The sequence below is a fragment of the Ornithodoros turicata genome, chromosome 3, assembly GCF_037126465.1.
Source record: "Ornithodoros turicata isolate Travis chromosome 3, ASM3712646v1, whole genome shotgun sequence".
NCBI lineage: Eukaryota > Metazoa > Arthropoda > Arachnida > Ixodida > Argasidae > Ornithodoros > Ornithodoros turicata.
In genome coordinates this window covers 51,099,458-51,171,546 of record NC_088203.1, presented here as the reverse complement: position 1 = coordinate 51,171,546, position 72,089 = coordinate 51,099,458, and the positions used below count along the sequence as shown (strand labels likewise).

The 72,089-nt window shown below is 42.7% G+C and overlaps 2 protein-coding genes across 5 annotated transcripts; one reads left to right on the top strand and one right to left on the bottom strand.

The window, feature by feature from the left end:
- Positions 1-44,454: 44,454 nt before the first annotated feature.
- On the top strand, positions 44,455-50,400 carry LOC135389448 (uncharacterized). The gene is made up of 7 exons (XM_064619496.1): positions 44,455-44,533; positions 44,667-44,741; positions 44,816-44,884; positions 45,531-45,742; positions 49,405-49,564; positions 50,130-50,157; positions 50,250-50,400. Exons 1-7 carry the CDS (start codon positions 44,455-44,457, stop codon positions 50,398-50,400), a joined length of 774 nt encoding a protein of 257 aa, XP_064475566.1.
- Positions 50,401-54,020: 3,620 nt separating this feature from the next.
- LOC135387053 (uncharacterized) lies at positions 54,021-56,626 on the bottom strand. 4 transcript variants are annotated; one of them, XM_064616470.1, is made up of 9 exons: positions 55,596-56,626; positions 55,465-55,534; positions 55,325-55,389; positions 55,200-55,240; positions 54,906-55,050; positions 54,745-54,821; positions 54,379-54,425; positions 54,197-54,257; positions 54,021-54,117 (listed from the first exon to the last, which is right to left on the bottom strand). In XM_064616470.1, the coding sequence occupies exons 5-8, from the start codon at positions 55,018-55,020 to the stop codon at positions 54,251-54,253; spliced, it is 246 nt and encodes an 81-aa protein (XP_064472540.1). In that variant the 5' UTR covers positions 55,021-55,050; positions 55,200-55,240; positions 55,325-55,389; positions 55,465-55,534; positions 55,596-56,626; the 3' UTR covers positions 54,021-54,117; positions 54,197-54,250. The 4 variants fall into 4 exon arrangements, with proteins under 4 accessions (XP_064472540.1, XP_064472541.1, XP_064472539.1 ...); XM_064616471.1 differs by having other exon boundaries at positions 55,465-55,665; positions 56,438-56,626; XM_064616469.1 differs by having other exon boundaries at positions 55,200-55,389; positions 55,465-56,626.
- Positions 56,627-72,089: the final 15,463 nt, after the last annotated feature.

The following is a 72,089-nucleotide window of genomic DNA, read 5'->3' as shown; positions in this document are numbered from 1 at the left end:
CTTGAACCCACATCTTCTGTATTACCGATCCAGGTTCCCTTACAAATTGAGCTAAGCTAACACTCCTCTCCAGTGACTTCCAAGGGTGCAGATGTACCCTAGGAATAGGTTTATGGGCAGGAGAACATTAGTCACTGTTATTATACAGGCATAGCTCTCTGTCCAGTATGATCACCGCAGAGCACATTTACAGGAACTCACAGGCACAAAACTTGCATAATAAATATGTAATAACCTCAAACAGCTATTATATATAATAACTGGGACATGGAACTCCAATAGCAGATGGTCTGGCAGTACAACACAGGTAATCTTGCCATCACTATATTTTTACCAAAATGCTGAAAATAAATCGATAGAATTACTGCAGTGAACTCCTCAATTTTTCACCTCAGATATATTTTTAGCACTCTGTCTTTCATGTTTCAAAATATACATGCATCGAACCTGCAGAAGCTTGTGTGTGTAAGTAGAGTCACACATCTCATGTGCAACAGGCAGGTCTAAGTTGTATTGAGATATGTCAATTCCTTACGCGTGCTCACCACCTGTAGATTCCTTTAAAGGGAACAAAAAACTTTTGGTTAGTAACGACTTCACGCTATATACCACATTTATAAAAGAAATTGGTCCCGTACCTGACGGACAGCTGTCATGACCATTGCCAGATGTCTTCCTCTCCTGTTCCTGCCACTTCCATGAAGTCATCACCCTAACATTGTTAAAAAAAGCCATATAAATGCGATAACTGAGATATTACCACTACAAGCATACAGCAAATCACAACCACATAAATAAAATACACAATTGCACCGAGCTGTCCACATTTTCACACACACACACACACAGAAAAAAAAACATAACAGCGTGGACTGTCTCTAATAACACTTCAACAAGTTTGTGTTACTCTGTTTTGAAACTGGACACAGGAAGGCCATTTCCAATCAGCTGAAAAATTGTTCGGAAGAGGAACAGTTTCTGCTGATTTCTGGTAGTTGGTCCGTAGCAGTGGAACCTGTAAGGTGGTACAGTGATAGATTTCATACCGTAATGGCAAGTGTTTGGGATGGCGCTAAAAGATCCTGAATTTGCAAGGCAATTTTGTGTAAATGTCTGATTTCCAAGTGAACGCTTTGTCTACTGTATTTTGCATGTCTTGAAGGAGCTGAGGGGCTGGATGGTTGGATTGTAGTGGCACCCCTGCTGGGCCTCTTTGCAACGAGGGTCCAGCACATTGCACCTGTAGACAACCTGTAGACATGGTTGTCGTATACCAGGCATTCTTTCTTTCTTTTTTTTGTGCACTGCAATTTTATCGTAGTTGCCCTCTGCGGTGTTTCCCCAGATTAGACAACAATAGTACAGCTTGGGATAAACTAAGGATTTCAACTGCGTTGGTTTAGAATCCAGAACCCTTCTTTACTATGTGCAGTATGCTGTATATTATAAGGCAAACAAATAGAAGAAAACTTGTACCTGATCCCTGCCTTGTATTTCCAACATTTGGTTCCACATCTTGTCCAAGGAAGTCATGAACTACATTGGTGCACACTGCTGTGACAATTATAATGTTACATCTAGATGCTGAATACACAGCTTCATTTTACGTACTGTGAATGTAGCTTACTGCATAGGCATGGCTGCATTCAACAACACTCGGAATTGTACAGTAATCTTTTGATTTAGTGCGTAAACTTCAATTTTCTTTAATCCGTATTTTTGTTTGTTGCGTAAATGGTCTCCTAACATCTGCATGCCACAACGTAATTCTCACAAGGAGAGTAATCACTGTATAAATTATACAGAAGACACTAACGTCGTCACGTCCAGATGCAACAGTCTTGGAAGATAGATTCAAGGAAAGCACTGCGGACTGCTGCAGGCGGAGGTTCTTTGTGCTCAAACTGAGGGGTCCGTCTCATAGTCTGCATTCTTCAAATACGATTGGCAAAATCCGCCGCGGTATTATCCTGCCGCTGCGGTTGAACGCGCAGTATCGTACGGAACTGAATGCCCGCCAAGAAATCTCGCTTTGACGACACAACCGAGGCACGTCAAATGAAGTAAGGGCTGTACCTTGATAAATTGGTCGTTGTTCCAAAAGATATAAATAAAGAAAACTTGGAAATACACGCACTACGCTAACGCAGTGAAATAGCGCGCTGGATCCCGAAGGTCGTCGTAGCTCGTAGCCTCGTAGCTCCTCACCTCTTTCCACGGAAGTCGCTAATTGGATTATCGCAGTTATAAAACAGGTCGTAGATTTCGAAGTATATACATACTTTTTGTTTCCAGACATTGTGACAACAGTATATCGGCGTAAAAATGTTGGTTCTTGCTGAAAGTTGTTGTTGTAGTGCTCGATCACGTGACGGAATTCTGCGCGCTGATTGCATGGGCGATTGACGTCATCCCAGTGGGATGACCAGATGAGTTTTCTATATATGTGTACGTTTTCTTGGTTTGACGCTAGGTGTGCCAGCGTCGGCGTGAACCCCGATGTTCAAAATTCGAGTTTACGAAAACTACGAGGTGTTGAGGCATGCATTTTCGTATGCGAAGTTGCTTTTGTGTATTCTATCGGTAGCCACTGCGGAAAAGGCTCTCCAGCTTCTGGTCAGAGACCCTTTAAGTCAAGCACAAGTGCGCCCAATTTTTCGCTGCTCTCTTCCTCGAATCACCGATTTTACGCAGAAGAAAGTCGCATGATACAGCTGAGAAGAGGGTTTCTCGGATTGTTTGTTAGATGTTGTTAGGAGCTCGGTATATTGAGGAAGTCAGCTATTAAAGGTATCCGTGAAGAAATGCTTGCATCTGAGCGCAGGATAGGAATTCCTGAAGCAGGGCACCCTTAGTGTAGATTAATTATTTTGGATGTGAGTCTGCTTCACTGCATGACAAGGCTGAAATGGGAAGAGAGAAAAAATTGGAGCACTTCATTAATAGCGATCCAAGTAATAGGGCAATTATAGTTTCCATACAAAGTAGAATTTTAACAGGCTCCTAAAATTATAGTTTTGTAGTAGTTTTTCTAAACTGCAATGCAATAATCATTAATATGGTGGGAATGCCATCATCTACCCGTAAAGGCGTTCTGTCTACTCCTCTGTCGAGCGCGAATGGAACTTTGCCCCCGGCTTTTGCTCGCAGGTGTAGCCTCAGACAATGAGTATACGAGCATAGAAAGGGTCGTGTATTACATAAGCCTGGTGATGATGTTGAGTGGACTCACTTATTATTTTAAAAGAGCAGTGGTAGTTTACTGGTGTGCTTTTTTGTTGAATTTTAATGTAAGAATGAATATCATTAAGAGTAGGACAAAGGAAATAATCTTGCGATTCAATAAATAATAGGAGTCTTTGTCTTTGCCGCTGTCATCTTCAGGCAGGATGTGATGACATCACGCAGTCTGTAGCAACGCATTGACCGTTACTGGAAAAAAGTGTAGCAATAGAAAAATGGTATGTATTGTCCTGGACGGATTTATGATGAGCACTGTTTTTGAGTAAGAGGAGTGCGTGTGCGTAGAAATAGTTTGATGTTGGTTTTTTGCTTTGTTCAAGTGTTTCTCTTTGCTTTTTTCCCCCTTATTGTCTGACAAACATGCGCTGACATGCCCTGGCCTGTTCTCTCATGTTTTCCTTCTTTTTTCTTTTTGACAAGGAACATTCTTGACGATAGTGCTGCCTTGAATGGGATTAGTGCTATTCTTAATAATTTTGTAATTCATTTAGTTCAGAGAGTAATCACAAGGGGGACAGGTGCATGGCTTTATCCAGTCGAGGAACAAAGCGACATTATTCAGTTAGCTGCCAGGCTCTCGGAAGGGATGGATATGTCTCGATTAGCTCGTTGTATGTAGGCATTGAAGGTGTTAGGATATTTTGTTCTTTTGAAAGTCTGATTTAGTAAGACTTTGGGAATGAAATGCTTAATTCCTACAATCTCCTCTCATGTATGGTGCTCTTCTGCAATAGTTCCCCATGCAATCATTATAGTAGAATAAAGGAAATAATCTTGGGATAGTGATTCAATAAGTAACATGTCCCCTGTCTAGAGCGTAAGCGTCCTTGAGCCACGCACCTGCATGATGACGTCATACCATGATACTATTGTTTCAGGTTAGAGGAGCATTAGTGGAAAAAAACAGTGTAGCCCTGAGACAATAGGATGACGTCACGACCAATGAGAATGGCCTGCAGGGGGCGCAAGGATTCACTTCTCTCTTGGACACTGGCAGGTGTAGACACGTTAATTCTGATCCTAGCAATTGCGTTGATCGTCAGTGGAAGAGCGTAGCTTAGGCAGGGTTCTGTCTGCCTCTGATGGGGTGCGGATGTGTGGTTCGTCACTGGTGAATGGTGTTCGACGATGCAGGTGGATTTTGTGACGAGCGGATCTACAATGAGGGAATGTAGTGTATGTGTCCGGTGATAGTGAGTGTCCTTTCACTCTGTTCAAGTGTTTTCCTCTGTTGCCCAACAGTCGTGCGATTTGTCCTGATGTGTCCTGACATGCCCCGCTATGCATGCTTTCCTTTGTTGACGCTTTGTATTTTTTCTTTTTTGACAAGGAACATTCTTGTCTTGACGATGTCGATAGTGCTGCCCTGAATGGGAATAGTGCTATTCTTAATAATTTCGCGATTAAATTAGTTCAGAAATCAACCGCAAGAGAGACAGATGCATGACTTTATAGAGGAGAAAAAGCATTACGACTCAGTTCCGTGCCTGGCTGTTGGATAGAGTAGACGCATCGTTCTGCGCTCCTTGTTACCCGTACTCTGTGTTGATTTGTTGAGTGCCTAGTCCTCTTATTAGCCATAGATGGAGTTACGTGTTAGGATATTTTGTTCTTTTGCAAGTCTCATTTAGTAAGACTTTGGAATTCCTACGATCAGCTTTCATGCATGGTGCTCTTCTGCAATAGTTTCCTATTCACTCGTTATAGAAGGAAATAATCTTGGGATAGTGATTCAATAAATAATAAGCCCCCTGTCTAGAGTGTACGCGTCCTTGAGCCACGCAGGTGCATGATGACGTCATGCCATGGCTTCATTGCAGATTGACCTTGTCCAGTTGTGTCGGCTGTGTGAAAAAAAAAGCAGGGTAGCCTTGGGACAATGGGATGACGTCACGAACAATGAGCAACGCAAGAAGAGGGCGCTGGAATGCTCTTCTCTCTTAGCCTCTCGCAGGTGGTCGCCGCAGGTGGCGCAGGAGGCGCTTACGTCAGTCCAGCTCTGGCTCTCATGGGGAGAAGACTTGCAGTCGGTCGCTCTGTCGTCACTTGATCCCTGGCTGTCGACGAGAGCGGACGCTCCGTCGCAGCGGGGAAAAAGGTGAGTGATTTACCGATGTTTGCACGTTGTTTTACCGTGCTCGTGTTAAGCCTTTTCTCGCCGTACGCGAATGTTTTGACTTGTTTAGCGGTGTCCAAGCCTGTTGACGCACGTTTACCGTCGTGTGGCTAGTGGTTCCCGCCTTGTGTTAGCCGCGTAGTGTTGTGACGCTGTGGTAAGGCCTAGTCGATTGCCTTAAGCCTTTTCCCCCGATGTGTAGTGTTTTCTCCGTGCTGTTTAGCAGTAGCGGTTAGGCGTTTTCCCCACGCTCTGGCATGCTTAGACTTGTCGAGCAGTGATGCCATTTTTATGTGTCGCTAGTACTTTCTTGTTCTCTGTCTTTCTCCTATAGAGCTACGATGCTGGCGCCATCTGGTGTGATGCCTTGGAACTAGCTTGCCACCTGCCTCTGCAACCATCGTGCTCCAGTCGCCCGCACCGGCGTGATTTCTTCAAGATGGCGTCGTTGATTTTCAAATAAATTATTTCCCACTGTCTGCTTCCTTGAAAGTCCACGACAAATATTGCACTGAGACAGGTTTTCCACAATTTAAAAATTTTAAAAATTTAAATTTTTTAAAGAAATTTAAAGTAATTTTAAAATAATTTAAAGTAAAAAGTGCAATACTTGCCGTGGATTTTCTGTGTAAAACTTGGGTTGAGTGATTACTACTAACATCGCAGAGAGCTTGGTTCACGAATGAGTTCGCAGCTGCTGCATTGTTTACTTATCGCGGAACTAGCGGAACCCGGCTGCCTTCCATCTTCAAGCACAGATACGTGAAGCCACGAAAAGCCGTAGCTGGAATCCACTGACGAGTACGAAGGCGCGTACACGTCACAATGCCCCTTCGGGTGCATCTACGTCATAAACATGGCTGCGCCCATGTGTGTTTCGGAATGAATTATCTGTTTCTTTTTTTTTTACATGGTACTGTACCGAACTGGGAGAATGAAGGTGCATTTTGGGGAGAGCTGGATGTGGGCTTTCAAAATATCACAACCGTTTCGACTATTTGGGATATCGACATAGCTGACCTTTAATGGAGTGTCATGTGTTGTCACATGACAATACTGAATGCATGAGAAATTGATGTAGATGTTTTTTTTATTGGGTGTTAGCGCCGCGAAGCAACTGTGGCTATGAGCGGCGTACAGATGTGGACAGATGGAGAGAGGACAGCAGGAAGGAGTGGGGGACAGGGGGATGATGTAGATGTGAAGCAGAAATCTTCTGGCTGGGTGTATTTCATGCCGCTTGGCACACTCTTAGAATCTGGTAGCAAAGCCACTTCTGAAAACTGCCCTGGTGCTATTGCTTTCTTCACACAATCTGTGCATCAATATTCGTACAGATTGGGACAAAAGTTTACGGAACACCAGGGTGTCGTATGCCTTCATTGGAGTGACACCCTGCAGCAAACAGGAGCGGGCACACACACTGAGAGGTGCCCATAGTACAGCCAGTCACATATTTCTTATTCGATATCTTCCTGCTAGCCAGCAGGGGGTGGCTCCGATGAAGTGCAAAGCAACAGCCTCATTGATATGGTGTCCAGCTGGAATTTATGTGGTATTTTGGAACGATGTACTCTTAACGAGCGACGAGACCAGTAAAAATTTAAAAGAACTGAACCTGAACTGCGTTTTTGGCTCACCGTTTTGGCTTAACATTGAATCAACTAAGTTGTGGGATCTAACTGGCCTACACTGAGTAGATTTACAATATACATTTGCAATATCTTGAGAAGCCTAGTGCTTTTTGTTTATTTGCCTAGTACTACTGTAGGTGCCCCATATAACGTAACTAGCATGTGCGACCTGTTAAACGCACATGAATCGTTTTTTCTTGCACCGACTGATGTTTTCTAAGCCATAAACGGTCTGAAAGCAACACGGTCGACAGGTTCGGATGGTATCTCGACTTAATTCGTTAAGCGTTTTTCTTGTCAGCTGTCCCCGTACCTCGCCGACTTTATAAATGAAATGTTTGAAACTGGGGTTTATCCCTCTGAATTAAAGGTTGCGAAGGTTGTACCAGTCTTTAAAAAGGGCAACCGTCTGTTGGCTGAGAATTACAGGCCTATCGCTATATTGCCTGTGTTTGGAAAGGTTGTTGCGACTTTTTATTGAAGCGTTTGCAACATTATTTTAGCTCAAAGAAAATACTAACATCGTCACAATTTGGCTAAAGGAAAGTCTACGGAACTGGCACTAGTAAACATAACGGAGAAAATTAAACAAAACATGGACAAAAAGCTATTGACTATGGGTATCTTCATAGATCTGAAAAAAAAAACATTTGACCTTGTAAATCGTGACATATTAATTAAGAAGCTCTCTATGTATGGAGTAAGGGGTCATCCTTTCCGGTAGATTTCAATATGTACAGAGGGATCGTCGCAGTCACAAATCCTGCCGACTGACACCGGGGTCCCAGAAGGATCAATTCTGGGCCCGTTTTTATTCCTAGTATATGTCGACTTGGTTCACTATCTTCAAATGACCTGTTTACTCTATGCGGACGACACGAACATTTTTATTGAAGCCAATGACCTCGGTTCCCTATTCTCCGAAGAAACTAGTGTTCTTTATAGGTACGGCGATTAGCTAGCTGCCAATAAGGTCGCTCCGAATATTAATAAGTCGAATTATGTTATATTTCACCCGTATCAGATGCGCATTCTGACAGCTCCGTATGAACTTTACCTTGCGGGTAAGGTCATACATAGAACAACGTCTACTAATTTCTTAGGTCTCACAATTCAAGAAAACCTTCGCTGGAAGCCTCATATTGATGAAATGTGCGTGCTAAGATTGCCCCTGGCCTATTTGCGCTCGCCAAGGTCAGACATATTCTTCCTATGAGCAAGCGCAGAAAGTTGGGCTAGTTGGTGAGGTAAGTACCTAATTACGTCCTTACTATCTACTGGCAGCCGTGCGTCTATCAGCACGTTTTGAGGCTTATAACTCGGCACGTGTCGCCTACCGGTTGTGTTTTAAAGCATTCTTTTTCTGCAATACATACTAGTTGCGAGTGACGCTTGTGTTTGTGTGCTTCCTTCTGTCCCTGTCTTCCGCGTCCCAACATCTGCAGTATGTCTTCCTATGACATTTACTTTACTATTATATCATGCCCTAGTACAAAGCCGCATTAGCTATGGTCTTGAGATATATGGACTAACTTATTCGTCTAATCTAAATGCATTGTACATTTGTCAAAAGCGGGCACTACAATATTGTCATTAGATATACAGTCATCAGTGTCTTCTGCGTTCTCTTTACTACTTGTATTAAATGTTTTTGACTTGCTACAGTTAAAGCTAGCGCAATTAGTTTATAAACTTCTAAACAATTTGTGTGATCCATTTCTTATAATATTGACACGTTTTGCTCAAGGTATGAACTCCGAACTGATGGTCTCTCACTTACACTCCCGGTACTCAGGACGAACAGTGGTCGAGTTACCGTAGCATTTACAGGAGGGAAGGTGTGGAATAATCTGCCCTTAAGCATAGGTCAGTCTCCATCAGTTCGGAATTTCAAATCAAAGGTTTTGCAATATTTACGCTCCCAGTAGTACGCTCCAGTTACGCTCCCACTGTATCTACTTTTGCTGCAACATCAATGTATTGATATCTCTTGATAAGTGGTATAAGTACCGGTGCTTCTCTTGTGTACTCTTTTGCTTTCTTCACAGGACAGTATAAGAATATGTCAAAGTGGTTGACTATAGGGACTGCATCACGGGCTTGCCCTGCAGTCCCAGTGTTACATGTATTCCGTGAAACGTCATAAATAAACTGAAACTGAAACGTTTGCCTCTGTTGTCACAAATGCAAAATAAATGCAATCAAGCACGCATTCGAACTCAGTTGCTGAGGCAATACACATGAACATCCAAATATTTGTGATTGTGCTAGTTATTTTGACGCATAGTATGATCTTCTGAATTCCCAGTAGCTCACCTAACAAAAGTTTCCAGAAATGTTGTTCTTATTTGCATTTCTGCAGTGGCTGGCTTTCACATGGCTGCACCAGTTTGAACTGCTTTCATCTTTGTTGAGACAAAGAGGAGTCGTTTGGGATTTTTGTTCAGTAGTGTCACAGCAGGTTTAGCGTAGCATAGCCAATAGGGGCAGAGCCAGGGCGGGTTTAAATCGTACCTTTGGTAGTGCATTTAGGAGAGAATAAACAGGAAAAAATCCTCTTTCCCCTGCTCCCCCCTACCGAAATATTTTCTGGCTAGCACACGGATAGCCAACACTAGCATGAGACAAGATAGAAGCCAAGTTGAATATACAGAATATACAAGGCGTACTGATGTGCATGAAAAAATTAAAAAATGACTGAGCATTGTATATCAGAATGTTGGTGAGCGTCGTGTACCCCGGCCACCATGTTTTTAATTATAACAAAAGGTGTTAAGGTAGAACAGGTGATAATTAGACAGTTCGATTACACAGATAGTCCGAACACGCCACCCCAATTAGTCGAACTCGGCACTATGGGTGCACCTTACGCTCCAGTCTGCCGGTTTATGCCACTGAATCACTACAACACCTGCAAAATAAGTGCGTGGAACGCGAATGGTATGTGGGTATTAGTGGAACAGAGCATGAGGCATACTTACCAGCTTCAGAATTGCACTCGTGTGTCTTAATTCACTTGGAAGTTGTGTACATTCACCTGGTGCTGCTGCTGCCTGGACTGAGAATGTGCAGCTGAGAAAAAGTGGACTGGCGCCTGTTGCATCTGTAGTAACAGAGCGGCACATGGAACAATTTTGTACAGACGCTCTCTCCTTTTGAACTGAGCATGAAACTTGTACGCACTGCCGAAACGTTACCTCACCTGGTGAACATCGACGAACAAGCGGGACATCCAGCAAGGAACTTGAACGGAATATTTGGCAAAGCTGCTTCACCACTACAACAAATCTCATCCTCAAGCAAATAAACCGCTGTGTGTTAGCGCATGCTACGCGAAGCGAGCAGACGGGAAGGGGGCAGCAAAGAAAGTCTGCTGGCGCGTGCGCAGCGCAACTGATTTTTCTCTCCCGAAGGCCAAGTGATCTTTAATTTGGGTGCCGTCACCTACTGGAAAGATGCCTGTGAAACAATAATAAGGAACGTAGATGGGTAGAAATCCAGCGAACCGGTAGAGATGTAGGAAGGGAGTTGCCTCAGGACAGAAGCCGCCGATATTTCGAACAGAGACTGAAGGAATGACTGTGTAACTTTGGCTGCAGTTGTACGATTTGAATTCCGTAAAAAGTAACGTAATTAGTACTGAAGAGGAAAATAACGCGGAGAAGGTACAAGCCCCGAAAAGTGAGCCGAGAAGTGAGCGGAAATTGGTAAACAACGCTATTTAAGGTTTTTGGTAACTTTGGGCGTATAAGCCGTATAGAATACCGTAAAAGTAAAACAAAGATAAAGGAAAGAGGAATTTGACAAAAAGGAAAGTAAACACAGGGTGTCAAAAACCCTCTAAAACGTATAGAAATTGGAGAAACAGTCAACGGAAGTTTTGGGGGCAGAACCCACGGACAAGCAGAATGCAGACAGCCTCAAAACAGTTTTCAAATACACTCTAAATATTTTCACACCTTTAAAGGTGTAAAATTGGTGTATTCTCATGTATTACACCTATTTTACACCCTAGAACCTTGGCTTGAAAATTTTCGAGGGTGTAACTATGGTGAATTACACCCTTTTATGAGACATTGTCAGGAGGGTGTGATGAGGGTGCAACAAAGGGTGTATTTAGAGGTGGGACAGGCCCCATTACACAGGTTAATTGTATTCCTGTTCGTGTGCAGTATTGGAGTGCTTGTGGTACTCAGAGCTTAAGCTTGTGATACAAGTTGTGATATAAAGATCAAATGCTCAGTTACTCAACATTTGGTACACTGTCATATAACTTCTCAAGGTTAGAGGACTATATGATAAAGCTGTATTAAGTGATACATTTGAATACCTTCATGCTTACGTAATGTAGGATATATATGCTGCATGGCATAATGTCAACCTAATAAAAGCATAACTATTCAGTTCCTGTGATTGTGTCTTATATGCATGATGCCCGCAAATACCCACATCAATCACCTATAACATGTGTGTACTGTGCAACATGTGTCTGCAATGTCGTATTTTTGCTGCACACAGGGTACAGCTGAGTAGTATACCTGGAAAGTGTTACAAGTTCAGTGTGAGAAAAGTAAATTCTTGGCTTTTTAAAGAATATTTTGCATGGCTGTGATCGAAGAGTGATGCCAAGATAGCCACAATGACACTCCAAAGTACCAAGCATGTGCCTTCTGTAAAAACTTGAAACTCTATACTTTCGCAGTGAAGCTGTAATAATTTCCAGCTGCCTCTTCTATGGTTTGCAGATTACATTACACCCTTCCATACAATTACACCCTTGATTTCTTGATAGGTGTTCCGTTACACCTTAAAAGGTGTGCGCCATGCACATGTTCTTTTACACCCTTTAAGGTGTAAAATTATTTAGAGTGTAGAAGGCGGCCAAAATATGTCGCTCAGGAAGATGAGTCACCAGAAGAGAGCGTAGAATCGGAGGAAGAGGTGTGCACACAGAAAAGTAAAGGTAATGATGAGGGTGAAGCCAAACCCTAAAAGGGGTAGGAAACCAAAGGGCCAAGAAAAAGAAGTTGAGTACCACAGACAACGTAAAGAGAAGAGCTCTGTTGTGAAGGGCTGTGATGTCTCAAGAAAAAAAAGAAAGAAAATAATTCAGAACAGTAAAAGAAAAAAAAAAGACAGATGAAAGGACTGACTCAGATAGTCTGAGAAGGTTAAGAGACAGATACGTAGATGTGGAACAAACAACCACCGTTATGCAGAAACAAGAAGTGCGCGGGGTTTTCCATGAATATGAGGCTCTGGTAAGGAAGGGAATTAGAATTGAAATTAATGGAAAGCAAAATAAGAAGTAACATTACTGAAGATGAAAAGGGAGAATATCAGAAAACAGGGAACTAATGGTTAAGAAATCGGGAGAAGTTTCTAGACAACTAAATGAAACAGAAGGAAAGATGATAAAGTTGAAGGAGGAACTAAAGGCAGGAAGAAGAACAAAATAAGGCGTTGGAAACCAAAAAGGGGGAAACTCCAAAGTAGCATATCCCCAAGCAGCGGGGTCAAATAAGTCCCTACACAAAGAAAAGAGAAACCCCCCATGGAAGTAGCCTTTGTTCACGCCAAAGACAAAAGAACACCAGAGGAAATCGGCATCCTGTTGCGGGAAAACCTCAACCCTGCAGAAATCGGGATACATGATGCTACTTACCAAGCAATGAAGAATGGGGGATTAATGGTCAAATCGCTACATGTCAAAAGGCTGGAAAGACTAGTGCAAGAAATAAATAAAAACGAAAAACTGTCCAGAATCCTCCAAGCTGCCGTGCCGAGAAAGAAGAAGGCAATATTACGCATATGGGGTGTTGAGAAAAGAATAACAAAGGATATTGAAGGATATCTTGTTGGCCGCAATTAACTTAAAGAATGACTTATACATCCAATTGGATGACTTCCCGTAATCAGAGATTAAAACAAATCGTACTACGACCTACATAGTCGAGGCTACTTAGAAGTGGCAAAAACGTTGATGGAAAAGAACCTGTACATGGGATGGTCAGAGAGCAGGGTGGCAAAGAAGCGACATTTACTGTAGATCATGCGGATATGCTAACAGTGTAAAAGGAACCAGTCATGACATCTGCCTTCATCAAATTCCAGGGATTGGCCGGAATATAAGAGGGAGCTTAATTTATCGAAAATTGGATGGGTATGTAGATATAATCTCCCCCTTAACTATCCATAATGATAAATTTTCTACAAATCAATACCGCCAGAAGTAAGGCTCGTATAGGCGACACTTACGCTAGAATGAAAGAGCTGAACACAGATGATGTACTCAGGAACCATATATCAGAAATTTAAGATTTGAGGACACATCAACTAATTATAAGCTGTTCTGCTCTGTCATCAACCCTAAAACGGTAATGCCGTAACAAAACATATGATTATCTCCCGTTAACGATCACAGCTAATATAGTAATAATAATATTTTCTAGTACAACAAGAACATTTATCTTGATCAATGACTATTTTGAACCTACTTGAAATATAAAAGAAAATTTACCAAACCGAACGAAAGAAATATGTAAATTCAAAGGTGAAACTATAATTATCTCTGGAAATTTCATTTAAAAAAAGCACCCTCTTCGGAAGAAACGTAAATGATGAAAGAGATGTTTTGGATTTTATATGAGGCGACGATCCGGCATTTAAAAAACATAGTGAATCTTTAGCAACCTTTGATGGTCCATGTGGAAAATCGTCAATAGACCTAACCATTATTTGAGAAAACTATTTTCAGCATGTAATAGGTTGGACAGTCAGAGATATACCCTCATGCTCAGATCATCGGTACATTACTTTTGCCATTTTCAACAATGAAAAAAAAAACTCTCTCTTGAAATTAACTAAAAATGGACAATCACAACTAAACCGGAAAATTACTAATGATACGTACGTGGTTTACCACCATTTCAACAACACAACTGCATACACAAGATGATCTAAAATAATTGAAACAACCTACAAAAAACTAGATTCATATAGAAAACAATGTATGCAAAAAATTATGCCCAACGGGGGAAACTATCGTATGGTGGAATAACGAATTAACAGGTCGTAAGCAAGTCCGCGCCATGGGAAACAGATGCCAAAAGACCAAAGAACATACTATGACAAAACACTATAAAAATGTCTGTTTCAATCATTTTACAGAATACAAAAATAAAATAGAAAAAGCTAAAGGAGAACAATGGGCCATTCAAATCAATCAAAGTACAAAATTTAGTCCCTTTACGCTGCTATATGAAATTATAATGATAAAAAATTGGACATCCCAGCAGAAACATCCCGTTGGTAGTCACGAATAATGGAATACTCACCACAACAACAGCAGAAAGTATCGAAACAATACTACACCACTTATTGCCAGCGGGGAATCTAATAAATGTAGTTAAAGCAGGAATAATAAATAACAATGACAAACCTTTTGCCGATATGGAGGTCTGTATAGTGGTAAAACCGTTAAAAATAACACAAATACAGGAGTAGACAAAGTAACATTGCTCCAATGTTACTTTGTCTACACTACAAAATATCATAAAATCGCACCCCACATACATTCCCTGGAGTATTTATTCATTTATTTATTTGCAGATACTACTAACGTCCTCTGGACGCCATTGTAGGAGTGGGTACATTGAGAAACAACATGTATCATCAAAAAAAAAGAAAAACAATACAACACACGACATCAAAATGAATACATTTTACTTGGCTAAGATGGGCATTCAAATTACACAAATATGATTGAAGCTTTGAGAAAAGTAGATGCCGTTTGGGACGGGACAATACTGTCCGGTAATTCGTTCCGTTCATTAGTAACCCGTACAAAGTAAGAGTACCCGAAGCAGTCATTGCGATAGCTTATGGGTGTAACATGCCTAGAATGTTTGTTTCTTTGAATTCTTGTTGAATGGTAAGATACATATTTGTGCGCGTCAAGCTTACTGTTTTCTCCCAACAACACGAAAAAGAACTTTAGCCTAGCAATTTTGGATATCTCCGACAGAGGGGAAAGTTGCGAGCGCTACTTCAGTTCAGCTGTACTTTGATCGCGGTTGTAGTTATTATGGATAAACCTGATGGCGCGACTCTGTACCTGTTCTAGCCCGTTACAGAGTTCCTGAGTAAAAGGAAACCATACAATACTAGTATATTCCATGATGGGACGCACTAAAGACCATACAATACTAGCATATTCCAGGATGGGACGCACTAAAGACCATACAATACTAGCATATTCCATGATGGGACGTACTAAAGACCATACAATACTAGCATATTCCAGGATGGGACGCACTACAGTTGTGTAGGCTCTATGCTTAGTATCTTGCGTTGCGTGCCGGAGGGTTCTTTTAAGGCGCCAGAGCTTTTGATTTGCCCTAGCTGCTTCCAATGTGGTGTGTTTGTTGCGACGCAAGTCTTTTGTGAATAATAACCCCAGGTATTTGTGCTCTTGAACTGTCTCCAGCGTTTTACCCTTGATATTGTAGGTGAAGTCATAGGATAACTTCTTACGAGTTTTACGCATTACAACAGTTTTGTTGGTGTTGATTTCCATCTGCCACGTTTCACACCATTCAACAAAGTTATGTAGTGCACTATTAAGCTCTACTTGGTCGCGGATGGATACAATTTCATTATAAAGTGTACAGTCATCAGCAAACAGCTTAACCGGTACAATCTAAAAAATAAGGGAGTCAGGGTGACCCCCTTTGGGGGAGTCAAACCCTGCCACATATATAACCACCCCCTCCTGGAGTCACTATGACTCCATCAAGGCAGGGGGGTCATTTGATGCCATCAAGGGGATTCATTTGACTCCCACTTTCATTAATCTGTTTTGGCTCCTACCGGCATCAAATGACCCCATAGGGGGAGTCACTTGATTTCCCCGGATGTGGGGGGACCTTCCACCCCCAAAAAATGCGCCAAAACGAAGCACTGTTGCAAAAAATTCTGTTTCCTTGCAGTACTCGCTAACTGCACCAGTTCCTGGCCAGAACGTACAAATAGCAATTTAGTTTGGTCACTTACACCAAGGTGAACTGGCAGTTCGAACATACAGCAGAAATACATAATTATTTGCAAATGGTATTCTACTGAACGGTTCCAGACTATAGGCTTAACATAAGATATTTTTATTACTTTGACAATTAGCACTCCTTTGATGCAAGATAGCAGCAACAGGCTAAGTTAGTGACTAAGTTACACATGCTTTGCTCTTTAAATTGAACAGCCTGAACCACCTGCTCAACTTTGACGTTGTTCACAGCCCTGCACAAACCTGATGATCCACATCGATTAAGAACTAGCACTTGCTGAGCGTAGTGGCTATTGACTGTCCTATACTTCTTGAAACCAGTTTCATCCAGTTAAGAGTGAACAGCTGAATTATTTAATTTTTGACCACGATGAATGTTTTTGTTCTTGTTCTTTTTCATTTGCGGTGAGACCAAATGTCATCTACACGGCGGTGCCTTCAAAAAACCCACTACCCAGGCAGCACAGCGCGACGACCCAACGTCGGTGCGCCGGCGGCGACCGACCCGACCGGGTCGGCTCCCGACCATGGTCCGGCATACGGTTTGCAACACGGGGATGTTAATGGTCCGTTATCGGAAGCCTGTATCGTACCCCAACGATTTCCCGAGGTGCAGCCAATGCACACTTACGGGTACCTCCTACCCCCCCAAACAATAGTTAATTTGCGCGATTTCTAAAAACAAACTCAATGTCATTGTAGAAAACTCTTTATTGCATCATAGTCACAAGAATAAAAAAAAAAGAAAAAAAAAGTGTTACATTGAAAGTATATAACCACCAGTCCCGCATATGTACTATTTACTTCACAAATATTCACTTAACACAGGTTATATGAAACAGAGATAGAAGTTGGAACTCGTTGCCAGTTAAGTTAGGCTGTTGAAAGATGGAAGTCACTGAAAAGGTTAGCCAGAACATAATTGTAGGCCGGTTCCACGTTAGCTCAGACAGGGAGCCCCATGGACCTCCTGAATTTTCATGATTTTTTATATATATTTAGACGCTCATCGCAGATGACGATCAACATTGGTAAAATTAATCATTCGAATACTTCCCGTGCAAAAAAAAAAAAAAACAGAAATCCAGCCCTGAATTCGATTGTTGCAACCTTGCCGTGTTTGCACGTGTATACATCCTGAGTTTTAAAAGATATCGTAGTGCAGTATTTTATCGTAGTCCATATTTTTGTGCTTTAGTATACCTACCTGCCAGCACTCCGAGCGCCAATTTAGGCGCACAGGTGCAACACTGTATCGTATAAAAAGCGGCGAACATGCTCTGTCGCGCAGTTTTGTTCAAACTTCGACGCTTCTTGCTCTGGCTGTAGATATCTCCGACACGTTCGTACGCAGTGGGGCCGCGTTTTAACGCGCTAATCAGCAGTATACGCCTTTGGAGAAGAAGGTTTTGCGTTAGATGAAAGGCCTAACATCGGGCACCCTGGCAAAATATATACGAAATCAAGTGGGACCATTTTGAGAAATACACGCGCAAAATCCATGTTTATTTCGAAATATGCCTAAACATTTGCCTATTTCACCACATGCCGCTAGGAAGTATATGCAGGATAGATATATCAGATGAAACTGCATTAAAAGCTGAGTGAGCTGATACCAAGTATTGCGACCAGGGACATCTATAGCCAGAGATATCAGGCGTCGAAATTAGGACAAACGTGCGCGAGAGGGCATGTTCGCCATTTTTTATAGCACACAGCGTTGCACCTGCGCGCTAAAATTTGCTCTCTGACAGCTGGCCTGTTGGCATAATAAAGCAGCATCAAAAAAATTCACAATATCTCTTAACACTCGGGAGGTATACGCGTGCAAACACGGCAAAACTGAAACATCTGAATTCAGGGCCGGATTTTCTCGATCTTTTTGCACGAAAGCTTTTTTTTAATTCCGTGCTAGCACCGCGAAGCAACTGGGGCTATGAGCGTTGTTGATTATATGTTGATTATTATTAAAATGTTGATTATAATATACGATGAGCTTATAAATATAAAAAATACAGAAGACCCAGGAGGTCGATGGGACCTCCCTGCCTGAACTGACGTGAAACCGGCTCGTAACTAATTTAAAACGCAGTTACACGTAATAAAACGTAACGAAAATTGACGTGAAGTTCCTAAGCTACTTTAGAAATGTAACAGGTTACCTTCAAGTTATTTTCTACTCAATATATACACTTTTCAGCTCTTGACCTGTCTATATGGTTAATTCAGACCTTGCTGTCACAATGGGCGATTCAAGACGTTTCAAAATAGTCTTGATATACAAAAATATCAATATCTGCCACGACAAAAGAAGCCTACATTTATAGGCTTCTTTAGGGAGGGATTTTATGATTTTGATCTCGTAATAAGGCACATGAAAAAGGAGCACAAAGCAAGTTTATGCTCTACGAGTTGTCCCCTACATACATATCGTAGAACCGTGCCAAGTTTTAATCCTGCTACTGAATGCCCTCTATCATTATCAATACAGTGCTTATCGTTAAGATGCGCGATACCTGAGCTTCCTAATGCTCGGCTAAAACATAATTTGTAACATTCACCGTGTGACAACGGGAGCTAATCGCGCCGTGCACGTGCCATCTTTCATCTCGACAAGTCATGGGGGGAGGACTCTGCCTGCGATGTTTGTAGACCAGAATCGAACAAAAGGAACTTTGAACTTTCTTCAAGTTACTTTGACGAACTTAACCCCCTCACCCCCGAAACAAAAAAAAGGGAAAGGAACGAGCTCCTCAAGAAGTTACTGGAGCTCAAAAGCAAAGAGCTATGCAAAAAGTTACTAAAAATAGCTAAGCCGAGTAGCCTAGTTACAGTATCGAGTTACTGGTAACGAGTTACGCCCAACAGCATGGAACACGTGAACAACTTGAGAATCCGTACTACATGTGTCATGATCGTTCTATACCTCCTTTAATAAAATAGAAAAAATATTTGTGCACCTTTGCTAATACGAGGGCAACATACACACAATTTGGGAACTACAATCTAAGAAAAAAGGTGTGAGAAGGTGGTAACTTCCTTAGTTACCTCCTAAGCCAACATAGCGTCTGATAAGGGGTGTAAAAAGGTGGTAAAAGAAATTATCGTCCATCCAAATTACAACAAAAAGGTGTACGCCCCCGCTCGCTCACCGAATCAGAAGCGGTAACCCTATTATTCGTGGCAGAGAGTGAGGTATAGGGGGTAGAACTTTGCAACCTTTTAGGCACAACATATGGGACAACTATTACCTCCTAAAAGGTCTAATTGCTCCACCCTTTTTTCTGAGAGTGCAGTATGGCACATGTAGTGTGCCTCGTACCCTTGTCTTTAGGAGCAATATTAATGTATCAAGAAGATGCCTTTTCTTATGGCTTTCTTGCTACGAAGGCCCCTTATTGTGGATAGCTGAAGTCCTTTTAAAAGAAAAACAACACAGCATACCAGATTGTATTCCTTTCAATCAAGCATCACAGCGCGATAGGTTCATAGTGTTGTAACCGAAGTGCGGGGTGGATTCTGAAAGTGGAAGATAGCTTGAGGTCAGGGTTACACTGAGAAAAGTACATCACACCACAAGATGCACACGTTATTGAATACAGACCAAATAGCTAAACTTACAGTTTTCAGGATGACATGACAAGATCCGCTAGAAAAATCTAGACCATCATCACTGGCTTTGAGGCAGAGATCTGGTGGTGGGCACTTCGGTGATACCTTCATCAAGGCATTGATTTCTTTAAGCACGCTCAGGTAGTGGTCCAGAATGACATTCTGAATGAAAGATCAGGATAGCTTTCATTCACTCACAGTTTCAAACAAATTGACATATCATGCGTCGATCACATTACGCAAACGGATTAAAGCGGAATAATTTATTCACTTCGGAGGTTCCTTTTTTTCTTTTCTTTTTATTTAGAATGACTGCAAAAACGAACCTTGAGCTGAAGTCCTCCAGCACAGCTGCAGCACGCAGTCGTCCTGAGAAATGGTTATATTTCGTTTGATGTCAAATACAAAATACATTCGATTCCACGCTTTACGATTCCACACTTTACTAAACCATATTTTCAATAAAAAGGAGTCCATTATCCTAAAAGCGACGCATAAACCACAATGGATCACTGAAATCGAAACTATGCGATGATGCGCTGATAGGTTTCGAGAGAAGCGTTCTAGAACGGTGTCACTCATGTTGAAAAGAATCTATGAGTAACGTTTATCAATGCGAGGAATACCACAGCTGCAGCACGCTCAAGAAAGCTGCAGCACGCAGTTGTCCTGAGAAATGGTTATATTTCGTTTGATGTCAAATACACAATACATACGATTCCACACTTTACTAAACCATATTTTCACCAAAAAGGAGTCCGTTATCCTAAAAGCAACGCATAAACCACAATGGATCACTGAAATCGAAACTATGCGATGCTGCGCTGATAGGTTTCGAGAGAAGCGTTCTAGAACGGTGTCACTCATGTTGAAAAGCATCTATGAGTAACGTTTATCAATGCGAGGAATACCACAAAAAAAATAGCACTTACCACTCGATGAATCGCTTAAAAATGTTGGAATTCTTCGAAAGTTTCGGGAGCACGGCCGGATACATTCGTTTCTCGCAGCGAGAGCGACGGGGACTCCGACAGTGCCAACACGGCTGGATGATCGAGGAACATCATTGGCCAGATTCGAAACTGTCGGTTACGTGATTGCATCACTCGGCGCCTGATAGTCTGGGAAGAGAAATCCGTTGCTGCACCCCGGTCATGTGACTGATTATCGTGAAGTGATCAGATCAGCATCGGGGAGCGATCCTATATTTTGGTCACATGACCAAGGTCAGTCCAGACCGGGAAATGATCAGAGCAGCATCGGGGAGCGATCCTATATTATTGTTTACATGACCAAAAGAAGACCAGAGCAGGAAATGATCAGGGCACCGTCGGGGGACAACCTTATCTTCTCTTATGTTCTACCTCCTCAGTTCCCACACCGCTGGGAACCAGTCGGGCACTATCGTCCGTTCAGGAGCCAAAGCCCCCATTGCGTTCCCATTCTTTTCCCGAGGGTTTGTGCTGCCTGGGTAGCCTGATATTTCCTGTACTGCCCAGATACGGAAATGGTACCTGTGGATTTCCGAAGTGAGAGAGAACGAGTTCTCATTACCTGAGAGAACAATTCGGATGTGATTCGATATGAAAAGTTGCCTAAAAAATGCGCGAAATAAAATGCAAAAAGGTGTCTGGCAACAGCAGAAACATTTTACTGATGTGCAGGCTGGTGATGCTGCCACAGAATTCAAGTAACACTTGCATACTTTCCGTTGATGCTGTCATTGTTACTGTATAAGAAGTCTGCTAGTAACACTTACACGCTGTCTTCAAAATCTTTTCGTATCCTGTTTCATACATTCGCTATTTTTTTTACTGCTATTCCAGATTAATTCCCAGTTTGCCCCCTGCTAACATGTGCTGTGCCCTTGCAATCTCACAGGCGTTTGTCACTCAGCTGTAGCACGCAAAAACTAAATAAGGGTGGGCTTTCCAAGGCAACCCCCTCTACAATGGGGTAATTCCATTTTAAATCGACCAAGGTCCGCCGATGACATTTTTTGATTTCAGTGAAAAAAAATATATATATGTTGTAAAAGACCTTAAGTGAAGACGAAAGCAGGTTCCCGGGGCTTCCTACGATCAACCAGTCCTCAGATGGACAAGGGGTAAGGTGGCGCCGTCTTCGCGACGTTTTTTTTTTTCTCGCGACTTTGCAGCCTTACTGATGCCACTTCATTCGCGTCACAGCCCTTATAGCTAGCACACGTAAAGTCTGGGCACTCTAGTATACCTGTATGGAGTGAAAATGGTGTCACTTTAAAGGGACGCTGAAGAAAAAGATGCCAAAGTCAGCAGATCTGGCAAAAATTGCACGTTTTCTAGCGCTCATAGCTCCTCGACGGCAAGCCATATATCCAGAACTGAAGGATGCTTTGAATGTGCAATCTTTCCTCTATCGTTCAATATATAGAAAACCATTCTAACCCGTTTCGTTGCTGAAAGAGATGTCAGTCACGTTAGGTGAGAGCAGAAAATTGCCGATGTTTGGTATGGCATACCTCAGCCCCTGCAATACTTATTCCACTAATTTTGCGGTTACTGAAAGGCCAACGGATCCCCAAAGACCGGCTGCAAAAATATGGTGCACTATTTTAGTACGGTGAACGCAACGAATTTTTCTCTGTGCCCAGGTCTCGCCGTTGCGGCCTTCACTGCGACCACACTTTCGAGTGACACGCCATCGTGCGCTTCCCATTTCACAGGGCCTTTGGTCTCTCTGATGTTGCATTGGTTCCCGCCGATGACACTTAGTTGTGGACACGTCCACGTCGGCATTCTTATTTACGTGCAACCCTTCTGTATGCCGTTGCGAAACCAACTGATGGCGTCTGTCTATTACACCACAGTGACTGAGAGTGAAGTACTGACTGACGTTATGTAGCTGAGTATAGCAACAACCTTTGAAACAGTGTTGTCAATGCTGCACAAGGTGATTTTTTTAATTAAATTTAAATTTGGGAAGCGCTGCGAGTGGATGACTGCTGGAGGTGCCGTCTTTATTACAGCCACAAAAAGAAGTAACACATTGCATAGGTATGATGCCTTTCTGCGATGGAAATTATCGTGACATGTATTTGTGATATATATTAATAAAAGAGAATGAACGACGCGTTCTCACGACAAGGGTTCGCATTGTCTGGCGTGGCACCTCCAGCAATGAGCCACTTGGTAGCACTTCCCAGTACATATTTTTTTAAGCACACCGTGCGCAGTATTAACAAAACTGCTGCAAAAGTTGTTGTTATACTCGGCTACATATCGCAAGTCAGTATTCCGCTCTCAGTTGCTGCGACGTAATAGGCGACGCCATCTGGTGTTCTCAGAACGGGATATAAAAGGGTTGCACGTAAATAAGAATGCCGACGTGGACATGTCCACAACTAAGTGTCATCGGCGGGAGATCGAAGGCCCTGTGAAACGGAAAACGCGCCAAGGCGTGCAACTCGAAAGTGGAGTCAGAGTGAAGGCCGCAACGGCGCGATCTGGGCACTGAGAAAAAATTCGCTGCGTGCATCCTACTAAAATAGTGCAACATAATTTTGCATAATGTAAAAACCCCGAGACTAGGGAACACGAAGGGACAAACACAACACGAAGTCTCAAAAGACCTGAGACTTCGTGTTGTTTTTTGAGACTTCGTGTTGTGTCTGTCCTTTCGTGTTCCCTAGTCTCGGGGTTTTTACATTATGCATCATCTTCACCAGCTCGCTTGCTTCCTAGCCATTTTTCTCATATCTTTGCAGCTGGATTTAGGGGATACGTTGGCCTTCAGGAACCGCAGAATTATTTACAGGGGGAATAAGTATTGCAGGGGCTGAGGTACGCCATACCAAACATCGGCAATTTTCTGCTCTCACCTAACTTTACTGACATCTCCTTTGGCAACAAAACACTTTAGAATGGTTTTCTATATATTGAACAATAGAGGAAAGATTGAACATTAAAAACATACTTCAGTTATGAATATGTAACTTGCCGTCGAGGAGCAATGAGCGCTAGAAAACGTGAAAATTTTGTCATATCTGCTGATTTTGGCACTTTTTCTTCAGCGTCCCTTTAAAGTGACACCGTTCTCACTCCGTACAGGTATACTAGAGTGCCCATACTTTACATGTGCTAGCTATGAGGGCTGTGATGCGAATGAAGTGGCATCAGTAAGGCTGCAAAGTCGCGAGAAAAAATTACGTCGCGAAGACGGCGCCACCTTATCCCCTCTCCATCTGTGGACTGGTTGATCGTGGGAAGTTCCGGGAACCTGTTTTCGTCCCGCGAAAATAATGAACAAAAGGTTACAAAACTAGAAAGACCAAGTGCAAGCACCCTCGCGCGTTTCTGCATGTTTCAAATCCGTTGACGGGATCCAAAATGTGGAGCGGCAAATCCCGGAGCCTCAAATATGAGTTGGGAGGCGCATTATGTGTGTATGTGCATGTTTTCACTTTCTCGTTTTACTTTTAAGTTGTCTAAGCGGTGCACAATCATTGTTTTTACATGGCACATTATGAGATAAAATTTTTCACCTATGCGTTTTACTGCATGCGAGCTGCCGTTTCACGCAGTCTTACGTATTGAGGGCACTGCTAGTGGCTCCCACGGGTCCACTCTCCTCTCGTTCCCGCACGCAGGAGGAGTGCGAGAACGAAGGGGGGAGTCATTGCCAGAGAAACGGCGACTTGGAGATCAGGCGCGCACCTGACTCCTCGCGACTCCCCTTTTTTTTCTTAGAGTGTACTTTTAAGTTGCAGACTGCATCGTTAATGTACAACAAAAACAGTAGGGGAGCTAGCACCGAGCCTTGAGGTACGCCCGAATAAAGAGAGCATACTGAAGATGTTTCACCACTGAAACACACGAACTGTGTACGGAAAAGAAGGTATGAAGTTAACCAGGCATACAGTTGAACGCTCTTGCATATACAGTTCGTTTTATATAACAGTTTAGGATGAGAGACTTTGTCCAACGCTTTTGCACAGTCAAGAAACACCACATCAGTCTGTGTCCTGTTATTGATAGCCCTGGGAAAGTCGTGTACCGTGTCCGCAAGTTGTGTTACAGTAGACAGCTCTTGTTGAAAGCCATGTTGTACGGGTGATATCACATTGTGCTCAAGGAATTGCATCAAGTGCTTACAAATGATATGTTCCAAAAGTTTTGATGCTGTACAAGTCAGCGGGACAGGCCTATAATTGCTGGGCAGAGTTTTGTGTCCTGATTTGTGGATTGGAATTTCTTTGGCGCATTTCCAGTCTGCAGGAACAACACCGTGCGTAAGAGCTGCTTTGAATATGATAGTTAGGAATTCAGACACCCACTGCGAGTAACGTTTAAGAAATTTATTTATTTATTTATTTACACTACCCTACTGCTCCACCTAACTGGCATTGTGTAGGGGAGAGGAGATAACTTCATAACAACACAATCACAAAAGTTCAATTACTGGAAATGCATTATGTATTCCATCAGGGCCCGGACTTTTCGAAACGTTCAGCTGGTTTAGCAATGCAAGCACGCCGCTTTGCATCAACGATTTCCTGAAGATGCGATATTTCCTGGAGACGTGGATAAGAAATAAACTAATATTAATCCCAAAGACTAATTAACAATGGTGACCCAAGTAGCTTCAAGCCTATAGCCATTCCTCTCTTTGCTGTTTGTTTAGTAAAGTATTTGAAAACCCAATACACCAAAGCCTATACCACTTCGTCTACAGAAACACTTTTTTAACAAACCCCAATAGGGATTTGTACATGGAAGATGCAGAACACTGGAGCTGAAAAAAATAACGGAATTACTGACAGAAGGAAAAAAGGAAGGATACTCATCTATCATGATATCATAATACTTTCAACTGCAGTTAAGAACACTTATAAAATAACAAATAAAATTGAATTGTCCTAATGATCTAATTGAATTAACTGAAAGCTTTTTGAAAAACATAAAGTACAGTATTGCCACACAGAAGTGGGATTTAGTGCATTTGGAGCATATGCAGCGAGCCCCAGTGATCGCCACCAAGTCCTTTCCTTTGGAATATAGCTATAAACACAATCTGTGAGCGACCCTTTTCAGATAGAATGATTGTGCAAGCGTATACGGACGACATAACACTAATTATAAAAGGTAAGTCCAGGTAAGGGAATTGGAATAATTAAGAATAATTAAGAAGTATTATAAATAAAACTATGGATTTACTGTCAGAATGAGGTAAAAATATATATAAATTTTAGTTTAAAAAATACACAAGCTATGATTATAGCAGCAGGAACAACGTATAAAAATAGATGAAACACAACAATAGATGAAAATATAAATTTCTTAGAACATTTAGAGAAAATAAAACAAAAGTAGGAGTATTAACTCTAGTTTTGTTCCAATAACAAAATAAAAAGCGAAAGAGAGGAAATCCTTAAGGAATTATACTTAAGATGTATAGAACATATGATTGTGTATGAATGTCCGGCATGGTACAAAGTGTTACAACAAAGTACAAAGTACAAGAAGGGTTACATTATGTATGGGTCTACCTAATGAAACCCTTCTTGTACTGACAAACGTAATACCCATTGTCCTACAAATAAAAAAGGAATACCCAATGTATCAAATATGGTTACACAATACGTAATGCAACCATAAACAGCGCTGTCATCGAATACCCCTATGACAAGTGGCAAAAACAACCTAACTCCTAAAATGGAAATATAGATCTACGGAGAACAGACCACCTTCACCGATGCGTCTAAGCTAAACGAAAGTGTAGATGCAGGATTTTGTGCGATGAAGGGAAGAGAGTTCATTCACACTGGAAAATTTAAACTTTCGGGTTATTCAACAACATTTGATACAGAATTAACAGCCATAACAGAAAGCGTTCGTTATATCAAAAGTAATCCACACAATTAATATACGTTATATTCAGATTGTCTGTCCACCTTGATGGCTTTGTAGATCCCCACTCACCATAACCCCAGAATTCAAGAATTAAAAAGGGGAAACAGTACAGATTAGAAAAGAAAAGAGAATCGAATTTAACTTTGTACACTCTCATACGAATATACTAGGAAACGACATGATGACGACATTGGAAATAAAGCAAGAAACAGTACCAATTAGTTTAAGTAAACATTTCAAAATCCTACATAAAGAACATAATAAAACATCAAATAATGAAAGAATGGTATAAAAGATGGGAAAATTATGATAATAGTTGTATAAAATTATGAATATGGAAAATAGAAAAACAAACAAACAAGGTAATGAATGTAAGCCAAATTTTAACTAGACCCAGTTTCCGCGTTATCTAGCAAAGTTCAAAATCATAAATGATGGCCAATGTAAATGCAAACAATGTGTTGGGGATGCCTTACGCTACTTCACAAAATGCCCTATTACAAAAACCGAGATCAAGTGGAATCCCATACTGAAGAAACCAATAACCACGGCATGCTTTCCAGGCATCCAAAACAATAAAAAATGATGACAGTGTTTATAGAAATGATGATATTCCTCTGTGAAGAATACAAGTGGCACACGACGCTGCAGCCTCAGCAGCCTCAGACCTTGGGGGAAGGATGAGGGCTCCGATTGTCACATGGCCAAGGAATACTGCCTTCGCCGGAAAGCGAGAAAACTGACGAGAGAACGATTTGCAATCAATGATAATATTAATCATATATGAATCAAAGATATGCCAATGAAAACGGTCTGAGATACAGGCCTCGAGCCCATCACATCCCAAACGCCTAGGGGATGTAAGTCCAGGGGATGCAATCGGCGAAGCAGAAGTGATCGTAGTCATATCTGGAGCTCAAAATTTAGCTAGCAGCAATACCGTGTCGTCTAAACCGTCTTACATAACGGAGCTATCAAAAAGACAAAAACGTTAGGACATGTTAGGAGTAGTAGAACAACTCGGTTTCAGATCACCCGCATTCTTTCGTTTGGCTGCCATTAAACCATACGGCAAGCTGCCTCTCTCTCTCGGCTTATTCGCTGCTTAACATTTGGTGAAGGTGCGACTTTGTCATCCCCCTTTCCTTACGCGACTGTCAAGTCGTCAAAAAAAAAAACACCCCTGCTTTGGTCCTCCGACTTCGTACTGGAGCTGCGTTCTGGGCGTTCTCTTCGCACGATGACTTCCCCAATGCCTGAAGCGGCGACGCCCTGACAACGCCCGCGGGACAACGCCAAGGTTCCGCAGCACGTCAGCGTGATCCGCCCGTATTCTCCGGCACGGGCACTGAGGACACGAAACGAAACGGCAAACATGAACAAAACACGGGCAAACGAAAAAATGCGGGTGTTCTGAAACTCGCACTAAATGTCCGATGGCGATGAATGTGACGATGGTTCTCCCTCACAGTAGATATAAAGTTCTAAACTAATACAAAAAGGATATGAGAGTGATAAAGGTATGAAAAGAAGAAGAAAAATGGACCGGTTAAACAGACCCATAGGATGTACAGGCAAATAGGAAGGTAGGATATAATATGGAAGATAAAATAGGTTTCATATCATTACCCAAAACAGGGAACAAAAACGAAAAGAAATTCAATTCCATAAGGCTGCATAACATAATAACATACCAGTTACAATAAAATGGTATAGAAAATGTGTGTAGGTATTTACAGGACCAGGAGTACCGAGCGAGACCGAAGAAAATTTAGGAAATGATAAAGGAACAAGAAGAAACGAAGAAAGAATTCAGACAAAGAGGCTCAAACTAATACGAAGAACTAACCCAAAGAGGCCAAGAGGACAAAGAAAACCAAGATCAAGGAAAAAAACAACGAAAAACGATATGTAATCAACAAATTATGAGCTATCATTGTATGAGTAGCGCAGAATGCTATTTCCTTTATTTAAATTTCATCTTGTAAAACAGAAGGAAAAAAATAAATAAAGCCGCTGATAGCCTTGTCCCTCTCCTTGTGTGGTGGTTTCGCAGATGGTACCTTAACTATAATTCTTTCTCTTTCCCTTGCAATACCTTGTGCGGAACAGGGATTGAGATGTTACTTTTCCTCTTCATACAATTTCTGCAGAATTCAATTAAAATAAGCATACCTATGGAATTCAGCAGAAGCGAAGAAAGGAACATACGCGCACATGCGCACGTGCCCAGCCAAACACGAAGAACACTTTGTTGTCCTCTTCTTCTGCATAGCTTGCATAGCTAACCCCTCTTGTGCTAAGAGTTAGCACAACATATCTCCTCCCTTTAAAGTGACTTCTAGCGCACAAATTGTAACCTCACGCACCTCTCCTTCTGCGAAAAGAAAAATAAATAAAATATCCTGTTATATCGTTCGAAACTCAGTCCCGACTACAATGACGTAATAAGTCGTTAAATAGGAAGCCACAAATACTGCATCAGGAAGAGGAGCAGCTGAAAAATATCAATGAAGCATGTAAATAGAGTTAGGAAAAAAAAAACATTTGAAGAAATGTTCAGTGCGACATATAGTCACCGAAACGTTTAGGTGGCTTTCTCGCTCCTGTTAAGTGACGTAGTGAAGGTTCATTAGCTGAATTAGCAGAATGTGCTTTCGGTGCTGTCTGTTCAGTATATGTCACATGTACTTCTGGTATTCTTGTCAACACCGGAGACGGCTGCTGCGAAGATGAAGAGGGCTCCTGAGGAGAAAGAAACTGCCACCATTCAGAAGATTGGTAGTTGGAACGCAGGTTGCCGCGTTGAAATTCTGCCGGCGCTTATGCCGGATCTTAGGCAGGAATGAATGCTTTCCTCGTTTAGCTATTGTCTTCATTGGTCTGGAGAAACGAGGCTGTGCCTCGAACTTCTTTTTCTGTTTGATCAGAGCATAGTCTCCAACGGCCATGTTGAGGTTCTCTAGCGGATCTCTTGCTGTCAGCGTACTTCTTCATGTTCCGCTGCATTTTCCCTACAGTCTCCCGCAAGTGTTTCATGACTTCAAACGAGTTTGCTGACTGTGAGGGCAAATACGCCAACAAGCAACATTTCTGCAGTGATGATGTACCGTAATATTAGAAAATATTCAAGGTGACAGCTACTTGCTTTTATGCTCATATTTATCATTTGCTAACAGTAGATGTGGCTTTGTAGACTGCCACCGCAAGACACAAAACACAAGAAACCTGGCCGCAGACTTTATCAAAGCAACATATTTCTGGGATGCGATTACTGCCAATACAAGCCCATGACCATGATTCACACAGTGTTCCCCTACATTGTGTGAGCAGCACTGTGTATGCCCAACTCTTTGTTTCTTTTCTTCCAAATTATCAGTTATGGGCACAGCAGTGCCTGTACTTCATGGTTTTGAGTTGTTTCATTGCGTTAAATCAATAAAACTTGTTACGCATTTCCACAAGGATTATTATTATTAAGGATATCAACTATTAAGCTTCCTTTCAGGCATGTACGATGAGGTTCAATCGAATGTAAAGAAAAATTCTAGTGACATGTACGCTGCTACAAAGACGATTGCCTCACTAGAAGAGAAAACAAAAGAGCAAGCTGAAACAATTCAAAAACTACAGACTTCACTAAACGACGTCGAGCAGCATAATCGAAAACTTAACATCGAAATACAAGGGTTGCCCGTTCAGGAAAACGAAGATCTACGTGAAATAATTCAAGACCTGGCTAATAAACTGACATCCATTATTTTAAAATGAAGAGTATACAAGCTGCCCACCGTCTTCCTACCAAAAGTGGCAAAACACCATCGGTCTTGGTTCGCTTCGTGTCCCTTCAAGATATAAATTTCTGGTTGCAGAAAAAGTGGTTAGTTCGCGATCTGTATAACAAGGGGAATCTGCGTGATATGTTGTTCATTAATGAGAATCTGGCAAGCACAAACAGAGATCTGTTCTGGAAATCTAGGCAAAGAGCAAAGGAACATGCTTACAAGTTTGTTTGGATCAAAAATGGAAAGATCTTTGTTAAGAAAGATGAGAATGGTTCACTTCTTCGTATCGAATGTCAGAATGACCTTTGCAAAATTGTGTGATCGATACGGATACTTTTGGTGTTTTTCCTAATTTTACTGTACTCAAGGAACAAGTTAAATTTTTTACTGCAGCTGATAACCCTATCGGTGTTCTGCATGTAAATACCAGAAGTATCCGTAAACATTGGGATCTATTACAACTTACGCTTAGTAGCGTCCAAGAATGGGCGGATATTTTCGTTCTTACTGAAATCAATATTTCTAGTCTAGAGGTCAACCTTTATGAAATTACTGGTTATTTAAGCTTCTTTTCTACACGTGAATCTTGTCGCGGGGGTGGTATAGCTGTCTATGTTAAACAGAATGTTTTACATGTTAATAGAATCACGATATCGTTTACAGAAATTGAATGTGTTGCTTTAAACCTATTAAATGACACTGTGTCCTTTGCTCTGCTGTGCATTTATCGACCACCCAAGAGTAATTTGAACGGATTTTTTGAGGAATTATTACAACTTTTTTCTGTTGTGTCTACCACGGATATCTGCATGACTGGTGACCCTAAAAACCGCAAACCCAACTGTGTGCGATTATTTGAATATTCTTGCAGATCATGGCATATCGGCATTAATTCAGGCACCGACACGTGTAGAATTGTTTGGCGATCGTATTGTGTCTTCATGTTTGGACCATGTGAATATGAGATGTGGGGAGGTGTCGTTGAAGAAAAACCTTCGGATCACTATTTTACTGTAGCACTCATGTACCGTCCAAACCTATTATCCTGTGCGCATTCCTCTGTTATCCAGATTATTGACAATGATTTGTTTGATAACACATTGAGTTCGCAGGACTGTATAAATGATTTCACTAACTGTACACATTTAGAAATGTACGACACTTTAGTACATAAGTTTGCAGAATGTTACAACGTAGCAAAAAAAAAAACAAAAAAAAACGCAGGATTCGGAGGCGGAAAACTGAAAACGTCTGGATTAACGAGATTTTATCGCTTATTAAACAAAAAGAAATCCTATGGTATCGGTGCCGAAGGCGCCCAGGTGACGACGAGATAAAAAATAAATTTAGGGAGTTGCGGAACAGGGTAACAGCTGCCATACGTTCAGCAAAAAACACTATCATCATAAATTTAACGCCCCGAAAAATAACCCTACAGGTACATGGCGTATAGTCAATCAGTTGCGAGGGTCGCAGACGCAATACAACTTTGACGAATCGCTATTGAACAATTTCGGAAAAAATACAGGGAACCTGGTGAATAAGTTCAGTCAGTACTTCAGTAATATTCAAGGACAACCTAACGCTTTTGGGGGAGGTCTTCCTGTTTTCTCAAATAGTGACACGTGTGGGTTTCCGGATATGGACGAGACGGATTTGCTACGCCTTGTTTCAAACCTTTCTAATACTAGGGCCCCCGGTTGCGACGGTATTCGTTCAATTGATATCAAGCGTAATATTCATACTATTAAACACGTTCTCCTTTCCATACTGAATGGTGTATTTGCATCAGGTGTTGTACCTGCTAAATTAAAACGAGCCGTTATTAGACCCATATTTAAAAAGGGGAAACGGGACGAGGTGAAGAATTATCGGCCTATATCCATCCTACCGGTACTAGCGGTGATAATGGAAAAATACGTTTTTTCAGTAATGAACGAATTTGCTATCTCCTACAACCTTTTTTTCTGGCAACCGGTTTGGATTTATTGAAGGACGTGGCACACTGACATTATTGGAGGACTTTACTGTTGCGATTTACGATGCTTTAGATGGGTTGCTCTAGCCCTGGTTGCTCTAGCCCTGTCTCTAGATCTTTCCCGAGCATTCGACTCTATAATTCATGATATTCTTTTGAGTAGGTTGTATGTATACGGATATAGAGGACCTTTATTTTTCTGGTTAAAGAACTTCTTAAGCAATCGCACACAAGTGGTTTTTGTCTGTGGCGAATATAGTGATGTTACTCCAGTAAATGTGGGGATTCCACAAGGGTCTGTACTTGCACCATTGCTATTTAATTTTTATGTTCATAATCTGTCCGACGTTGTACATAACTGTAAAATATTCCAGTACGCAGATGATACCGTCTTGTTGTCAATTCATAGATCACAATACGAAGCTGTTAGTCTATTAAAACATGATGCACACAATGTACCTAATTGGTTTTCCGATAGTGGTATAGAACTTACCTCCGATAAAACGCAGTTTATATGCTTCCACTGTCCTTCGAAGCAAATTGATGAGGAAAGTTCATTTACGTTGTATGGATTGGAGCCGTTGAAGTATGTCAATAGTTTGAAATACCTTGGGCTATAGTTCGCTGCAGACATGACGTGGAACTCACATTTGTCTTATGTATGTAAACGCTTAAGGCAGACCTCCTGTGTTCTCTTCTCACTTCGATGTTTAACTCCACCACAAGTTCGTAGGTCTGTCTTGGACGCTCTGGGGTATAGCGTTCTACGGTATGGGATAACTCTGTTTGGTCATTGTAGTGAATCGTGGAGAACCAAAATAAATTCTATCTTGCGTAGCTGTCTCAAAAGTGTAGCATACAAAAACTGTCTTGCAGGTCATTCGGGTGATCTGTTTCGTGATCTCCAGTTCCCTTCTTTTGTTAACCTTTTTAATTATGGCACTGTCCTTAAGCACTTTTGGCTGTCACGTTTCAAATTCTCAGCGGAGGTTACCCGCCCTACACGAAAACAACCTTTTAAATTTACTGTACCTTTTTCCTTTACGAAATACGCATTTTGCCGAAGAATGTGTTATGTTCCACGTCTGTTTAACCAGCTCACTCCCGAATTTTTACTAATCGATTCAAGGTTCAGGCTGAAAAAACAATTATGTAAGCTGTATTATTGCCAGTAGTGTATGAAGTGAATTGTTTTCTTTATTGCCTGTTTGAACTCCCGTGAATTGTTCCGTGAATGTCGCTAGACTGCCTCAGGCCCAGTGTCACAAGCCTTTCGGCTTAGACGGGCCTGCTGTATTTTGCAATTGTGTATAGAAGGGGAAAAATAAAATAATAATAATAATTATTATTATTATAATAATATTATATATATATATATTTATATATATAATTATAATAATAATAATTATTATTATTATTTTTATTAATTCTGAAGTACAGATGTTTGTCTCATGCCACATGCTATGGAAAAAAGAAATATTTACTACATTGTGCGTGGAGACGCATCTCCAATGCATTGATAGTGCAACAGAGCGGAATTCTATTGGGCAGTTTAGCATGAAAAGCAGAAGCACTAGCTGACACTCTTACTGGCACAGGAAGTACCAACACTGAACAGTTGAAATTACTCCTGTACATTGGACATGAAGAGTGATTGAATACCGAAAATGCTGTCTGTTACACATAACAAACAAATAGAGATCATGAAAAAGGGAACTGTGATGGAAGGACATGTAGGGTGTGTCTGAGTCGGTGCAAAGACAACCAGTAACAAAATTATCAGTACCGTGAAATATATGTAGATCACAGGAACCTGTTGTTATTGGTAATGCTGTTTTTCCACCTCGTACTGCGGCACGCAAGTACATCGATCTGTCTGAAACGCTGCTATGCTGAGGACAGTCACAACGTAGCAGATTGACATTTGTGTCGCCTGTGCTAAATCATGGGTATCATTATGATGTGACTGCAGATGTATGACAGATCACGTGATCTGGGAACACAGGTATGCTCATTTTTTGCAAGATATCCTGGCAAATCTCACATGCTATGCATTGTTGTCAGCTGTCATGACACTGATGTCATGACATGGTGGCGACACGGATGTCAACGACACTCCAGCTTTACACTGGTGTGATCTGTGCACTTGTTGTGTAGTCTCATATGCTGCAAGGCAAATATTGAAGAATAGAAAAACACGTTCCTGTGTACTCCGGTCACAAGAATTATTATATACATCTGCATTCACATCCACATTGCAATCATGCCTCTATTTATCATGAATGTCCCAATGCCTGTAATTTCGTTCTGTTTGTCTGTCTTCAATGTGTTCTAAATAGCTGAGTTCGAGCAATAAGTACAGAGTAGTAGAAATTGTAGTAATACTGCATGAACCAAACCAAAGGCCACTTCTAACATACACTTTACTTCACTGTACTTTCAATTATGTTGCAACTTCGTTCTGCTTACACCAGTACAGGTATGTGCTAAGTGCCCACGGTTCTTTCTTCTTGACATGCCCTATATATTACCTGATAGGAACAGGTACTCCTATTTCGTACTAGCTCACCTCTGCCTTTGACATTTGACGTTTTTGACATTTGACATTTATTTATTTTACCGAAACAAATGAAAATACATAGATGAATATACACATAGAGGAACCAGAGGGAGCCTTGACTCACACTCCACCCCTAAATGCACACCAGTGAATGAAGGATGAACGCAATATGGGCATACTACCGTCACAAAATTCTCATGTGATTAAGAGTGTTGTTATCAGCATCATTACAAATGATTCTAATATGTATGAATCTGTCACTCGAAAGCCCACAGGAAAGAGTGCCTAGATGCTGTTACAATGCAAGACACCACGGCACTCATTTACATTTAGAAAAATTGAAGCTTCCTTCCTTCACATCATTACCAGGAGGATATGTGGCGCCTCAAGCGTACTAATTTTACTGCATAACCGGTACAAAATGCCTGTGACATATGATACACCTTGTTATTTAGGAAGGGAGTTGCCTCAGGACAGAAGCCGCCGATATTTCGAACAGAGACTGTTCTTCTTCTGGGCACCGTCCTCATCATTGGCATGGTATTTAAAGGGTTAGGTGTGACGTGTTTAAAGGTTCATGCGAATTGTGGGTCAACAGCCCGGAGGGAAGAAAGGTCCGTACGGGTTTTTACGGCGGGAGTGAATGGCTGCTTTGTTAGAGTGTGGAGGGGATTATGTGAGCGTAGTGATCTAGGCTACAGACCGGTTGCAGAAAAATGGAAGGTTCACGAACACGTGGACGAAACGGGACAACAGGCAAGAATTCGCAAGCATAGCGAAAGATATGGATGTTAGTGGTTACGTCTTTCGCTATGCTTGCGAATTCTTGCCTGTTGTCCCGTTTCGTCCACGTGTTCGTGAACCTTCCATTTTTCTGCAACCGGTCTGTAGCCTAGATCACTACGCTCACATAATCCCCTCCACACTCTAACAAAGCAGCCATTCACTCCCGCCGTAAAAACCCGTACGGACCTTTCTTCCCTCCGGGCTGTTGACCCACAATTCGCATGAACCTTTAAACACGTCACACCTAACCCTTTAAATACCATGCCAATGATGAGGACGGTGCCCAGAAGAAGAACAGTCTCTGTTCGAAATATCGGCGGCTTCTGTCCTGAGGCAACTCCCTTCCTACATCTCTACCGGTTCGCTGGATTTCTACCCATCTACCTTGTTATTTAGTTTGTTTCAGGAAGGCAGTTCTTCAATGCAATACGTGAAGAAGACTAATTGTCGTACAGATATGTGGCTGGAACGTGACTAACCCTGCTTAAATGCATGAAAAACATGTCATTGTAAGATTAGAAACCATTGCTTCACGAGTATTGTGGTTGTGTGTGCGGAATTTTTCCTTTCTTCTAAAGAGGAGTTTCCCCCCCAACAACACAGTGCACTCCTATGGATATCCGGGAAATATCCGAGAACGGACATTCGGACGTCCCATGTACATCCGTTTTAGGTCCGTTTTATGTGTGTGAGGAGATGAGACAGAAAAATAGCGCCGTTGTAGCGCCCAGGGGTGTCCCGTGCGGACATTGACGGATCAAAAATGGTCAGTGTAGGGGACGTATATTGTTTTTTTTTTAGTATTTCTGTCGGTTTGTTTCGTATGGCCAACTTAATGTTGACATTATTACACACTTCTATACTTCTCCAGAAACACTTCAGACTCGTGCATTGGTGACATGGCTTTATTATGCAAAAAGATGCACTGTGTAGAAATCGGTTGTTTCCTCCAGTTGCTCATTCTCTGTAGCTCCAAGTCTCGTGTCAACAGGTGTGGGCAAAGCCGTCGAAACAACATGCAAACAACCACTGGAAGCTTCCTCACACACATATGACAAAGTGTGACGAAACTTTAGTTGCAGCGTTTTGTAAAAACGAAGACCTACGATGAGTCATGGGCGCCCACCTCTCTACGTACCACATTGGCGTTGGCGCAGTGTACTACGTAACTCGCACGACAATGTCCAAATGTTAGGTTCCAGTAGCTGACGTTCCTTTCGTGTCGTGCCTTGTAGTTACGACCAGATTTTCTGTTTTATAAGAGGTCCTCAAACACACGCAGACGCAGCACAACAGCAACGCAAACCCGCCACAACACAACATTAAGCCGTGTAGGGAAGGAGCAGAGGAGCCGACGCTAACGCCATCTATGTGTTCAGGTTCAAATTATGCCGTCAGAGATTTCTACCAGCAACGTTCTCTCAAATTAAGCGTCCATCACTGAAACCAACACTTTGTTTTGAATTGTACCCAGACAACACACAAAGTCCCAAGGATGTCCCATTTCGGTCCCGTCGTCCGCGTCCCATACGGGGCAAGTTTCGGATTACCCAGGACGTCCGTCACGGGACACGCTATGGCAACTGTCCCGAGGATATCCGCAGGCTGTCCCACCAGAGCCAGCACGGCACAGAAATGGGTCAGCGTAAACTTTGAAAAAGAATCAACAAATGAGTAAAAGCAGTAACGGCTCATATATGTTGTGGTTGATATCCTTTGATATCAACCACCTTTGTGGTTGATCGATTGTGGTTGATCCTTTGATATCCTTTGTGGTTGATTTGTTGTGGTTCATATCCGGATTTTCTGGATTTTTTTGCGCGAAAACTATTCCGTAGAAATTATTCATTTTACCGCTGTTGGTCATAATGCACGATGAGCTTCTAAATATAAAAAAATAATGAAAATCCAAGAGGTCGATAGGGCAGCGGCTGCTAATAGACACTCCAGCTCACATGGCTGCTGTCATGCAGGAGCCTGTAACCACGTTTCAGTTTACCGATTGTGGACCTTTTTGAAAGTTGCACCAGACCTCAGTGGCATATAATCCTGATGCAAAGCCACCAAGAACCACCAGGGAGGGCACAGCAAAATACAGAAGACAATGCTGAAAGTTTTAAAGATCATTATCTGATTGAGGTGCCTCTCGCATCATCAATCATAGTTATTCAAACTTTGCGGTCCTAATGTACTTCAGTAATGAAAACCCGAAGCACATTGGTGAGCTGCTTGTCACCTCTTCAACAAAACAAATAGCCTTTTTTGGCTGTATCACTATCCTTCTTTACTAGTAGGAGCAGCTACCTCTTTTTATGAATGCTAGTTTCAGTGTATCTTATCCTTCTTTATTTGTGCAAATGTCCTTCGCTGTGGTGTGCTTATGTCTGGGCAAAGAGCATGTGTTGCTTTGGAGCCACTTATCACCAGTACATTTAAGATCATTGCAGAGAGACAATGGCTAAATGTGCACTGCAAGCGTGACAGTTTGCTGAAAGTCCTGTGCACGTGATTGCTGTGGCCAAAGTTATTCTGAAGGACACCGTGGCATGCAGACATAGAGAACGATTACGGTTTATTACTTAGCAAGTTCAGGGCCCACACGTTCACCATGTCCTTGTAAACAAATTTTTGTTTAGAGATCAAGAAGTTATTCCAGCAAATTAATGACAAATTTTCTGCACACTTTTGTGTACACAACTGTGTTTCACATTTTGCGTGTCTTAAGTGCTAAGCGTATATGTGCGGAAAAAGTGATAAGCGTATGCTTTGTGTGAATATCCATTTTGTAGATCTTAGTTACGTGCACTACAGAGCATTTACTCATCTTGTACTGCTGCAGAGATTCCTCGATCGCATACATGTCTGGACTCATGTGAGAGCAAGTTTGACGCTACAATGCTCACCATGTCCCCAGCAAAAATTTGTTTAGAAATCAGTAATGTAAAGCAAAGTGACAACACTGTATGTGCATATGTTTTGTGTGCGTAAGGACGCTAGGACACTCTCTCATTTTACTGAGAAGCATACGCTTTGTGTAGATATGGTTTTCACGGGCATTAGTAACATTTACTACAAGTTATTTATTGACCTACTGCTCTTAGAGCTCTTAGCCTGCCATAGCATAGTATTGTTCATGATGCAGAGAATGCATCAAGTCTTGGCCAACATTCCAGTGATCCACGAAACGCCGAATGCCTTGCATGTATGCATTACATTCTCGGGTAAACATAAACAAGCCCCCACCACGACTTCCGGTCCTTCCGCAACTAAGGATACTCGGAGCCAGCCGCCATGCAGAATTAAATCTTTCGTTGAAGAGTCGTACACCTCTTCGTGGCAATTTCAATTGTCAGAAAAAGGCATATACGACCTTCTCTGTCCTCAAATCAGAAGCGATAACTGTATCAATCAGCACAGTGGTTGGCGCAGAGCGTGCTGTCTGTGAAACCGGATGTCTTTTTGGCAAAAACCCAAAAGCGGTGCAAAGAGGAATGTATAAATAATGCAAAGAGTTGTTGTTTTGAATGTGCAAAGTTTTCATTTAGCCATGTAACCTCTACTTTTTAACCAGGTAAAAAGATACAAGCGAAAAAAGAGGTTCAGGAAAGATCTTCCACATCCAACCCAGAATTTAAACAATCTACAAGTGGTTTAAATTGTGTTATAAACCACGAGTGCGTGATTCAAAGTTATTATGCAAGTTTTGTTTGCCATATTCAATATATATTTGGTACCAAATTCTAGCGCTGACCTACACGGTGTGCAGTGGCGTAGCCAGACCGCCAAGGTAGGGGGGGCTCGATACGAACCCCCCCGCTGATCCTGGGTGCGACAACACACAATATACTTGTGCACACCGCAAAATGCGGTAATTGATTTGGGCGTTCACAATACGATTACGCAGTGATGTCCAATGAGGGGGTGTCACGAGATCGGAAGGATTTTGAAAAGCTCATACTCTGAAAACCACCACCCCTAGCCTCCCCGTGGCTACGCCATTGACGGTGTGTTATTAACTTACAGCACCCCCGATGAAACGATGTTTGCGATTACAGGTGTTCTTTTTGTTTAAGTTCCACTTGCGAACTACGATAACACGGTTGGTGGTTGCAAGAGAATACCGTGGACCTGGGAAATCACAAAAAAAAAAAAAAATTCAGACGCTCTCGTTCTGGCAAATACAAAACGTTATCTGTGTACGGAAACAAAGAAGCATTTTATCCCCGGCGTACGTCCGACATGGGTACAAACTGCAGTCACGTCGTCGACCGATGTCGTTGTGGGATGAGTATTATGAAGCTACGCGGCGTACTTCCACACGCGGGGTTACACTTCCTACAGCGGGCACCACAATATTTAAGAAACACCACAATCACCCCCCTATGTTGTTCCAGCCTCAGAACATCAGTTTATCTCTTGTTCTACCACAATCACGACTGGCACATCGCCAGAGCATCGTATGTCTGTAGTTGCTGGAACTAGAGCGAACACATGAACCATAACGAGAGGATAGAGAGGTAGCAAGAGAGCTGGTGGTATAGATCCATAACTTAAAAACCCGGGCTTTTAAGTTAAGGACATGAACCATGATACGAACACACACGCAACCATAACTCACGCCGGATTGGATACGGATCGAAGTGGCTATTCAGTATCCTGAAATAGCATCGATAGTAGCACCGATTGCAAATGGTGCTCGGTGCAGAGTGTTGGAAAATAGTTCAACGCTTGTTCAGTAGCAATAGTTGTTAATGATAGTTATCTGCAATAACAATTGCAGATAATTACTTACTTCAGAATAAGTCTAGGTGATATCGTATATCGTGATATATTTCTCAATGCAGCGATAAATTCAGCAGTGGCTAAAATCCACTAAAACCAGACAACAAACAAATTTACGCTGGCTTCCATATACTTTCTTTTTGAATTTGTGTTAGATTTTTGAACCTATTTTGATTGATATAGAAAATGTACGAAACTCTCCTCGAAACTCGTTGACTGCCTGAGCCAGTGCACGGCCCGCACGGCCGTCCCGCACGGCCGTCCCGCTTCCTCTTCCTCGGCGGTTTGATGGTCGTGGTGTTTTGGTGGTTCGGCGCGGAAGTTGAAGATGGGTAGTTCAGGCAAGATATTTCCTTGATATTTCACTTCGAACTACATTGAAAGGCTAGGGACATGCCAAAGTTGTCAAAGCGGTCCATGTACAGGCGTGTGCAGCATGATGTAGAAATAGCCCAAGATGTGCTACCCGAAAGTGAAAGTTTTGAAAGTCGTGCGCTCCCAGACCACGGTCCCTCGATCGTTACAGTGGACCCTGATGCGCTCGCTGAACAGCAGAGTGATGTGACATGTCGGGCAGAAGAAAACGCATATCTGACAGGAGGTGCGAGCGCAAAATTCGGCGCTTCTCACGGTAACGAAGAGCAGGTCAGTGCACAGACGCCAACATTGGCAGTGACAGAAGCTCATGATACGGAGGGTTCTAGTGGTTCTTGTCCAGTCAACGTGGGTACCGAGGCGTCATGCACCTCCCCTTTGGAAAGCGCAAACGAAGGCCTTCGCACTACGCTGTGTACAGAGCAGGCCTGCAGCGATGTAGATGTTATGCATACATTTTGCACTAAATTGAGGGTTTGGAGTGTGGAATCGGGTACAAAACACAGCCATTTGCATTTTGCATTTGCATTTTGCGAACACAACCATCCTTCTCGGATCTCCCAAGTTCAGCAAGGACGTTGCTTAAAACTCCCCGAATCACGTCTAACATTTTAGATATTCCTCCGGGGAAGTACCATCACTTTGGACTCGCATCGGGACTACTGTTCGCGTTGCGGAACACAGAAATGCTGCCAGAAGTGCTGCTGCTGAACGTGAATATAGACGGTTTGCCCCTAACAAAAAGCACAACGGAGCAGTTTTGGCCGATTCTCTGCCATGTCGTAAACTGCAAAAAAAGTGAGCCCTTTGCTGTCGGTGTTTATTGTGGGAACAACAAACCACGTAATGTAAATGAATATTTGCAGCCATTTGTCTCTGAAGTGAACCAGTTACTTCATGATGGAGTCCTCATCAACAGTACTCACGTGGCCATCAAAATTAAAGCATTTGTGTGCGACGCACCTGCCAGGGCATTCATCTTGTGCGTAAAATCTCACTCTGGTGATTTCAGCTGCACAAGGTGCACAACGAAAGGATCGTACAAAAATGGGCACGTATGCTTTCCTGAGATGAATGCTCCATTAAGAGATGATGCGGCATTTAGAACTGCAACCCAGGAAGAGCATCACACTGGATCAACTATTTTGATGGAGCTTCCTATTGACCTTGTGCAGCAGGTGCCACTTGAGTATATGCACCTTGTATGTTTGGGTGCAATGCGAAAGTTGTTACTTTTGTGGTGCAAGGTCGCATCATCATTTAGAATAAACAGCGAGAAACGTGAAGAACTTTCGCAGAAGAGCATTGCCCTGGGTCAGCATATACCATCCGACTTCAACAGGAAACCCCGTGGCTTGCAAGACCTTGACAGGTGGAAGGCCACTGAGTTTCGAACCATGTTATTGTATACGGGACCAGTGGTACTTTATCAGGTCATACCCAGTGACATGTATGCGAACTATCTGGTCTTGCACGTAGCTGTAACAATCCTGACCAGCCCAGATCTTTATGAAAGGCATTTGGAGTATGCTGAACGTTTGCTTCGGCACTTTGTTGACATGTTTTCTTCAACATATGGCCGCCACCTTATATCGTACAACATCCATGGTCTTCTTCATCTTGCTGCAGATGCTGGAACACATGGACCGTTAGACAGCTGGTCAGCATTTCCTTTTGAAAACCATATGCAAACTTTGAAAAACATGAAAAGGAAACCTGAGAGGGCATTGGAACAACTCGTCAACAGGATCACTGAAAGGAGAAGCGTAATGGAACCAGAGTGTCCGCAGAGCAACCAGATAGCATTTTCCCAAAAACACCGCAATGGGCCAGTGATTGACAATTGTCAGGGTTCGCAGTATAAAAAAGTTAAAGTTCCAGGAAAGTTTATGTTGCAAGCAAATGGAAGAGACTGCGTCTGCATGCTAAGTGATGGAAGCGCAGTAGAAATCCAGAACATCATTCTTGCACACCCAGCACAGCTGCCATACATAGTAGGCAGGAAATTCCTGCAAAAGCATGACCTCTACACGTACCCATGCAAATCTGCGATACTTGGGATATATAGAGTGTCAGATATGTCCCCACTGCAGTCATGGCCATTGTCTAACGTGGAGCGCAAATGCGTGAAGCTCCCTTTCGGGACTGCCCATGCCATCATACCACTTCACCATGCTGTGTAGGATGTGTCATCACAATAATTATTTTTTGCCTTCTCCACACTTTGCAGATGAGAAACTGTTCGCAGTCGTAAAATTCCCAGACGAAGAGGACTGTGTTGCGATTGTTCATGTAAATTGGCTGAACGGGGGTGTGTGCATGTGGCCTCCTGAGAAAAATGGCAATAAGCTGCGGGCACTCATTGAAGAAGGAACGATGCCAGCAGAGAATTGGTTCAGACAGAGGTGTCGGCCATTGGGTCTTTTCAGTGAGTATAATTAAACAGTTCCCTCTAATGCATGTGTGAGTCACTACTTAGTGTGCATCTTATACAGGTACCTATGAGCAAGCACGCCAAAAGCTTGCCGTTGCAGAGGTCACATCAGACCTATCCACTGATCAAGAGCTTGGACGTGGGAAACGACGGCGCATTGTTCGGAGCTTCAGTAGCTCAGATGAAGACGACATCAGTCTGCTTCCCAAGCCACCCACACCACCACCTTGTGTGAAACGTAAGATACAGGGTGTTTCATCGAATGTGATAAAAAAATCTGACTGTCAATGTACTCGCCTGACCATTGTGGGACTTTCGGCAATTATCTTCTGGAAATTTTTGTCACCATTTGGAAAGGCTTTGGCCAATTTCTAGTTGAGGGAAATTTATTTTTGTCAATCAAAATTTGAAATATGAAGTCCTCCACTGATAACTGCAAACCCATCACGAACTGTGTGCAGTATAGCAAAAGAACTAGTCGGAAAAAAATAGTGAACATGCTGCTCTAGCCCTGCTTTTTTCTCTAAAAAAAAGTGCAATCAGAAGTGCGGCAAGAGTGTCCACACCTTCATTTGTTTTCCTTTCTTGTGACAAGACCGTCATTTTATTTTCTTTGCAATAAGACAGTCATCAGCACCAGCAAGATCAAACTGGGGGAAAGAAAGGCGAAAGATGAGGTGGGAACACTTCCTCCTCTTGCTGCACTTCCACATACACTTTTATACGACAATCAAGCAGGCAGGTTAAAGGAGCACTTCGACAAATTTTGTTCAACTACTATTTCTGTTGCTTTACTGTGCATAGGTTTCGTTGAGTCTGCGCTGTACTAGATGCAATAAGCGCATTCCCTACAACAACACCATTACAGTCTCATCACAGAAGAAGCCAATCTCGTCACACAAGAAGCCAGGCTCGTCACGAAGTAGCAAAGATCTACCACAAACTCACCAGAGAGCATTCTGCCCGCCATACAGCGACGACGAGGATATTGGTGAGTTATGCTTTACACAATGTGTGTGGTGTTGCAGGATCTTTTGATAATGTGTGAAATGTGCACAAGGCAAGGGTTCGTTCAGTTCTTCTACTCTAAGCCACATGTATATATTTTTCTCAATCGCTATTCTTCTTTGCACGCAATCTTGTGCCTGCTGCTCATGTTAACTGACGATCACCAGCTGATGAACCTGAGGAGGCTATGATGTGCCATAGCAGTCAGAGGTCATCTGCTGCACCTTCCTTATCAAGCAGCCAGTCGTCTTTACCAACGTCAGCCCGGGGTATTTTTTATTTATTTTGTCACATTTACAATATGATGCAGTTGAGACGATGAAATTGCTTTGAGTGTGAGGAAGGGTCAGGTAGCTGAATGCATGGTAGTACACAAGTGGCTTTGCATTGTTTCTATTTCAGGGTCTTGTGTAATGGCATCTGATGACTATGAAGCGGGATATATGCACAACCACCGAATTTCGCCTGCTGTGAAGGGTGAGTGGAATGCGACATTTAGACACAAAATTTGTGGTTGCCATGAGTAAAGGAGTACTTATCATTTTAATCAGGAAGCACTGCGTTTAGCCAAGATACTAAAAGTGGGTCAAATGCGCTGCCAGGAAGCGCTGAGAATGCAGGTAAGCGGCAAGTAATATAGGATACTGTGTTGTTTAAAAATAGGCAAAATCAAAGTCTTGTTTGCATGTTAAAAGCATTTGAAAGCTTTTCCACTTGTTGTGGCAGTTTGTATTCATTGTCACATGCTATAATTAGACTAATTTTGCTGATCGGACTCGAAAATTAGCAGACTAAAAGTATTGTTTTCCTTTGCCAGTTTTATATTGCTTTGCTTGAATACACTACCCCAATAAAAGTTGCTGAGTGTATGAGGCTTGTACTGAACACCGTCCACCCTCAAATCCGTCTTCCCTTACCACGGGGCTTCAATGAGGCATGCACGCACTTCCCTGTCTCTGCTGCATTCTTTCTCGCTCACGAACAGTCTTGTATGGACAGCACAAAACCAGGCAGCGACATCTCATAAACATCATGGAAACATGTTCTTCTGAGACTCTAACACGTGAAAGGATAGAACAAGCAAGATTCACATACCTCAGAACCATGAATATACAAATATTGAAGTTCTGTAAAACTAGACAGCGACAGGACTTGAGCCTGTATATCCTGACTGCCGGTTCAAGGCCTGTCACTGCCTCGCTTTGCCGATGGCTGCCATATTCATGTGCCTAACCTATACCCATGCAACCATGAACTGCTTTTCAGCTTTCCAGAAAAGGGTGCTGACATTGCTACATTCCATCAGATATGAGGTTCAAGATATTTCAAGCCAACTAAGTCACAGTCTATCAAAGTTGAGCATCCACAAAGATGTGGACGAGCACGAGAAGCTTTTTGAGGAGCCTATAAATAACCTGGACGACTTTGTGGAGTTCGACAACCAGCTGCGAAATAACAAACAGAAGCAGACCGAAGTGGTTAGTGATGTGTGATTTTGCATGACCAAGGGCTCTTTGTATGGCATTTGTACATTGTGGCACACCTCATTTCTAGTAGGCATCGAAGTCACAAATACATGAGCAATTGTTCCCTCCGAATGTACCGTAAACCAACTAAAGCACTATATTGCAAGTGACAGAAAATAAGCAGCAAAATAACAATGGTAGTGTTGTACTCTACAGAGCAACTTGAACTTAATGCAAACGTTGCCTCACGTCAAGCCTTCTCTTCCTACATCCCTACCGGTTCGCTGGATTTCTACCCATCTAACTTTTCTTGTGTATTCATTTGACAGGAATGCTTGCAACCTGTAAATATTTTGAGCTTTGCAGGTGCCTATTGCACTGTCTCTTCCTACCCAGGTGCCTAATGTGGTACATCTGCCATGCCTTTGGCCAGTCACAGAAAAAACTTTTCGAATTAATCTTTGTCAATATATATGAAATGTTGACATTACATGCAATAGTTTCATTGCTCTTTAACAGTGGCTTCCTATGGGGCGTCTGTATTGAAATGTGCCCCATTTTTAATAGAAAGAGCGCTGTACGCAGATGAAACTTAAAGGGCATTTGAAGTCCGGTGTTCCCCCACCCACATTTTTCTCCCTGCTGTGTCCAGGCAATTAAGTAATCTCCTATCTTTTTAGTTCTTCACTTTGTAACACAGGGGCACACAAAATGTGTAGACCATGCTAGCAATACACGTCTATCGACTTCTTACAAAAAACATGCACCTGCGGTGTACTCCTCAACTTACAGAAAGTACTGCATGATATACATAATTCCTTTTCTGCAACTGTGTTACATTTCCAGAAAGAAACATGGTTTGCATTAGCACGGTTTTCATTTTTACAAAACGTCACAGGACTTGGCTGTTGCTAAAATCAGTTCTGCAGTTAATCGGCTAATTTATGTACCAGCACTTAGCCTTAACCACAGATTATGAGCATATCGTAAATACCAGATTGAGGTCCAGCATTTATATGCTGAAATTGCATGCTGCAATGAATGCAACTCCAGAGGTTGCTCCACATAGAAAGTAATCGGAAGAAAAGAGTGACAGTGATGTCGACATCTTCGCCCTGGCTAGTCGTTAGCGTAGCAACATTACCTGGAACGCAGCCACCCCAACCTGGATTACCATGATAGGTATTTCTTTTTTGTCGGTTCGTTCTGTTTGTCCTATCATCTGCGCTCTCACAAAATGCAGGCAGGAAAAACATATGATAACCGTCATCTGCATTGCCTGCTTCCAATGCTGCTATTGTGGAAAGCCAGATGGGGGATGTTGATGTTATTGTCGCCCTCTTTCTCATTCAGGCTTCGAGGTGAAGTAATAGGGTCGATAACCCAAGCAGAGAGAGCTGAAGCACTCTCACTTCAGCGAGTGGCTGGTAAATATGGAGGTTCGGCTTGAACTTCACAATCGCAACATGCTCTCCCAATGAAAAGAAAGCTATTATACCACTGCAGTTATTCATTGCTTAATTGCACAAGTGACTGCATTCAAATGAGATGCTCCTTTAAGTGAGCTTCATATGTGTCCCAGTCAGTGTGATTTAGGGTCACCAGCAGAGAGTAGCAGTTCACAGGTTGGCAGTAGCATGAAGGATGCTGCTCTTTCATTAACAAATAATTCTTTTACTTTGGGTCCTAACAACGCAGGGTGCTTTTTGCAGCCGAATGCCAACTTGCATAATTGTTGTGTTTCGTATGCATTTAAGAGCAGTTTACGTGATGCCCGTGTTCTGTTCCCCAACACACTCTAGAAGTGTAAAGCCCACATCTCTCCACTAAAATGTGTAGTCAGGTGTATTTTAAAGGCTCTGAATCGCTTCAAATGATGTCATCAGCATACAGCGCAAGCTCTAATGACAGTGATCAGTGAGACCTCTAATTCTTGTGGATGTTTTCTGGGCTAATTCTATCTGAAATCGAACAAGCCGGTACATTTAATGGCTCAAATGAATGGGGAAAAATATATTTAAGCCATTGGTAAGTCAGGAGAAATAATTTTTTTCTGAATTCTCTGCATGGTTCAGAAAACAGGAGAAGAGGAAAAAACTGCCTCTGAAAAGATGTCGCTGCATGCGGGTTTGAGCGTCACCTGCAAGGCTATTTCTTGTCACAGTATAGTGATATCTTACTCTGGCTTTAGACCAGCTATGGTGCAGGAGGATCCTGCATTGTCAGTGCTGTGTCATTTTTTTTATTCATCTGATTATAACACTGTTATGAATGCAAACACTCAGAATGGCTTCAACTGATAGCAGTTAGTTTTCAGGCGAAGTCATGCTTTTTATTCCGTCTTAGCACTGCGAAGCGACTGTGGCTGTCAGTGGCGTACAGATGTGGACACAAGGAGAGGTGTTTAATAAATTCAGTGCACCGTAAGCAATACAGTAACCAACACAAGGCTTGACGTTTCGGGTCTTATGTTGTTTACTGTGTTGCTTGCCGGTGTGCTGAATTTGATACACATGTCTACTCCCGGCCTCTGGACTATATTCAAATGGAGAAAGTATAGCAGGAATGAGTGTGTGTGTGTATGTGTGTGTGTGTGGGGGGGGGTGTAGCATGCATCCTGGGCTGACTTCAGGAGGAACTGTGCCGACATTCACCTGGAAAGTCGTGAAAACAAAGGCTGAAACACTGCGTGAAAAAAAAATCGATTTTGCCACATGTATACAGAGTACAGATGCTGATAAAAATTTACGAAACACCAGAGCGACGTATCTCTTGATCGGAACGAGATCATAGCAGACAACGGGAGTGGACACACTTACTGAGAGGTGCATGGAGTACCCTGTCACCTGCTTTTAAGTCTATCTACTCCTGTTTGCAGCAATGGTATCGCTCCGATGGCTATATACACCGCTCCGGTGTTTCGTAAACTTTTGTCGGGAGCTGGACCACTGTTTAACTGTGCTCTTCGTATTGAGCCGACAAGAATATTCACAGTGCACCTACCCATCAAGTCCGAATTTTAATTTTTCTTCTGTGTGTAGACTAAGGCCTCTCTACGATATATGAAATTTTCGAGGCAATTTTTTGGTAGGCTTTTGTAAACAATGGCTCCTGAAAGTCTTCATTTTTCGGAGGTACGTAAAGAGGTATCACTTCCGTTCGTGATACAATAGAGCAACAAATTACATATCATTCACCAGCCCTATGAATAATAAATCTTATCAGTTTTGTAAATTGCCTGGAAAGTTGCACTGAATATGGTGCTTTGTGGTGCTTTGAGTCAACTTCTAAAATGTTTTCCCAGATAAACAAAAACAGACACAACACTGTCTATGCAGGAGCCTCTTGTGCCATAGGTAGTCTAAAGCCAGAACAAAAAAATCTCTATAATGTGACACGAAAGAGCCTTGCAGAGGACGCTCAAACCCCCACACAACGACATCTTCTGAGAGGCAGTCCTTTCCCTTTGCCCGATCTCGCACGGTGCGCAGCACAGGATATTCTGAAAGTGTTTTGTCTCTCCTAGCTCACCAATGTGTTCAACATATATTTTCCTCCGTTCATTCGAGACATCAAATGCTTGTTCAATTTGTGATAGAACTAACCTCTGGTATGCATTGACACATGTACACTGACACTAAATAGACTTTTCTGCTTTACTCCTCACCATACAGCGTACATTCCTGGCAATGTTTGGAGGCCGTGGCACTGCAGACCACGTGGCACGAATCCTGTCTCGTGTTATCACGAATGACCTTGCCACAGAATTCAGCTGGTTTGGCGCAAGGGGCAAAAGATCGTTCAAAGACCTTGCATTCGCAGACCTACTTTGCGGTAAGTATAGCCTAACTTGAGAGGGTTTGCTACTTTGCTAACAGTGGCATAAAATCATGCTAGTTATAACAGAGAAAATATTTAATTGGGTGTTCTTGCAAACAGATAATTTAGACATGATGGAAAGTGCATGACATGTAACATTTGCCCCTTAGGTAATCTTGATTCTCCTTTTGATGGAACAAACTGCCATAAGAGAGCACCAGCTGGAGAAGCCATCTTCTATATTCCTATTGTTTCTTTTACCTCATAGTTATTCTGCTTGCCCACATTCAGTATGCGAAGTTTAGCTGTGTTTTCCTTACAAGAAAGTGATTTGGAAAACCACTGACTCCATCTACAAAGCTTCTCAATTTTTTAATAGGAGATGCCTTGAACAAGAATTCTGTCAAATTCTAGCTGTCTGGAGTTTCTGCTGAAGGGCTTCATTAAAATATTTATTGTGCATCTCTGATAATTAGCCAACTTGTATTTGCATAACTTGTTGTCAGCACTACCTGTCTTTTTGTGTATACAGGCGCACAAAACATGCCTGTGGATACATGTTCATGTGACACTTGTACAGGTTGTACAATGCACACAATGTACAGGTTGTGAGTTTAGAAAAGCAGACTTGGAGTATTTAGGAGGTACACACAATTCAGCTGACTGGACTATTGCTTACTACTACTTATTACTTTTACAGATCTGTAGAGTCCATCAGATCTTCACTGCCAAAGGACAAGCACAACACAACGTTCAAGGATATTGAAGATGCAGTGAAATCATGGCTACGTCATGCAAAAGAAAGGAAGGACAGGCAGGCAGAAAAGACGAGCAAAGGGGGGTCATCGTAAGCCTCAACTATATTGTGTTTCGGCTGTCAATCCTCATTGCATTCTCTAGTTTAGAATGTGTATGCCATTGTGCCTTGTGTGTTACTTTTATTGCACGGTATGCCCCAGCAGACAGGCTCTGTTGCTGCTTTTCTTGTTGGGTTTCTCTACCAACACAAATACCCCTCGCATATAGCCCACATATTCTGTTGTGATTTCTCGTCATAGTCACAGTGCTGTGGTGGTGGATGGTAAGGAACAGCTCCATGTGGTGCTCTGACACAGCACTTGCAGTCGCGACATAGGACAATGTGTGACCTGATCTTACCAACGTCACAAAGAACAAGGCACAAGGCCTCGGTCACCCTATGACACAGCCGCAAGTGTCATTCGCCAGTCTGGTTGATATTGAATCGTCGCAAGCATACATTCCTTCGAACACAACAGTATTCGGATGTTTTAGCAGAATAACGTATTGGTAGACTGTGCAAGGTAATTGTGAACACAAACAAATTAGTTACTGTAAGTCACCAAGGGTCGACACAAGTTTTTCACTGGGACATGTCACTGCGGAAGGTCCACAGGGTACCAAAAATGCCAGAGGTAAAATTCAAAATTAGGGATTTTATTTAATGTACATAGTGTGCAAATGCGATATCTAACGTCAGTTTATAGCCAATGTGTCAAAGCTCCCCGCCGAAGGGGAAGTTCATCGGTGGTGTGAGCTGTTTCTGAACTATCCAGGCATGGTACTTAAGTGAAAGACAGTGTGCATATACTATGTTCTTCGTTACTGTAATTCAAGGACATTTAGAGCATTTTTAAGAGTTTTCTTGTCAGGGGTGCTGTCATATGGATGTTTCATGATACGTTTTTACCACTTTTATGCCTCACGGGACTGTTCATTCAGCAAACAATTTCTCATCTGCAAAGTGACTGCTTGTATTATTTTCGAGTGTTCTATTTGATGATGTCTTTTAGAAAACTGTGTAATTTCGTTCTGTTTTAGCAGCGCATAGCTGATTGTTCTCTGTGCACTATACTGACATATATCACATTCAGTTGCTCAGTTTTCACTGTGATACATTGCGGTTGTGTGATATTTTCATATATTTCTATGTGGACGTGTGTCTCGAAAATTTCTAGCACCCTTCTAGTCAAGGATGTTAAAGTCTAAGTTTACGGACTTGCGCATATCCTTTCTATTACTGTTGTAAGTTACACGAATATGTTATATTGCGAATTCAATGTAAAAAAAAGTTTGGTGAATGTATGTGTTTCATATTTTTTGTAATACTGTTCAGTGTATGGTGAAACGAATAAATATAACAGGGGCACATCAATGCATGGTGATATTTCATAATTTTCTTGAGTGGGTACAACAATAAAGAACCATATACAATGGTACCAAACACGTCCGACATATGTAATAAAGCGACATCGCCAGGATTTCTCGCGGACAACCCGGGATGTGCCATAGGGACGTCATATGACGTCCAAGAGACGTCACAAATAGCTCCCCAGGACGTCCCCAATGTCCCATGCAGGATACCCTTTGACGTCCGTGGGATGTCATTGTGTTGTCTGGGTAAGTCACACATTTGAGCTTCAGTTATTACTACACCTATACCGGCTGCACTTTTTTACTTTTTGTCCCAGACATGCATAATATATCCTGTCTGGACGTTCCCTCGCGCGCCATATCGCGCACGGGGATGCGCTTAGCGATATGGGCGGACCCGGTGCTTAAAAGAACGTTCGCCGGATGTACGCTACGGACTGTGGCCATTTGGGTCTATCATGTACATCCGACGGACGTTCGGTGTTGTTGGGGGCACTACCTCTACCCAGCAAACCAAAATCCATACCTGCGATGAACCCCGAACCACGCATTGGGCGATGCGTTCGTTCCCGGTAGGAATGCCAATCCCCGAAAAAACTCCGAAAAACGCACAACTTGGCCACCCGAGTAACGTCCCCGCAAGCTACCCGGGGATCGCCCGAGCGATCAAGCTGGGATGATACTGCGTGCGTCTTTTGAGGTATTGCAGTGAAGCATGCATGCGGCCCAGAGCTCGCGGTAGCTCCTCCTCCCGCTACCCGCCCACTGCCGTGGCTCAGAATGGCGAAGAGCACTGAAACTACTGCTTTGGAATTTCAGTAAAATATATTTATTTCCTAAGCGCACATGGCCTTGTACACAACACGTACTACAAACAAGAGTACATAAACACCCCACTGTTGGAAAAACCTCTGAAACTCAGTGGAGGTGCAAGGTTCCACCTATTCTCGCTTCACAAACACATTCACAAAACTGCTCTCATCTCTCTCAGAAGAGAAAATAGAAAAAGGGTGGGTTGAACAGTAAACTGAGAAATGTTTGTATACAGGGTGTCCCAGCTAATGTGAACCACGGTATTAAAACAGGCGAAGCGTTCTACGCGAACAGCAGCTGATGAGCCTTGTTAATCTGCCTACCCGTTTTCCCCCAATGCTGCTAATAAATAACTTAGGGAGAACAAAGCAAAGTTTTTCACTTCTTATACAAGGTCTATGTGTCAACCAGAAGGTATAGACTGGGTTGAGAAACACCTACCCCTGTGTCTCAGTCAAAGTACACTTTTTTTCTTTTTTCAAGAAAAATGCACCGCGTTACTACTTGGAAATCCACAGAAAAGGTGACATTTTTTCACATAAGCGTGGACGCTATTTTATCGAAAGGCACAAAGCTCGTGACAGATTGTCACTTCTGGTGTTATTTCGTATTGTGGTAATTTCGCGACCTTTTTGCTACGAACATCGTCTACGTAAGGCATTATTAAGCAATCACTCACAGCTATTTAATTTGTCTCAAGGAAAAGATACATGTGACCAAAACATACTACTTTTCGAAACATTCAACAACTGTTCTTGATATACAACACTTATAGCCTTTTCTTGTTACATTCCTCGTTCCATCATATGTGGCTAACACATACTGTACATGACAAAAGTCTTCGATTTTTACCTCGCATAATAGAGTTTTAAGGAACAACGTTTTAAGTCAGATCACAAGGAAATATTGTATACAGTACTTCAATTAGATAAACGATGCTCCAGAAAATATCACAGTATAACTCCCCTCTGCACTTTTGGCAAGCAGAAGCTTCGAGCGGGCTACATTCTAGCCGTTTGAGCATGCATGAGAACTTGACAAGACAGTTTGAAGGCTGCAAATGGATGATTTGAGTGTTATGAGCACTTTAGTATGCAGAGTAAAGTACATACGAATGACAATCTTCCCCCAGATTGAGGGCGCTTAAGTTCTTTTTTTCCCTTTACCACCCTTGTAGCTGAAGTTCTGTGCCACATCATCTGACATAAGTTCACACAAAATCTGTCTAGTGATGTCTCTTTCGTCACTGCCCCCTCATCTCAGAAGAACGTGCTCGCGCATCATTAAGAAAAGCCATGAGATACTCAACTGACGAAAACAGAACTTTACGCACAACCTTATCCAAAATACATGTAGACAATGCGCGTGGATTGTGCAGAACGTACCAATTATAGCCTTTGTGATGGTAAAGAGAGACATCGAATCGCAGAAGCTCTTGACGATATTAGAATGGCTCCCTGAAGGTGTCCTTTTCTGCAGCCTTTCCGTTGGTGCCGTTGTTAACTTGGCCGATATGAGGTCAAGCCGCACGGTGTGGTGCTCCTGAATAAGCTTCATGGTATGCACAATTCTGAGCACTTGAGCTGTAAAGGTTAAAGTAAATTACGTTAATTGCTTTGCGCCCTTTCGCTGGAAGCAAAGAGGCAAAGTGGAGGTATTTACTTCCGATGTGGGGAGATCTCCTGAGACAGCCCTCGAGAAGCACCTATTAACACCCTAAGACCTAGAAGAAGAAACAACGTACAAAAGTTGCAATCTGCCACAAAATCAAGGAAAACGTTGAAAGCTACATACCTGTGACTTGTGTACTTAGATAATTATGTTAAATAAAATATTCTGATCACCTGTGACCGATGTGCAAAGCATCTGCTCCGCTGCAAGATGTTGGCATCTAAACAGGAGATGACATTTTTTACGTCAAAGCACATGATTGTCTCATGAGTATAGAGTGTTAAAAATGTGTTTACAGATTTGGAAATATGTGCAGCATGAATGGAATGAAAAAGAAGAAAAATGGAGATGTAGGCACTCGATAAGAGCACCGGCTACTCACGCACAATATCTGGGAGAAAGAAAAGGAAATAAATTAATGACAGAGGGAATCGTATGCTTGGTATAGTACGCGATCCTTTTTTTTTTTCTTTTTTATGATGATGACTACGGAATTATGATCTGCAATGCACTTCTAACATACAGGAAAATGTTCCTACCATGTGCAGGATATACACTGCAGCAGTACGGGGGAGGGGCCACTCATCTGGTTGATTTCTGCGTGGGATACGCACAGCTGAAACAGTTTGCTTTGCAGTTAGTTCACCATACAACAGTCAACGCATCACAATATCGTTTGGGAGAACCTTTATTGGCATACCATACTGTGAAGTTTGTGCGTCTGGTTGCCTTATTCGCTGGGACTGAGACAGCTGGGCTGACTGCCCCACTGGCTGAAGTAGACGCTCATTCATTTCCCTCGTCTGCCATTGCATCGTTGTATACTTGGCGGACTGTGTGGGACTCTGTGTGACAATGTCGTAAGCGATATGAAGCGCATAAAGTGTCAAGGTCATCCAGCGGCTCTGAAATTTAGGTTGGATTGGTTTGCCAACCATGCTGAAAGCATGTTCAAAAGCGTTTTGTATGACTGGAAATACATAATTCTGCGTACCCCGATGGGAAATTCAGGGTCCGGATGCCCAGCTTCATTCACTGCATGATGAATGTCTTAATTTTACCAGCGTTAAAGTACAACACGTTCAATGCAAGGCCATGAAACACTGGAATGAATCATACGGTGAGAATAAGGTTGCCAAGTAGGTGGAGGCGGCACATCTTGGATTGGTCTGCGATTTTTGACGCTGCAGCGGAGACAGCGTGACAGCATTTCTCCTATTTTCAACAAAGAGTGATCATGTTCTGTAACAATGACTCACTTGACATACAAGGGAGGTCTTTCAGTTCGGGAGAACAGTCATGCTGCAGAAGTTGGCGTGACAGAATTTTCTACAAACAAAAATATACTGACTCTGCGCTTCCTAAATTGTGGTAATATAGATTAATTTACCTTGAACGTCGCTCAAGTCCATGTATGTTAGCGGAGAGTGTCCTTCAGAATTGCACCTCTGACTGAACATCTGTACAAGCGTCCATGCACTTTAGTCATCGACACTTTGCCATCGGTAAAGCCTGTTCCGTACAAGCGTTGCTCAAATGAGCCATATGTGACCATAGCTGGTGTAACACATGTACTTCTCCTTCTATACCTTCATCGGAAGTGTCTTCATAAATGTCCGTGACATGCGAACCACTTGTTTGAGAATTGCGGATTAGAAACGCGCCGTGTTCCAAGAGCATTGGACCGCTGTTACTCGTATTAACGTGCCTGACTGAGGGTACCGGCTACCCTCGATGCCGTCACATTGTTAGTTTCGGCGCTGTACCTTACGTAACGTATTGCTTGCAGGCTTTTACTCACGGGGACACTGACATTTTGTCGAGATGTGCGTGATGGCATCCACATTTTTTTGGCACCTTAGCGTACAGTCTGGTTCCAGAGTGGTGTCTTTTCTCCCAGCTACACTCACAAGCAGTCAAACAAATGAACACAATTCAACTCGCTCACACAACTCACAACACAACGCACAACTCGCTCACAATTGTAACATCACACCACAACACCTCCATCCTGCAACCCGGACGAGCTTGCTAACGGTTTGAACGTTTGAATATCGCTCCCACTGGCCGCCTAGAAGCCGCGCAAGTCGCGTATCTTATTAAAACCACAAAATACTGGATGTGCCATGCGTAAATATGAAGAATGAAATTGATAAATTTTACATCGTGTTCGGTAACGACCATATTAAGGATCACGTAGTAACGTTACGAAATGCAGCCGCAGTTGCGTACCGTGCAAGCGCAATTGGAGGCGCGAAGGGTTCGCGGCGTCTGCATTCTCGCAGGCAGCTCTCACAGGGATGAATATGGGACGATTTCCTATTGCTCGCTCCCGGAGATCTGGGGGACGACGCATGGATCAACTCATCCCGATGAGGCCGTGAGATGAAAACGGGATGATCTTTGAATCATGTGTGCTTGCTGGGTACCTACGTTTCTTTTTGTTACTCTGCCCTCTCCCACTTTTTTTTGTAATACACGCATATGGGTACATAAAGTTCAATAAAGTGTAATGGAATAACTATATGCCCTTCATATGTGCCAATATAGATGTGTTTGCCCGAAATCTGTGAAACTGTTGTTGCTGTTGGGTGCTGTTAACTTGCAAGCCATCCCCCCCTCCACATACGTCACCTAATAATTTCCGGAATACACCAGCTGAAGACATCGCATGTTCATCACTGGCTATTGAAGTTAGGTGGTCAGCCATGCAAAAACATCTATGTTATTTTTTCTGCATATTAAGCAATGTCCCAGATTTCTGCTCCCAGACTTTGTCCTTGATGATGCAGTACACCGCGCTCACTACACTAATATACTGTCTGGCTGTGTAGCTCTGTGCTGACATAGCTGAGTGAATATGTCGGCTTTTGCAAAGTTACAACTGCCAAAGTGTCTCAAAAGATAACAGAAAATGTGGAAGTAAGACATACAATCCTGTATTTCCTAAAAAATAATAGCAGCACATTATACAGGGTGTACCACCGAAAGAGGGCCAGGGGTAAAAAAAAAAAAAAACGGAATGCTTTACACAAACTAATGTAACTAACTGTACATGCTTGGCAGTTGTGTGGTCTATCCAAAAAAAAAATTTTCATCGCCCCTTGTCAATTAATTAACGGAAATTAATTTTCCAACTTCTTAATCATCGGTTTTAGCTCTCAGATGTCAATGAGGAGGTTGTAGTAGATGTCGAAAGAGACACAACTGAAGTGGTTCGAAGTCGCTATGGCTTTTGGTTTCGTTTTTTCCCGAGCTTGAAAGTCCGGCAATCCGGCACCCGCGCGCGACGATTCCAGCCCCTCCGGCGTACATTGACTTTGATATTAGCACTTGGAGACCATCCTTGGGCCACTTCACACAAGAAGAAAATATTTCACCTGTTTCACGGCACACCTATCAGAGTGCACTGCAATCGTCGCACGCGGGCGCCGAATTATGGGAAGCGCTCTGTGGTGCGCGCGGCTTCAGAAACCAATTTTTAAACCCGGGAAAAAACTAAACCACAAGCCATAGCAACCTCGGACCACTTCAGTCGCGTCTTTTTCGACATGTACTACAACTTCTTCATTGACATCTGAGAGCTAAAACCGATAATTAAAAAATTGGAAAATTAATTACCGCTAATTAATTGACAAGGGGCGATGAAAAATATATTTTTGGATAGACCACACAACAGCCAAGCACGTACAGTTGGTTCCATTTGTGTAGATCACTCTGTTTTTTCATTAGCCCCTGGCCCTTTTTCGGTGGGACACCCTGTAAATAAGATGCATCTGATTTCAAGTTTCATTCTTTTCTTTATATGAGCATTTGTCCATTGCAGCCTTCCACTTACTGTCCAATACATATCAATACAAAAAGCTAGCAGAGAATGATCAGTGCTGTTGTTTGCTTTGATATGGATTCCACGGTGTTGTTTCTCAAGAAATAGCACAATCTCTCAGCACACAGCTCTGCGGCTTATAGCTGCGTAACTACGCAATGCACAAATTTTTCAGAGCTTTACCATCTGTATTTCAGGTTGTCTGCAATACAAGACAGTGTAGAAAACCGGGAACAGTCGGAGAACTATAGTATGACTTAAAAGCTAAAAAAGAAAATTCTCAAGAACGCTGTATATAGCTGCTGATGTAATCGTGCAATACCTTAATTTGCACAATTGAACAGTGGCAGTTCTCAGAGCAGCCTTGCCAAAGGAGAAGCAGGGGTCACACGGGCGTCTCATGTGATTTTACTGGCAAAGTTCAGCTATCTGTGTCAAAGTGAAGTGGAAACTGCAACTGCATCACCATAGAAATTCTTTCTGAACAAAAAGCCTAAATTGAAAGTCTCAGCTGGCATGTTATAGCATGGCATAAGCTGTGGGGAGTTTTTAGGCATTGGTGGTGGTGATCGTTTGGCATGTAATGGTGCAGTGATAATGGTAGTGAGGTTGTTTACCATGCCAGTATGAAGTCAAGAGAGGAGCTTATAAAGAATGAGCGCAGAAAAATGCACAAGTCCCTGACCAGGTATGTAAAAGTGTTTCCTCAATAATATATGACTCTGAACAAGCAAGCACAATGCAAATAGCAGCACGGACTTGCTTGTAGCTGATGTTCCAGCTGTTGTTGTATGTGTTTGCCTTTGTCCATTGTATGTTTGCTCCACCCTTGAAACACCATTATTGAGACAAATAAGACTTTCTGTACGAGGTATTTTATCCATTTTAACAGCAAACAGAAGATTGTTTGTATTTTGTGTATGTGGTCTCAATAAACAACAAATTCTGAATGGCTCGGATCTATTGTAACGACACTAAAATGTGCCCCTTTTATTTTTGCAGATATGGCATCTGTGATGTCAAGTGCGCTCAATATATGATTGTAGGCCAAGTGTGTACATTCCCATTATAGTAAGTTCCAGCAAGTGACAGTCACAGCGCAGCCAGTCTTTGTTACCTGAACAGAATAAATCAATTCAGTGCTTGATGATTTGCACAGGAATGCTATATGCAGAGATACGCAGATAAAGGAGGTCACAATTAACCATAGCACAGCACTGATAGAACGACAGGAGGTCACGACACTGGTAACTTAACTCACAGGCAGGAGCACCCTGGGTAACACAACGAAAACAGCGCTAACACACACACACACACAAACACACAGGACGCGGATGTAAACAGGACTGCACCGTTCGTTTTCCGTCTGCGCCAGAACAACGCAGCCAGCGAAGCGATGCTTTAATGCATTGCAGATTTGTGACACCTTGTAAAGTACTCCGTCAATTTCTTGAAACCATAACACTATAAAAGTTATGCGTGTGGGAGTCCGATGCAGGATATGGCCACCCTTGCATCAATGTTATTGCTGTTTACTTACAGGCAGCCTACCGTGATGATGCGCCTGCACACACGCTACGCACATGACACCAGACTTGAAAGCGTAAAAACACGCTGCTGACATGCCCCAGCGATCGAAGGCTATCTTGATCGTTGCAATTCACCACACAGGTCGCACAACAAACGATAAACAAGCGATGGTCCATGGAGGTGCAGTTATTATACGCAACCACAATCGACGACCGAACACTGACAAAAGTACAACGATCGCGTCCACGAGAATACGTACTCCTGCCTCATCAATAACTTGGCAAACGCGCTCTTTGTACAGCGATCAGCGCTTAGCGATCATATTAACAAACACAAAGGCAGGCTTAACCGCCGGCTACCCACACACCATCACGCAACCACCTGTAGCAGCGCCACCTGAACTATTCTTTATGAACCTCATAGCAAAATGATAAAAGAAACGGACATCTTTCTCTTCGCGGTCCTTCCGTCGTCTGCTAATTTCTCCCTCCCCTCAACCATCCCGTGACAATGTGAATAATGCTCATGCGTTGTGGTCAAAGGGCTTCAGAGCCGGAGAGATCACGTGATCAATTTAAACCAGACGCCACTAAACCAGTGGCTAAGTGTGACTGTTGAATACGGGTACATACCTCTAGGGGACAACACTGCCCTGCATATGGGTATAACATGTCTAATACGTCGATCTTGTTTCGTGTAACAGTTGACAGAAGTCTCAAGCAGCAATACCATGGAGGTACATGGTCTAAAGAACTGCCTTGCCTACCTTGAAGAACATGACATCGTTATGGACACCATAGTGACTGACCGCCACACTGCAATAAAGTCTGTGCTAAGGGAATTGTGTCCGCACATCAAACACCGTTTTGACGTGTAGCACGTTGCGAAAGGTGAGCACTCTCAACAAGCATGGAAAGTTGCTTTCGATATTCAAACTCATGTGGTAACTTTGAACAGTGATCAAGAAAAAGCTTGTGTCTCTCAGCCGCTCCACAAAGCACCACGTTGTGAAATTCTGGATAGAGAGCCTTATGCGACACATATACTGGTGTCCAAAGTACAGTGGGGAAAGTGGTGACCTTTGTCTGGCGAAGTGGGTATCGGCAGTGAACCACATTGTCGATGTCCATGAGCATGACAACCCACTGTACCCAGTTTGTAATCATGGCCCAGTTTCCCTTCTCTTTCTTTTACTTTGCATTAAACATATCCCCCCCCCCCCAAGTTTCAGAACCACGAGAATGGCTCAAAGAAGGTAAGCACAAATAATTGAACCAATGGGTGCGGTCAGGCGATAAGTCAAGAAATCTCTCAGAAAATTTGGTAAAGTAATTGCATCTGGGTTTTCAGGAATAACACAAATGCAAAATGTGTGACATATATGCATGTGTCTACTCTACGTGCATGCCCTGTTATCATTGTTTTGGGAAGCGTGATTTAGCTGGAACTGAACAAAATTCAGGAAAACGGCTTAACCCTTTTTTAAATATAGCACTGCATGTAGATAGTTTTGATGCTTAAAAAATACAGTTCTCACAACTCAGACCTCGGTGGCTGAATGATGGTGATGACAGGCAGGATGAAGTGACCCGACGAGGCTGATTGTGGCATTAAACCAGCACACTCTTGAAAATGGTGTCCTAAGATTAACTGTACACTATGACTTTAATAAGTGCAAAAAGTGCAATAAGTGCAAAAAAAAAAATGCATTCATTAAACGAGCACACGATTGAAAATGGTGTCCTAAGATTAACTGTACACTATGACTTTAATAAGTGCAAAAAGTGCAATAAGTGAAAAAAAAATGCATTCATTAAACCAGCCCCCTTCCCAATGATGCCCGCCTTGCTGTATAACTCAATTGGAAAAGTAATGTCTGCGCTGCTGCCATAGCTTTTTCATAAAAACACCCAGTATTAAACATAGCCCTCCAAGTCCACCTAACACATTTGTGGTCAACCTATGCTTGTCCATCAGCAGATTATGCGTCAACGCTGATTGCAGAGGTTCTGACTCGCATTGAAGAACACCAAACGCAGTCAGCAGCTGCAGAAACTCGGCCAGCTCGTTCAGCAACATATGGCGAGAAGCCAACTCTTAGGCAAACTGTGGAACAACGCCAAAAACGGTACGCAGAATATTGGTTCTTCCAAGTTGCACCCAACTTGCTCTCTCCTGGTGGCTTAACTCTATTCTGGATTTTACATGTAGGTTCCAGAAAGGAAAGTAGGCCATGTCCACACCGGCTGAGGACCACGGACAGCTGGCCATCTTGCCATATGACATCACAAACGGCCCTTTTCATGGCCATCCAACGCTTTAGGCAAAGACAAGCGTTGCTTGTAGATTAACCCACCTATTATGACATTGTATATTATTTCTCAAACCCATTTTGATAACTGCATAACTAAGATCATTAAAGGGACTATTGCATCTATGTGTGTACGTTAGTCGTCGCTTAACAGTCAACTTGGCCAAAATTCACTTCCATAAACAGCTGAAGACAAATGTGTCACTCTCAGCAGCTATGAACCTTGTTGTTGTGACGTTTGCTCCAATTTTCAGAGAAGGAATTTTGAAATACTCTAATATCCGTCATCCGCTCTTGCCCACGCTTTACCAAAAAACTGCACAAAAAATGTCACAAATTTGCGTATTACGGGGGGTGTTCAAGTCAAACCGGGACTTTGTGTCTCCTGGGTGTACAAATAGCTCGCGACAGGCCTCCGCGTTCACAACGTGGTGGTCCAAAGTTTGTGCCAAACAGAAGACACGTGCTGGACAACATGGCCGACAACGAGGTGAGCGCGCACATCGAACAGCGAATTGTCATTAAGTTTCTAGTGAATGAACGCGTAAAGTCATCTGAAATTCACAGAAGACTTCAGGCTCAGTACGGCCACGATACACATAGCCGCAGCAAACCGTTTGAGTGGGGTAGGTGCCACTGGCACTATTGTTTATTCAAGTCATTTAAAAATGAACGCATGTGGAGGTTGAAGCTTCCCAGTCTTCCTTGATCAGGTGTGCTGCTTGCACGTTCCTTTACAAAGTGGTTGTACGCATCTGAAATGATCACAAATATTGGGTATTGGCAAGCTTGGCAGCAACAAACATTTAAAATGTCGACTGGGCGATTCCACGCAAAATGATCCCGCGGACCTGCTCGGCCCCTACAAAACGACCCCGGATTTTAATGAAATTTTTTTAGCAGTCCCTAATAGTGCAAAACGACACACCACGAAACATTTCTTCCCAAATCTCAATGCGGCGGGTGCTAGACACGAGCAAAGTTCGCAGCGCTGGCGAAAACCGTGCATGGCGTGAACGGCAGGTGCGGCTCATACAAAGCACCTAGAACTGTGCGGTTTTCTTCTGCGTATAGAGGAAACTATTCTCTACACAGCGTCCAAATCCCGGTTGTCGTGCTGTAATCGGTGCAGGTATACAAAGGCCGAAAGTTTCGCAATTTTCCTCCTACTTCGCCATTTTTTTGTGGAAAATCAAACCATTAAATTTTGATGAATACTTTTTCCTGACAAGGCCCCAAGGAATAGTTCAACAACAAAAATCGCCAGACACGTAACTTTCACAGTCATTGCAGGAAAAAAAAAAGAGGAAGTACACGATTTTTTTCAAAATTCGCTACAATTGAACGTAAAACACGCAATGAAGAGGTCGGAAGAGACGCCTGAAACCAATGCAGTTTTATAGAGCGAGCCTTCCTCTACAACATATTAAAAAATCTCGAGGGTGTTTTTTCGTATACAAGAGAAAATAATTTTTTTGTAGCAGAGGGTATTACTGCCACACTGACCCACGTTGCATGTATCCAGTGGTGTGCTATTTTTTTTTCTTGGGGCTCCTGTATTAATTCGTTTTATTTTTAATTTCGTACACCTTGTACTCTGTGTTCTGTACCTAGTGTGAAGCAAACTCATGGCGCAATCTCGCGGTTTATCCGAGTCTGACCCGCTCCTGAGCCGGCACCATCCGCGTCTGATCCGCAGATCACAACAAGCGTCCATATTTCATCCAAACCCAGAAGTTTCTTGCGGATATCCGCGGGTATACCCTTCCATACGCGAATGGTGCAAGGCTTTATATAGCTGTGAGCCTCACTGGAAACTAGGACAGCATGGACGATGAGCCACCACCACGAGATTCCGTCATTTCCAGTACTGCCAAGTAAATGACTTTTTTGCACTTTCGTCTTTTCCTCTAGCGTTATAATTTGTTAGACTTTTTGTGGTTAATATTTTTGCTGAATTGTTCAGCATTTAAATGTGACACTTAAAGTGAACTTTCATCAAGTGAACATGCATCTACACGCCTATAATATTCATACTGGTGAATTGGAACTCCACAGCGCTCAACTGGAGCCATGTTCCTTTGGTCCGGGAGGTTGTCATATTGAAAACCAACCAGAAAAAAATCAGAAATACGAGTAATTAAAACGGGAGCCCAAGAAACAAATATAGCACCCCACCGGATACATGCAACGTGGGTGAGTGTGGCCGTAATACCCTCTACTACAAAAAAATAATTTTCTCCTGTATACAAAAAAACACCCTCGAGATTTTTTAATATGTTGTAGAGGAAGGCTCGCTCTATAAAACTGCCTTGGTTTCAGGCGTATCTTCCGATCTCTTCATTGCGTATTTTACGCTCGATTCTAGCGAATTTTGGAAAAATTGCATACTTCCTCTTTTTTTTTCCTGCAATGGCTACAAGAGTTACGTGTCTTGCGATTGTTCTTGTGGAAGTATTCCACGAGGCCTTGTGAGGGAGAAATATTCATTAACATTTAATGGTTTGATTTTCCACAAAAAAAACACAAAGTAGGAGGAAAATTGCGAAATTTCCGGCCTTTGTATACCAGCACAGATTACAGCACGACAACCGGGATTTGAACGCTGCGTAAAGCATGGTTTCCTCTATATGCAAAAGAAAGCCGCACAGTTCTAGGTGCTTTCTATGAGCCGCACCTGCCGTTCACGCCAGGCACGGTTTTCGCCAGCGCTGCGAACTTTGCACGTGTCTAGCACCCGCCACATTGAGATTTGGGAAGAAATGTTTCGTGGTGGTGTCGTTTTGCAGTATTAGACTGCTAAAAAAATTTCGTTAAAACCCGGGATCGTTTTGTGGGGGCCGAGAAATCACTGTGGTACTCGGTGCGACAAATGCAGCAGCAAAACCCAGATAGGCAGAGTTCACAAGCATCCTTTGTGCACGATATCAACAGCTAATCACGTAAGTGACATCCGTCACTTTGATCTGGTGTGACTCTCTTCCAAATTAAGGCCTGACTCGCCCCATACACTTACTTGTATCAATGGAGCACACTACAGGAACAAGAACAGCCTAGTACTAGTTTACATAGTTTCAGAGATCTCGGATGCTGCAACAACCAGTGGGTAGAAGACAGAAGCAGGCCATGTCAGATGATGACTCTTGTCATTCATGGCGGTGATGCATATAACAATGACCATAGTGACGAAGGCGATCAGGCAGCAACCAATGATAGCCAAAAGACTGCATGCACTTATAATTTCAGAACATGTCTTGGCGGAATAAAGCAACAAGCATTTGCACTGGACGTAGCAGCAAAATTGGTACAGATCCCGACAAAAGTTTACAGGACATATGAGCGGAAATGGGCTCGTCGAACTGCTGAGAGGGGTGGGCGGCTATGCCGACAGTGGCACCCTGTGGGTTGTTGCTGTCGGCATGGCCGCCCACACCTCTCAGCAGGTAGACTAGCCCGCTTCTGCTCACTGCAAGAATGGCACCGCAAAGAGAGTACACTGCTCGTGCATACTGTAAACTTTTGTCGTAATGTGTACTATAACTTTCTGTGCTCTAGCATGTACCCATATTGCTCACTTCCGATTACAGGCTTCCAGTGACCTTCGAACAAGCAAGGAACCTTGCTATTTTCTATCTTTTTTGAAAAGCTACATTCTTCAGAGGACAGGAAATGATGAAAAATGCGCCTCTATTTAAGCTACAAGCGTCAGTCATTTTCATGGAAGAGGGGTAGAAAAATTGGTCCAAACATTGGTCAGACTGTCCCGGGCAGCTTTGACAGCTTCTCAACTGAAAACTATGCCCCAAAGGGCCCCAATCTATTCATCCGGTCACAGGTGCATGGTCAACGCTTCCCTTCTCCCTGTGCCATGTATGACGAAAACTTTTTCTTAAAAATTGTCGAAGTCACAAGGAAATATGAAAAATGCTGTTCTTCAAGGCCTTCCTGTACAGATGCCATTTATTAAATAACAATGTAACAGACACCATTCCTTTCATCATTGCATGCCCTTTTTGTTGACATCACATTCATCGTTCTAGAAGTACGTATTGAGCTAGAAGCAGTTTGCTACAATGCCACAAGCAGTAGTATCATGATTTTGCTCAATTTCGGCCACACTAGCAAAAAATGGCAAGTAAGAAGTTGCCACGTTTTTTTTTCCTTGTATACTGCCCAGAAACCGTTCCTCCCAAAATTTACATTTGTACAGTAGACCTCGTTAATTCACACTTAAGGGGACCAGCAATCATTGTTTGAATTACAAGAAATCCATCAAAGTATACATACATGTACCATCCTTTGCGTTGCCAGTCACTGATACAGATCACACAAAGTATATCCCTTCACAAAGTACATTTATAAGTACTTAGGTACAAAATATGATTAATGTGCTGCTGCTCCAGTTTCTCAGTGAAAATTTGCTCACACCCAATTTTTTTTAAAACCTGGGGCCATGAACCCCAAGCCTCTCCTCCCCCCTTCCTCCATGGCATGTCTCTTGATCAGAGCTCAGAATAATTAAAGAGGTCAAATGTGCTTTCTACACTTACTGAACACTGCCTGCACCTTGACAGGTGTTAGCATTGGTTTCGCTGAGCATGTGCTTGCATAGCGATTAGAAGCCTTGCCGGTGACACTTCGTCCGCGGAGCCGTTCTTCCGTCCAAAGTTGTCTGGCCAGCTCACGACAGAATTTCGAGTCCTTTTTGCTCTTCATAGCCCACTCGAATTTGTCTTTGGCTATGTAAATGTCATTCCCTATGTGCACCTGAACAAAAATGAGGTAAATACTCAGTAAAAGCATGTGAAACAGCAGGCCTTGGACTGGTCTGAAAGGCACTGAATCAAAGAAAGAGGAATGAGCCTGAGGTAGATTAGTACACCCTACTTAGTTGGGGAGAGGCAGAAAGAATGGGACATCTTTTACGTTCCGACTTTTTTTTCTCCTTTCAGTCCCAAAGTAGAATGAAGCTTGCACACCCAAGTATAGGTTCCGAAAAAGCATTAAAAAATTGGCCTGCGAGGCCAACTAACAATGGCTTCCTCAAGGCCCTTTTGGTAACACTCTTATTGAACGACTTGTGAATGAGAAAAAACATCCTTATCCTTCCTTCCTAGTTGAAGGGGTGGGACACTACTGAACCTCATTAGGGGACATCAGATCAGGATTTTTTCTCACTGCCACCGCTGGCTACTGCTTTCAGTGGGCAACACGCCTTTTTTCCCTGCGGTTGCCTTGCCAATTCTATGCAGTCCTTTTGCCATTGTGAGGATGTTACTAATGTAGCCCTTCCTCATTTTTGTGACGTTTTTCGTGGCAGACCTCATCGAAAAGGGCAATGTCGTGCATTACCGACTTATTGCTCCTATAGCATCAATGAAAGCGCGTATCAGGTTACATTATAACTGGGAAAAGTCTGTGGAGCAAACTGTGCAAATGGGATAGTTCACCTTTCCAGTCCCAATTCGGTGATTTTGTTGCAGTGTCTTCTGATTGGCATAATAAATGATGTGACAGCTCTACTACTGTACAGCTCCCTTATTTTACATTACAGCTGCAATATTTGCACTTTTAGCTCACTGATTTGAAACTTGCGCATCAGAAAACTGCTCCCACGCGATTGTGGTGCATTCTGGGCGTGTCAGGGGTGGCTAGTGCATGTGCCCTTGCAAATACTCAAATTCTGAGCAAAAGGTGTAGAAGAGGGTTTGCCTTTGACTGAATGAGCTTTCCAAACATGTTTTTTTGGGTCACACTGTGGGACGCACTACCATTTTAAATATGTTTTGGCTGTCTCTCTCCAGCTGCCTCATTCCTTTGTCCTGGATCTCCCCTATATCATATGCCTAGATGCCAATCCACATGAAACAGGACTCTATATCAGTTGTACACTTCCCCTCTTTTTATGGTCTCTGTAAGCATATCAAATGATACTTTGTGCTTGCCTTGTTGTCAACTGTTTGAAGTATGGGCAAAGGACTCGTGTTCTGCACAGCCCACTTTCGGCTTTTACGTGTTGATGGGTCCACCTTGCTCCGTGTACGTTTCCCAATACCCGTGCTCGTGTTTGATGTGCCAGCTATTGGGCTAGGCATTGCTGTTTCCCGCTCTTGGTCAGACTTGCCCTGTGATAAGCAACCCTAATTTTTTATACATCAAAGTTTTGGGGTTCTGTGTTTTCACAAATTCTGGGGTTAAAACTCTCTCCAAACAGCAACGATATGACGTCAAAAATTCATGCAAATTCAGAAGGAAAAATTATCATTAGGCTAAATTTAGGTTTGAAATCAAGCTTCACTGTATTATCTGCCTTTGTCGTACCAATCATCATGTGTTTAGGAGAAATCAACAGCGTACTGTGTGAAAGATTAGTATACTGCTGCCAATGAAATGTCCAGGTTGGGTGCAGTTTTGAAGGTAGTAATAGGGTGCAACCCAAAAAGAGACAAAACTGAATTCGGGGGTGCAAATTGGGGAGAGAATTGGGTAAGCGCCTAAAACTTCACCACACAATTACGGCCACCAGTTTTCTGCAGCAGTAAATCATAGGTTCCACGGCAGGAATTACTAAATTCTGCAATCTTCAAAAGGGAAAATGTGTGCTCCAAGTATTCCTTATGGTTTGGCAGTGATAGTGTCCAGCTTGCACATTACAGTTGGTCTGCACAGACAATACATACGCCAGAAAACTAAAATATTCACTTTCTGTTATGGCCAGGATGAGAGTGAAATACCGTATTTTCTCCAATGAAAGACTTTTTTTTTTTCAAAATTTCACATTCCAAACTTGGGGGTCGTCTTACATTTGAATCCCGGCGGCACTGGCGGGGCACATTTGCGGCGATGCGGGGCGTTCGCTTGTACCTGGGAGAGCAGGAAGGGACCAACCATGCGGCGCGCCTCAGAGTCATGTATGTGAGACGCACCAAATGCCGCATGTCCTCAGAAACGCTCCACGTTGCCGACTGCTTACAGGATAGCATTTGCAAAATTCTGAGAAGTAGGAACAACATTCTTCCTACTTCTCCAGACCAACCTTTTCACTGCATATTTGTCAGTTCAATATGGGCAACTTTACTAAAAGCCTTGACTTTGAGTATTTTTTGTGTAATACCTGTTTGCCTTGGAGAGCTATTTTTTCTTCAAAGTACTGGCAAAGCCCTATATATAAAAAATATTCATCCAAAGTTGTCCTATGCACCACTAGCAATAAATAAATGAAACCACGAAAAAATTATTCGACTAGCGTTTTTCGGTTAGAGTAACGAACTCGGAATTACGTGCAGCAAATGAAATGAATATTACTCTACAAGAAAAAAAAAAGTACATCTCCAAGTGATTCGAAACCGCCGCGGCAGACCTTTGAGTGAAAGGCGGTTTATGTAAGAGACGCTCACTTCGAAGGCGCCTTGCCCTTGAATTATTTGCGTTGGAGCAGAAATATTTCATGGTGCAGGATTACATGTGCCTAGGAACTGCCATGATTTTTTTCGAAATAATCTGTGATGGTCGGGCACACTTGCTGTACCTCTTCGCAAGAATGACTTACCAGAATAAAAAATATATATATATATATATATATATATATATATATATATATACAGCTGGGAAATTGCCTGCAAGATACGATTCACTAGCTGCAAACACTTCTGTAAAGTGGGCTTCCCGCAGTACTTTTGTGCACAGGGTGCAGCCCGCTTTAGAAATCGGACAGTTGTCAGCGCATTCGAAGAAACTGCTTGAAAAATCCGATCAGCTGTGACAAATTCCACCCAATTATCTTCTCAACATTTCAAAAGAATTAACAGAATTAACATTTTTATGCGACTGGAAATGAAGCAGTGTGATGGAAATTGGTCCAGTTGTCATCAAATTTTCCAAAAATTATGCAATTCTGCAGAATTGTGTGACAATTTCTAAATCAACAACAACAGGCAAATTCCGCGAATTTCTGCAAAATTGTGGAAAACAAGTGGCCTTACACACAGTCATTTTCAACACTTGCCCATACCTGTCCAATCAACTCATGCTGGGCATGCAACAGCCTGGCCTGCATTGTAATCGCCTGCACTATATGGCCCATCTTACACACTTTCCACAGCTTGAGTGCTGCACTGGGTCCAGGTTGTTCCAAATGTACCATCATCAGATTCGTTCAAGGTGGCCCAAGCTGAACAGAACTTTTCTGCTGACTGAAGCAGTTCACCCTGCTGATGCTCCACCTCTGGTTGTGTAACTATAGGGATGTTTTTTTTTATTGCGTGTTTGCGCCGCGAAGCAACTGTGGCTATGAGCGGCGGACAGCTGGGGACAGACGGAGAGAGGACAGCAGGAAGGAGTGGGGGACAGAGGGATTAGAATGCGTCCTGGGCCGACTTCAGGGGGAACTGTGCCGACATTCGTCTGGAAAGTCTTCGGAAAACCCAGGGAAAACCACAGACAGCACAGCCGGCGGTAGGATTCGAACCCACCACCTCCCAGTCTACAGCACGACCTTGGTTACCACCAACGAGCGGACGCCTTAGGCCACTCGGCCATGCCGCTGGTTAACTATAGGGATGATATCTGTAACAAAATATGCAGTTCATCTTCAGAGGGCAGGGCAATACAGCAGTAGTCTGCAGTACTCACCAAACAGTGTCTCGTGGGACCTCCGGCATAGTGCTCGTTCCGCAAGCAGTTCATTCTCTGCTACCTCTGACTTCTTCTGAAGATGCTATGTTGTTGCTTGAAGTGTTTGAAGTTGATTTGCCAGTCCCTCTTTCTCTTTCGTTAACAACCGAACTTCTTCTTTTAGCTTTCGTAGTTCTTTCTCACTCCCAATCTGTGTGATCTGGGCATACTGGGGCCTTCGCACCTCTTCCGATGGTCCTTCAGAGCTATGATGCTTTTCCGATGACATATTCATCAGAATGCTGTTCATCTCTCTCTTGCGTGAAACTTTTTCATTGGGCCTCCGCTGCTTCTTTGAGGGGCCAGGCGTCTTCGCCTAAAGAAGCAGCTCTGACTGATTATCTCCATGTTCCTAGTTAATTCCCAATTAATCCCAGTGTATTCCTCACAAATGCCCCATGCAAAATCTAGGATACATTACTTCACTGCACCTTTGGAAGCATGTGTCCTAGCTAATGAAAAAAAAAAGCACAGAGAAAATGTGGCATTACTTTATGACACGATCCCTGCGCACCTATCCATCTGCAAGCAGTAATCTGAAGCTGTTTTTGGCTGCGGGCTTTTGTGAAAAAAAATTTACACAGAGTTGTCTGTCAAAAACATATGTTCAAGTTAAGGGAGATTTATTTCCAGGGCTTCCACTTTCTGGACTTTCACTGGCAACTGGAATTTCAATGTACCAATGCACAACATTTGGTGCACAACCTGGTGCAGAAACAGGCAGCATGATGAAAAGTATTCTAATTTTCATCAACCACCGTATAAACCAGAATATGCCGGGCACAGCACTCAAGTGTGCCGCATTTCCGTCGTGTCATAAGAAAAGATGACGCAGTCCACCTTCCCTGAAAGGTTGCACACCAATAGCTATTTTCCTTCAGTTTCTTTTGGCATTCTTTGTGGGGTTTGTCAGCCCACGCAAATGGGAAATAAATATTGAATTTTTTGTCCCATGCATTTTCTGTGGCCTATTCCTGGTCATTTTGACGCAATCTCGTTCGTTCGAACAATGTTTCTGGCGTTGTTACGAGACTATTTTGAGTCAGACGTGTCTCAAAGCACACAAGGTGCATCAAAAAGCTTCAGCCTGAGCTACTGTTTTGCATTGCATTGCACTGTATTTTCTATAGCCTGTATCCAGTCATTCTGATGCCATCTTGCTGGGGCGTCGCTTTTCAACATGATTACTTCGTCGCTACGTGTAAGGCAGTAGCTCAGGTTGAAGCTTCTTGATGCACCTTGTGTGCTTTGAGACACGTCTGACTCGGAATAGACTCGTAACAACACCAACAACATTGTTCAAACGAGCGAGAAGGCGTCAAAATGTCCAGGAATACGCCACAGAAAATGCATGGGACAAAAATGTCAACTTTATTTATTTCCCCTTTGCGTGGGCTGACGAAGCACACAAAGAACGCCAAAAGACTTCAGGAGAATAACTATTGGTGTGCAAGACCTCAGGCGTATAGAACCTTATCCTTTTTTTTTAGAACGCAACGGAAATGTGGCACAATTGAGTGTCGTACCCTGTAAGTCGACGATTT

Coding starts and splice junctions, on each gene's coding strand:
- LOC135389448 (XM_064619496.1), top strand. CDS start 44,455: ATGTGCCATAGCAGTCAGAGGTCATCTGCTGCACCTTCCTTATCAAGC. Junction 44,534..44,666: donor TTTACCAACGTCAGCCCGGG/GTATTTTTTATT, acceptor TTTCTATTTCAG/GGTCTTGTGTAATGGCATCT. Junction 45,743..49,404: donor AACAGAAGCAGACCGAAGTG/GTTAGTGATGTG, acceptor CTCACCATACAG/CGTACATTCCTGGCAATGTT.
- LOC135387053 (XM_064616468.1), bottom strand. CDS start 55,143: ATGGTTGGCAAACCAATCCAACCTAAATTTCAGAGCCGCTGGATGACC. Junction 54,822..54,905: donor CGCACAAACTTCACAGTATG/GTATGCCAATAA, acceptor AAACTGTTTCAG/CTGTGCGTATCCCACGCAGA. Junction 54,426..54,744: donor CAGTGTATATCCTGCACATG/GTAGGAACATTT, acceptor TCTCCTGTTTAG/ATGCCAACATCTTGCAGCGG.